At 29.8% G+C, this 60948-nt stretch overlaps 2 protein-coding genes across 2 annotated transcripts; one reads left to right on the top strand and one right to left on the bottom strand.

Annotated features, from left to right (window-relative positions):
• Positions 1–1120: 1120 nt before the first annotated feature.
• Positions 1121–4503, top strand: LOC129976564 (selenocysteine-specific elongation factor-like). The gene has a single exon (XM_056090193.1). The coding sequence runs from the start codon at positions 1253–1255 to the stop codon at positions 2888–2890; it is 1638 nt and encodes a 545-aa protein (XP_055946168.1). The 5' UTR covers positions 1121–1252; the 3' UTR covers positions 2891–4503.
• Positions 4504–10614: 6111 nt separating this feature from the next.
• LOC129975239 (serine/threonine-protein kinase pelle-like) lies at positions 10615–34198 on the bottom strand. The gene is made up of 15 exons (XM_056088278.1): positions 33985–34198; positions 33654–33839; positions 33466–33569; positions 31459–31682; positions 29052–29218; positions 27100–27278; positions 25093–25169; positions 23514–23628; positions 23293–23411; positions 20690–20879; positions 18473–18538; positions 17285–17440; positions 15510–15567; positions 14056–14293; positions 10615–13313 (listed from the first exon to the last, which is right to left on the bottom strand). Exons 1-15 carry the CDS (start codon positions 34082–34084, stop codon positions 13073–13075), a joined length of 2220 nt encoding a protein of 739 aa, XP_055944253.1. The 5' UTR covers positions 34085–34198; the 3' UTR covers positions 10615–13072.
• Positions 34199–60948: the final 26750 nt, after the last annotated feature.

Genomic DNA, 60948 nt, shown 5'->3' with positions numbered 1-60948 from the left:
CAAATTAATTTATACAAATCGTCATTTCAGCGATCCACAACTGTGGTTTGCTAGGTGTGAAAGAACTTTTGAACTTAGAGTACGGAAACCAACGACCAATAGTGTCACGAAATTCAATTACATCGTATCGAATTTGCTGCCAGAAGCTGCTGCCATAATACGAGATATCATCATAAATCCCGATGCCTTATACTGCAATTAAAATGCAACTTATTCAAAGATACAATGAGTCTTCGCAGCAAGAAATTCGAAAATTTTTATCTGTAGAGGAATTAGGAGAAGAAAACCTTCAGAATTATTAAGGACTATGAATAGTCGTGTCGCTTCACATAATGTTCCTAAGGAACTTATGCTGGAACTTTTCTTACAACAAATGTCAACTTCTATTCAAACTATTTTTATTCAGTGGTATTAGTGATTTCTTAACATTTTCTACTACCAGTGACTTCGCACTTGACAATACCAGAATCCTATAAAGATAATTTCTAATTGCCTTTGACTGGCCTATTGGCATTTTTTCTTTAGGCGCCATCTATTGGCAGAATATAGAAGTAGAGTGAAAATTTTAAAGAAATGGCAATTTATTATTTCAATTTTTTTCAGAAAATACTTTACTCCAATAAATAAATTAAATAAATGATTTGGAAAAAAAATCAAAATTAAAAAATTAGTTCAAATAGATAAATTAAGTCAATCATACTTTACTTGAATAAATTAATTATGAATTGTAATTAATAAATTTTATTATTAATAATAATTAATGCTATTTAATTAAAAGTATGATTACAGTAATAGTTATTTGAATAAATATTTAAAAATAACAATAGCAAAAATATTTGTTATTCAAAAATTCGGGGATTCGGATTATGCACCTCTAGTGACGTTGGCTTTCACTATATTTCCAGTATTGATGTTCTAGTACGACAGACAACATTTTGAAACAATCTTTCATATCATTTCAGAAAACTAGGAAAAATATTTTTCAAAGATAATATTCAAATTTTAATGAATATTATTTGGTATGATACTCTTAACTTCCAATAAATTTCGAAACAGTTTTTGTTATTGTGAAGTCGATACAGAAACTACTACAACTTAAAAAAATTATTACGCAATACTAAACTTCGAATGTGTTTATCCTGCTGAACTTGAACTTGTTCTGAAATTTTCAATTCCACAGTAAGATACAAAAATATTTTGCATATCCAAACATACGTTTCTGTACATTGTATGTTATGATATTTTAGTAATTATGTCCTCAAAACTTTTAAATTTTAATGTAGGTGTTTTGGGCCACATTGATAGTGGTAAAACCTCTCTATCCAAAGCTTTGAGTACTATTGCATCTACTGCATCTTTTGATAAAAATCCACAAAGTCAAGAAAGGGGTATCACTATCGATCTTGGATTCTCGTCTTTCAGTGTAAATATTCCTGATCACATAAAAAAATCGAATCCAGAATACGAAATTCTGCAGTTTACATTAGTTGATTGTCCTGGTCATGCCTCTCTTATCAGGACTATTATTGGTGGTGCTCAGATTATTGATTTAATCATGCTTGTAGTAGACGTCACGAAAGGAATACAAACTCAAACTGCTGAATGTTTAGTATTGGGAGAGATAACTTGTGACCACATGATTGTTGTTTTAAATAAAGTTGATCTTCTTCCTCCAGATAAAGCCGAACAGTCCATTCAGAAAATGTCCAAAAAAATTCTTAAAACTTTAGAAAAGACAAAATTCAAAGATTCTGTTATTGTACCGGTATCAGCAAATCCTTCGGAGTCAAAACCAATTAATATTGATTTATTGGTTAAAACTTTGCAGCAACATACGTACATACCTCATCGTTCTGAAAAGGGATCTTTTGTATTTGCTGTTGACCATTGTTTTGCTATAAAAGGACAAGGAACAGTAATGACTGGTACTGTTATACAGGGAAGTATCACACTCTCTGATTCCATTGAAATTCCTACTGCCAAAATTGTACGTAAAGTTAAAAGCATTCAGATGTTTAAAAAACCAATTACAAAAGCCATGCAGGGAGATAGGGTTGGGATATGTGTCACTCAGTTTGATCCAAAAATATTAGAACGAGGTACTGTTTGTGCACCTGGTATTATGGAGACTGTTGATGTGATTATTGTAAGTGTCCATAAGATTCCATACTTTAAAGGGAAATGCATAACAAATTCTAAATTTCATATCAGTATCATGCATGATACAGTGATGGCAAAATGTTCATTCTTCTGTTCCTTGAATTCAAATCAAAATGATGTGGATAATGCAAATGAGTTTAATTACAATGATGATTATGCATATTTAGAAGAAATTCCAGATAACAATTTATCTGAAGCTAATGAACCAAGATTTATCTTTGCTGTGCTCCAGTTTGACAGACCAGTTATTCTCAGCCAAAACAGTACTTATATTGCATCAAAATTGGAAACTGATATTCATGCAAATGTTTGTCGACTCGCCTTCCATGGCAAGATTTTATCTGTAATAGCAAATAAAGTAGATACTGAAGGTCTTTCAAAGCTAAAAGTGTATAAAGAAAAGTCCAGGGAAGGTGTTGTTGATCGAATGGTTAATGAGTATCAAGTGATTGTAAAAGATTTATTTAAAAAGGAAACAAACCTTCAGATTTTCACAAATTTAAAAGTTGTTCTTTCATCTGGTGAGATTGGAGTAATCGAAGGATCTTTTGGTCAGAGTGGAAAAGTGAATGTTCGAATACCAAATGGTCTATCTAATGACACTATATCCATCCTGAATACAAAAAAGAATAAAAAGGAGACTATAAAGGAAAAGCCACAAGACATAAAAGTGATACTAAAGTTTAAAAAATACATTTATGATAGCAGGAAAAAAATTTCCCAATGTTAATAATTGTATAAAAATTTAGCAATGTTTGTTATAACTTTTATTAAAAATAAGATTTAATTCTATCTTGATTGTTATTAATTTCTTATAAAGTTTAAGGTTAAGGTAAAGTTGCAGTAATTAATTTTTTTTTCTTCCTTGAGATTAAAAATTTATGCAATAAAAATGTGTAAAAACTATTATTGATTTAAAATTTCTAACTGTAACCTAATTGTAAAAAATCATTCTAGTGTTATAAAATTTCAAGTTTTAGAAAGAATTGTGAACCTTTTTTCTCTACAGCTTGAAATCATTCATTTTGTATGGTGAAATTACCTATAAGTTGGGAGAAATAGTGTTTCTGCGTTCCCTTTGAACCTGAAAAACTAAGTAAAGTATTCTTATTCATTAGGAAATCTAACATGGAAATCTTCTATTTTTTTATTCTAAAACTTTTCTTTTTTCTTTTAATTGAAAATTTTTAATATTTCCATAATAAAATAACTTAGTACTTATTATATTTCTTTCAATATCGACTTCCCATATAAAGGTAATTATTTATAAATATATTTTAGATCATTACTATTGATGCTTGAAATTTAAAATCCACTTACAAAAATAGATTTTAAATTATAAATTGTTATTTGTGATTTGTTAAATTGTTATCTGTGATTTAATGTTCAAAATAAAGAAAATTTAACATTTGATTTGGAATGAAAGAATGATTGATGGCAGATCTGTTTAAATATATATTTTGCTGCTGTTGAAGATTCAATATATCCATAAAGTTTTTAAGACTCTATTTAATTTTATTAAAACAAAATAATGACTTTATCAACAGATAATTATTATTTAATTATATGAGGAATAACACAAAGTTCTGTGAGTTACACCAAATGCTCATACCTATTTTTGATTGTTTTTGTTTAATGCTTTTATTTATGAGTTTATATTTAATATTATCAGGGGTGTTTGTGCTCTGGGGAAACCCCGGAATTCCGGGGATTTTGAACTTCGATACCCGGAAATTCCGGGGATCGTCGTTCAAAAGGAAGTAGGAATAATAATGAATTATTTATTTTGATCTGGGTAATTTTGTTTGCTTGAAAGCAGAAAACGCAAGGTCAGTGTGTGTGGTGAAAACTTTTCCTTTCTTTCTCCAAAGGCAGTGATAATGCGTGAAAAGGGGGGAAAAACTTCTTTTTTGTTCTTTCCTTATTGCGAGTTATGACTCATTCCCCCGGTTCTCGGACATTCTCTTCTGGATTCTTTTCGGCACGTAGGCGCGGCAGAAAAAAAAGGGAGAGACTTCGTTCGACCAGATGTGCGATCACGTGACCTGGGTTCAAAGGTCTTAATTTTGTAAAATTAATGGTTATTAATTTTGCAAAAAAAGTAATTCATTGAACTTTTATAATTAGGTCATTCAATACTTCATAATCGTAATTTTTCATTTCCCCCCCCCCTTCTCGAAACTCCAAAATGTCGGTAGTAAGTCCGAAAAGTTTCAGGGGATTTTTTGGGGTCCCACAAACACCCCTGTATTATTCTTGTTTCTTTTTGTTTTTTACACATAATCTTAAGCTGGTTTTTGTGCAATTTTTTATAATCAAATAAAAATTTTGTTATTTCGTTTAGATTTAGTTTCTTTCAGTTCATACTTATTAATGTGATCAGGTTTGAATATTAATAATTTTAAGATATTAGGAATTTCATAATTGCTCAACCATACTATATTCTTACAATTTCAGTTTTTTTTTTTTAACTTTCAGCATGTCTGAAGTATTGTTCAGTTTTGAAAACATTGTTGTAATTTATCAATGGAAAATAAATTATTTATTAATATGTTATATTTATATTTGAAAATTTTTAAGCTGTTTCAATTTATTTACTTTATATGTTAATTATAAAAGGAAGTATGTTTTAATATGCAATATTATATTTATGAAATCATCCAAATACCTTTATAATTATTTGCAGAACAGAATAACATTATTTTTCATATATATTATATATATATCCAAATTTTTGAAAATTATGCAATAATTTGTTTTTTATAATGTAAAGTGATTTATTTCTATTTCAATTCAATTTCTATTATCTATCTAAGACATTATATTGCAGTAAAATTTTAACACAAAATATTTTCTCCATAGTTTTTAATTTTTAAATTTAAATTAATTAATAGCAGAAATTCTGATTATCATATTCCATCATGAATTTTGATGTGTATTTATTATGTGTGAAACTGATTATATCTCATTATACACCTGCATCTAATTATAATTAAAAATAAAATATCATTAAATAATATGTATGACCATTGAATTGTAATAAGTCCATCCATATTGACTTTCAACTACTCTCAACAATAAGTGAGAATAAGATTTTTTTTTTTTCTTTCTCCCAATTATTCTCAATTTCTTGTTTGAAAAATATATTTGAATATATCTAATCACAATATATACAAGAAGTATGAAAAAAGATTTTACAAACTCTTTTTTTATTAGTGTACTGGGAAGTATAATTTATTTTATTTATTTATTTATTTTTTATTTTTAATCTTTACTTCCACATTCATTATGATAAATCTTATAGATTTTGAAATCAATTTTTTTTTTAATTTCACAAAATGGATGGACTGATTTTTTAACTGATCATTGAAAATGTTAAAAATAGTATTTTGTACCAAGTACACGCATGCACAAAATTACAAAGCTAGCAAATAAGGATGTGAGCAAAAAAATCGATTTCAAAATTTAATTTTACACAAAAAAACAAGCCGAATTATATAAAAATTATAAAATGGAAGTTGCTGGATTTCATAGAACTTTACATTGTGATGTATTTGTGGGTATTTGGCACATTCACTGTTGAATTTTCAAGCACTTTTGTATTACAATAAAAATACTATATTAAGTTCTCTCAAGTTATGGAGACTCATTCATTTGGGATGCAAAATTACAGCACCTCCATCATTTATGAAATTACTTTTTTAAAGTTTTGCACTTTCATTTTTAATATTATTTACTTTTCCATTCTCAGAATTAGATGCTTACTTTATCACCTTCTGAGTCTGATGAGCAAAAAATAAAGATGTGATGAGGCAGAAAATAAATCAACATGTAACAAAAAGTGCTGGCAGGAACTAGATGTCTGAAAGTTCATGTGCTGCAATCCATTGTACACACGATTGACTGATTTGAAGAATCCATCTTTCCTCTTTGAATTTAAAGCTGTAATTTGCCAAAAACAGGGTCATTTTTTTTTCTTTGCCCCTCCCCCCCACTTCCATCCAAATTTTGAGCTTTGGTCTGCCAATACTTTCTTTTTCTTCTACTTTCTCTCATTGTCTGTTTATGAATTCACACTTCTTGTTATCTTGATAAAAACATATTTGGTCGATTGAATATTTTCTTTTATTAGAGATGAAATTTTTTATAAAATGAGTTTAATTGATATTACATGTAAAAATCAATAAACAGATCTTCAAAACATCATATTTTTAAAGTTTTCACTGAGCAAATAATTAAATATAATAAATACAGGTTGAGTATGCTAGATTTGAACATGGTTCAAAAGTCATTAAACAGAAAAACCTTATTCCAGTAAAAATTTTATAGCCAAAATTATTTTAAACATGATAGGTTATAAGGATGTAAAGTAAAAAATGTATTTTTATTTGTTTGTTTTCTTTGTATATTTTATACTGGAGATGATGCATGGACAGCTTGGTGTGAATAATTTCTATCATCTTAAAAAAATTAATAAAAATTCTGAGAAACATTAAAAAAACTAGACGTAGCATTACTTGGCAATAGTAAATTTCATGTCTGGGTTTGAATTTTAAAAAAATTACCCTATTTATGGGTTAAGTAGCACTTTTTAAAATGCAATTCCTTAATAAATATATCTGCTACTTTCAGAGATAACGAATTGTCACTGAGCTTGAATAGAGATTTCTACAAGAATTATTAATTTCGCAGGCATCCATTGTAGAATGTGATTAAATAAATATTTGCATTTAGATGCATGGGACTAATACAAATTCATATACGACTCAGGAAAGGCTGACCATTGTTTAAAAAATAAAAGGAGGGAAAAAAAAAAGTCCTACTACTTTAAACAGCCAAATTACTAACCATTGTTAAGCCATTATTTTTATTTAGGAAATTTTACAGTGCAAGCCTCTAAAAACTGAATGAAATAAATGAACATGAATGTTAAAAATTGCTTTGTAAATATGGCTTTTTCAAAATGTAAAGGAAATATATTTTAGTGAAAAAAAACTTCTTGATGACAAGAATGTCATTTGAAAGACGGATCTGCAGGGTGCCTAGCATCACGAAAAATGCTTACATTTGAAAACCATTTTTAAGCACCTTAAAAGTGCTTCATTTTCTCGAGAAGTGAAGACAGCATTTTGTTTCCCTTTCGTTGAATACGATCATTCGAAAGCATATGCATAAGGGCTTGTTTATCAGATGTCTCAAGGGAGAAAACTAAGAAAAGGGGAAAATTTAGACAAGGACTCCAGGGGTTACAACACATTAAGATAACGCTAAATGATCCTTACTTTTCCCGCTACCTCTTTCTTCAACAATGTGCACTGCCGTCTATTAAAATCGATATTTATCCAGAAGGAGCAGTACGAAAAACGTGCTGTGACTCGCACAAGTTCGGATTTTTTCTTTTTTAATTTCCAAAAACACTAAAAAGGTTTTTGGTGTTTGAGATGCTCTTAAGTTATGTCTGGTAGGTATATGCGTAGTCGTTTAATGCGTTGTAAAAGAAGAATACGCAAGGTTCTGTCAACAGAAAATGAGAATCCAGCAGGATGAATTTGGTGCGCCACAGATATTTATCGAATATGGTAGAAGCTACTATAAAAACACTTGCAGTGACACTTCCGATCACCATTTTCATTCAAATGTTGTGGGACAATGCCTCGAAGGATTTTAATGTACTCTACTGAATTGTAATCCATTTCGGCGTGTCATTATGCTAGTCGATCCCGTAAAATCTGGTATGATGAGATTTTATTTTGAAGAGATGAATGATCGCGATTTCTTTCATGGGGTACTTTCTAAATGACCCTTTCATTTTTTAAAGCTAAAATAAGAATTTTTTTATATATAAATTAAAAGCAAGTTTCTATTAAATTTTCAGAATGCTAAACGTTAAAAAAAAAGCCTTTACTAAACTTCAAAAATAAGAAACGATAAAATAATTTCTATTATAATTTGGCCATTAATGAACTCTGCGATTCTTTTCTATTAAAAAAAAGGATCTAAAAATCCATCTGGAATATAGCTTTATTCTATCATCAATTTTATGGCAGTTTTGCCAGTCATATGATGGTAGAGTCCTTCCGAAATGCTTAACTTTTACTTTACAAGACCGCCACTAAAATTTCTAAATATAGCGAATTAGTGCAGGAGGAAATTCACACTTTCCATCCCAGCTGTGTCGAACCTTATTCGTGTTTGCACATATAAAAATCAAATACAAACTGTTGGTCATGCTATGATTCTGCATCAATGAAATCTTCAGAAACGTTGCATCCGTCTAAATAAATTGGTAGTTATTTTAAGAAATGATGAGAGAAGATCACATACCTTTATTGTTAATTTTATAAAAGTTATCTTGATATTTTGGTACAGTTTTTTTCCATTTTTATGATCCTTTTTTTTTTTTTTTTTTTTTTTTTAATCAAAACTAAAAGACATATTTTTTTTTTTTGCAATAGAAGATGCTGAGCAATTAAATATTGACATTTAAAAATAAAAACTGCTTTATTTATAAAACAGAAAATATTCTCTGCTTAGAAAAATATGCAAGTTTACATATGCATACATATACAAAGGCGCTTCATTTTTTTGGTTAAGGTGCTTAAAAATACTTTTTGTAGCCATTTCTCACTACACATCCTGAATCTACAATTTAAATTTAGGGAGTACAGGTCAAATGGCTAGACTGCTTTGTGAGTTTTTAGTAACAGTTTTCACAAGCATATGGACAATATACACTGCGTAAAAAAAGTAGAAGGACAGTGTCTTTTTGCCAATTAATATCTCTTATTTTCTCCTAATTACTAGATATTTATGCAGATTTAATTTAATAACCCTTGTTTTCATTTTAGGCAAAAATTAAACATCTACCACTAGTATTATTAAGAAAATTAGTATATATAATTTCCGATGAGTAAAAAAAGTAGAAGGACACTTGCTAATATATTTAATTTAGTGAGTTGTTATTTATTTAAATAGTGATTTTATACTTTGTTTATCCTTTTCTGTCAAAAAAAAATCTAATTTGTTTAAAAGTTACGTTGTTTCTCCGTTCTCAGAAATGCCTAAAGGAATACCTTTGAACGATTTGCAAAAAGGGCAAATTTTCGCATATCAAAATGATAGTAAAGGTGTTAGAGAGATTGCTCGATTGTTGCAGGTGAGCCCCAATACAGTTTCAAACTTTATCAGAAATCTTTATAAAAGTGGAAATAAAAAGAAGACTGGTAGACCGAAGAATTAAACACCACGTGATGAAAGAAAACTTGCTCGTGTGCTGAAGAAGAACAAAGGAAGTGTTTCAAAGGCAAGAAATCAAGCAGGACTTAATCATGTGACGAAACAAACAGTTTACAACTATATAAAAAGATCTAAAAAATTCATTTTCGAAAAACGGAAACATCATCCTAAGTGGAAACAAGCTCACATTGATAACCGTTTAGCGTGGGCTAAGGAGCACATGTCCTGGACTACAGAATGGATTTCTGTGAAATTTTCCGATGTAAAGAAATTTAACGTAGACGGTCCAGACGGATATCAGTACTACTGGCATTGACTGGAGACTGAAGACGAATACTATTCAACACGACAAATGGGAGGATGGAGTTTAATGGTTTGGTTGGCTGTTGGATACGGAGGAAGGACAAGTCTGGTTTTCTTAAATGATAGGCAAAAACATACAGACTACATTCAAGTGCTGAATTCCGAGCTTCTTCCTTATGCCTCTGACATGGGGGCTGAAGAGTGGAAGTTTCAGAAAGACGGAGCTTCCATTCACACCGCGACTGGAGTCAAAAATTGGTTCCTAACAAATAATGTGGATGTTTTACCATGGCCAGCCAAAAGTCCTGACCTTAATATAGTGGAAAACATCTGGGCAATGCTAGTTCGTTGAGTTTATGCTGATGGAAGGCAATTTGATTCGCAAACTCAGCTTCGAGAAGCATTGAATGACTCGTGAGACAATTTTTGTCAAACTGAAATTCAAACTCTATACAATTCACTTCCAACAGAATATTTGAAGTTATAAAGGCCAATGGGAAGACCATTCCTTATTAAAGTCACTATTTTTTCATTCATTATAATGCTGTCCTTCTACTTTTTTTACAAAGTTTCAAAAAAGTGAAACGATTTTTGTTGCCATTAATATTTTATGTTTGAACATCATAATTCTGATGTTAAAATTGTATTTTTGAAATATTTGTTAAATGTTTCTAATAAAAAATTTTAGTAAAAATAAAATATTTTTTGGTTATTGTAACAAAATCAAGTGTCCTTCTACTTTTTTTACGCAGTGTATATATGACAAAATTCCATATTTTTACTATGATTTAGAAAAGTCTAAAATTTTTAAATCATAATATCAAATTATTTGACAGTTGCAATATTTCCTTACTTGTTCAAGAAAATAAAATGTTATAGTCTTTTTTTAAATTGAAATGAAAACACAAGGAACAATGAAAAAAAAAATCACTTTATTGCAAAATAAAAACATTTATACAAAACAACATTAGAATATATATGTCTATTTTATAGAATATATATGTCTATTTTAAAATTTAAGAAAAAATATTTTCATAAAATTGTCTGCCAGATTATCATAAATATCAATAGACTAGGATTCTTCACATTCATAGTTATTTAATGTATATATCTAAAAATTAAAATATATATAAAAAAACATGCACATAACTTATAAATAAACTTCAGAGTATTAAATATTTCTTAAGCAATGCTTTATAAGTAACAAACATGAAAGCATTGTACATAAGCACAAAATTAGCAGAACATGTCAGTAATCTCCTTGTCTGTAAAAGCAATAGTGCCACTTAACAATAAAAGAATGCTAAGGATTTTTATATAAAAAAAATTTTAACACAGAAAATATACAAAACAAAGAAATGTGAATATCACTGAAAAAAAAAATAGTAAAAATAATGATGCATATTTTATTAGATTTTTCCAATGTTTAAATCATCCATACACTGAGAATTTAGTTCAAAATTTGTGCAAACATATAAAATTTATTATTTCTTTCAGTTATTTACACAACTAAATTCAAAACATTATTATATAAAAGTTTCATTTCCAGAGAACTTTTCTTAAAATAAAAAGGAAACGATTAATTAATAAATGACTCATAATTTAATAAAGGTAAAAATGATAGTATTCCAAATATGTCCCATTGTGCAACATGGGATAACAGAAAAACTAGCTGACAAGCTTTCCTAGTTTAAAAAAAAATGTAGCATTTTAAATTTCTAAAAAATATATACTGTAAAACAAAAACTAATTATTTTCCAAATCCTTATATTAGGTATTGTCACTTATGGCACTTTACAAGCCCGCTGATAGTTATCTGTCAGCGATTTAAGCCGAATGAATGTTTCTTGTTTTTCCAGTAGCACCAACTAGGGCCAAGAGTACGACTCGGCTACTCACACGTCACAACTCTACCAGGTAGTGACACTACCAACCAGGCTATCCCAGTCTTCTTTATATTATATTTCAGAGATCATATAATCTTTTGAGTGATTTTAATGCCTAAAGAACTTTTTAGAAAAATTTGAAGGTGTGTGTGCAAAAAGACTTTTTTTAAGGATCAGAAATAGCAGAATTTATTACTTTTTTAATGAAACTTCAATCAATATAAATGCAATACAATTTGAAAACGTTTATATGGCACAGATATGGACAAACAGTAAGGTTAATACAGATGTAAGAAGGAAGTATATTTCTCTATCAAGGACATATATTGATCCCTACTTTAAAACAACAACAACAACGAAAAAAAAATCCTGCTTTTTTTGTGCATGCAACAGTTAGTTTGAATTTGCTAAAAGAGAGCTAGATGCAAGCCGCAAAAGAAATTCATCTCTAGTTAAGCACTATTTAGAAACAGAAAAGTTTTGAATTGAAACAAAATAACTGGTTTAAAAAGAAAATGAAAATCGACTTCGGAAAAAATAATTAAAAAGAAATGCATCTAATCAAGTACTATTCTTACTCGCAGCAAAGTAAAATTATCAAAAGTTACAGCTACAGAATTACGAGAATATAGTTGTATGAACAATATATTTCCGATTAAAAAGCAAAAACAATAAGGAATAAGGTACTTTTTCGCGATGACCAATCCTATCCTAAACTAATTTTCACCACAGATGGTTTTTTTCCTAGCATTGCAGTTTTAATATTTTCTTCCTCCACTACACTTGCATTTACATTTAAGACAATATTATTTTCTACAAAATTAGTATTCATAAACATTAATTATCAAAGGATATAACAAAAGGTAATTTCTCATACTGAAAACCTATTTCCATGAGTCTTATACATAACCAATTTAATTAATGATTAATTTAATAACATTTCTTATCTCATACACACACTTTTTAATTAATCATTTCAATAATATTTTTACAAATTTTTTAATTAATTCATTTATATTCAACCTGATAATTTACTGTAACCATTTCAAACATTTAAAACTGGATCACATTTTTGCATTTCCTTATCAATTATACCATCTATATTATACATATATAAATTCAAAACATATTATAATACAAATAAAAATTCCTATAAATTTAATATGGCTAACTATAATAACAAATGTAAATACATAAATTTAACATAATAACAAAAGTCATCCATACAACACAGATATAAACCAAATCAGTCGACGATCAATGAAGTGAAACATTACATCTCTCCTGCTATCAAATGTTTAAGGATTCTCTATAAAAATAGTTAAAATCTAATTCTCCATCTTACCATTATAATGGATTGTTGTTTCATATAAATCATTTCCTTCTTCAAATATATATTGGCATTTTTTAATAATACCCATTAAAATATTTCTAATATGATAATTCTTGTTTTTTTTTATCAATTCAATTAATTTAACTCATATTCTTCAACCATCTGTAGTATAGCTATTAGTGCTGGTCGCAGATTGCTGGAAGTTGGACTCTTCAGAAGAGCAATCAAACTCAGACACTTGCAATCGCAGAACTGTGAGCAGAGGCAAAGGAGCTTTCCCATCAGATGAAGTTTTCTCATTTGAAGAACACTCTTTTTCTTCCGGTTCAGACACCACAGGACACTGGCTACTTTCTGAAGCACTATCAATTTCTTCAGAACCCAAACTTTCACAACTAAGGAAAGAAATAATTCTTCTTTCAACTAAGACAATCAATTAAAATAATTTACTTATAGACAACAATGAAAAAATCATGAAAATAAATTATAGATTAAAGGATTAGATCAAAATGTATTTCATTCTAATGGTGACAATATAAGATGACACAGCAAAGAAAATTATTAGAAGCAGCATTTCTGGTGAAAAATATCTTATAACCAGTTAAGAAAAAAGGAAGCTGGTGATGAAAAGAATAACATATAGACCACTTTAGTTACATGGAACATTTGAAGATTTTCATAAAATTTACATCTGTGGCAGCACAAGATATGAAGATTCACAGCATACACTCAGTGAACTTTAAAAAGCTTAGTCAAAATGATTATTAATCAGCATCACACAAAATTATATGTCAGTATGATAAGAAATATTTAATTAAAATATGATAATCTGTATGATTTTCAGTATCATTTATAAAAATTGATAAGATAGACATCCTCGCCTTTCAAAATACATTTTGCTAAATTTGGTCTGTGTTTAGAGAATCAATTGATAGACAACATTATATAAACTCGCATGCATTCTACTTTATTATTTATGGGGATAAGTACTTATCTTATAGCCATACATATTAAGCATCATATACTATTTCAAATTTCTTAGATACATTAATGCAGGAAAATGGAGGATCAAGTATATCTTTCATTTAAAAATATCTGGAATAAAAAATTTTCATATGATTTCAAAAATGTTCCTACCTTGATACATCAGCTTGTGTAGATGATGCAGCCATAGACTGTTCTTTCTGTGGGATTGAAATATCTGGAACTGCAACACTGCATCCTGGATCTTTGGAAGTTCCTGGTGAAACACTCAATTTATTATTGGGAGATGTTCCACTCTGAGCAGCAGACTTCTGAAGATCGTAATACCATTGCAGTTCAATAGGAGATAAATTTGTTGGCAAAGGAGAACTGTTTTTGTCATTGGAGAGCCCTGAAATATTGATTAATTTCCTTTCATAAGACAGTGCTTCCCTTTGTAGCTTCTATTGCAAATATATACAGGGAAATGAAATGAACCAAAAATTATTGATAAATAAAAGTAAGTTAAAATACTTTTTCTAAAATTTTCAAATTGGATCCTTTTAGAAATAAGTATTTTCATAAAAAGAAAAATTTATTTAGAAGTCTCCACATTATCTATCGTGAAAGAAGAATTTTCATACTTTTTTTCTATAGATTTCCTCTCAAACAAAAACAATAATACCTCAAACAAATAACCATATAAACAAATTTTCCAAAACCCCTCAAACAAAAACAATTCATAAGTTTAAAAAGCATAAAAAATACTAATGCTCAGTAAACTACAAGAATAACTGCAACATATACATAAAATTCTTATTATTAATCTCCATGACTCAGTTGGTAGAATATTAACTATTAATCTAAATTAGTCTTAACCTTAAATCTCAGTCATAGTAGTCTTATTCAAAATATAGTTTGCTCATTTATATTCTAGATCTTTCTTTAAAATTTAAATAATCTTTCTTAAAATTTCTTTCTTTAAAATTCTGAATAATTATTTTAATATATTCCTTCATTGTATGAATGCTAAATATCTATGATAAAGTATTTTGGACAAGTATTGAAGATTTTTTTTATTAACAAATATTGTTTCATCTAGTTAGTTACAATCTCTTTTACCTTCTTTACTTTGTTTTGACAGAATATCTTGCCACACTGTCATGGGATTCAGGACCTTATGAAGAACACGTATGCGAAATAGAAATAAAAAATCTATCTACATGTTCTATATACAGGATTTATGTTAGTATCGAGACAGATAAAGTGCTAGTTGTCAGACTTCTTGCATTATTGAAACAAATTCAAAATAAAAATTATAACCATTGGTTTTTAAAAATTTTTTACAATCACAATCATTTTTAAGAGGGAACAAACTTTACTTTTTTATTTCCAATCAGAAAAATTTTTCATAGTAACATAGTTAACAATAGATATGAAATCAAACACTAGTTAATGAAAGCTAAACAGAAAATACAATTTTAAAAAATGAAGAGCATTTTAATAAATCTTTCTAATCAGATATCTTTTTTTTTATCTCTCTCAGAAAAGACTACAAAAAAGATAATAAAAGAGAAATTTAAGTACACATTCAAATTTATTATATTGAGGGAAAAAATTATACTGACGTCGAATCCTATCAAACATGGTCATTTCCTGTTTTATCTTTTCGAACTGCACCAGCATCTGAAAGAAAAAATTATGAATAATTGCTTTATGTTTGTATTGAATATAATTTATATTTCATTTAAAACAAGAATAATGCATGTGATCAGAATAAAATGGCATTTCAAATATTAAACAACTCATTTTAAAAGATTACAGCAAACATTGAAAAAAAAAATACAATTTTTAAAAACTTAAAACAATAAAGTGATAAAATAATTAAGGATGTATGAATCTGGATAATTAAACACAAGCAGAAATTTTAGCCAATAAGCCAGTCCAGTCCTTAATTCTTCCTTGTGATACACTTGCCTGTCATACCTTGCCAGTGGCCACCTTAAATGTCTTTTCTTTTCTGAGGGTGAAAAAGTTTACCCTCTTTGCCCGAAATGCTGCCAACATCAGGACTCTGCTGACCATATTCTAGACTGTTTAGGACTTCAATGGGGAGAAATTTATTCTTCTCCCTTTCTCATTTTTGACTTTCTTCTTGTCAATGGATTTTTGGATTTGATCTGACTAAGTCAGACCATTGAGATTAGCAACAACAACAACAACAGAAATTTGAAGAAAACAAAAAATTTTCTTTAATATTTTATTAAAAAATATAACAATTTCAGCATAAGAGACACATATTGCTTCAAGCAAATAAAAAATTCTAGAGGTAGAAAAAAATAACATATAACAATAAAGGATGAGACACTTCTTATTTATACTTAATCTTTACTTATAATAAAGATGAGTGGATTGGCACTTTGAAAGCTAGACTGTTTTAATTAGAATTTTTATTAAAAATTAAGCAAAATTTAGGAGTTTTTCCACGGTAATTTCTGAAAATATTACAGTGCATAAATGAATTTTACTTCTTCTTTAAATTCAGAAAACATCATTTCAATAATATCAATTGTTTTGTTGTATAAATTTTTCCCCTGTATTTAATCAATTTTCAAAAGATATTTCAAGCAAATTTTTTAGCAAGAATACAAACATATGTAGGTAATTTGAATGAATATTTGATGTTACCCACCTCTGATTGCTAGCAGATTCACTAGGATAATTGCTCATTGAAATTTTCAATTAAAAATTTTATATAACTTATTCTTTTAATAGTTTGTTATGCAAAATATTTTTAAGTTTTATATTTTGACAGTGAGACAACTCATACTATAAAATAGCTTAATATTGTTCTATTCAATTCTTGTATAGAACAACTATTCTTCTAATGGTTCTATTGTTCATTCTTTAATTTTCTGTAAGCTCACAAATTGAAATTACTTATCTTGCTTTGAACTTTAAATTGAAGCATATATATATATTCATGTGTAAAATACTTCAAAGAATAATGCTTTATATAAAAGTATCCTGTTTTACTATGCATTTCTTGATCATATTTGAAATATTGAATTGAAAATTTTAGAGGCCAAACTAATTGATCGAAAGATGGCTAATATAAAAATATAATATCATAAAAATAAAAAAAGTTGAAAATATGAATAAATTAATAGTTTTTCAAAGTTTAAAAACAATTTATTCATACTAGATTATTCTAGTTTCCTCAGGTTTTTTTAAAGTAGCATATAGTATCAAATACTAAAAAAATGAATATGGATCTAGATTTATGTGCACAACCATCTGCACACATAACAATAATACATAATATGCATCTCCCTTAAAAAAAAAAAAAAAAAAAAAAAAAAAAAAATGCAGGTAAAAGAACAAGAATGGAAATTATATTCACCTGACTCATTGGTGGGCGTTTTCTTTTCTCAACACTGCTACAAATCTGCCCCATACGAAGCAGTTCTTGGAACCAAATCATATTTTCTTCACCAGCTTTTGTATCTCGAAGCGATTCTAACCGTCCATTTTCAGCACACAATTGCACATGATCTGGCTAGAAAATAAAGTTATATTATTACAATTTTTTTAACCCTTACTTGTATAAAAAGTCTACTAATTCTATTACAGACACTGAATCACATGCAGCAGATTTCTGATATAAGCAATGTTTGTCAGAAGAAAAGCAAACAATTAAGTACAAGTAAAAAAATATTTCAAAATAATAATCTAAATAAAAGAAAAAATTAATTTCTATATGACAAAATAGATAGCTAAAAAAAATTAGCAACCATTTTGTTTTCAGTTTATATAAACTTTGAGAAGAATACAGAGCAAAATTGTATACACTTCTGCTGGTGGAATGAAACGCAATTTTGATTCAAGTGATAAGAAAACTATTAATTTTAAGAAAGCAAATAAAGTGAGAAAATTACATACACATGCATATATTATTTATGATACTTACCTCCATTATTGAATTCTATGATAAAAATACACCTACAAACATGAATTTATAAGTTTTACTAGAGATAAACTTGCAGGTGAAAATTGAAAAGCCTAAACAACATTCAAAAGTTATGAATTAACTAATATACTGCTTTAGAAAAAAACTGACCAATCTATATTACCAAAACCATTGAAATCTAGCATATAAATTTTCCAAATACAATACAAAATTTCAATTTGAGACTGAGGAGACTCAATTTGAGACATTACACTTTTTGTTGGACAAAATGCAACTAAATTTCACAGTTATAGCAATAAAATCAAAGCAAACTTTTAAGCCTACTCCTGATTGAATTAAATATAAATTTAATTAGGGTTAAAATTTTAAAATTTAGAAAAACGCTAAAAATAAACAAAGTAAATTTATAGACTTTAGAAGAATTTAATTAACAATAAGCAAATAAGACAAAAAAATTTAAAGGAATGACAATATGCTCAAATGATGAATTAGGTGAATTTCAATTATGCACAATAAATTCTAATAACTTAATGTTTACAATAAATAAAAACTCTTAATCAAAACACACATACACATACGAAAGAAGAAAAATACTTTAAAGGACATATTAATGTATCTTACCAAGCGTTTTCCTTTACCTCGCTTTGAATCAAATGGTCTTAAACCAGTAGCTATCTCTAATAAAACCTACAAAAGAAGAAGTATATAATTTATACCAGCTGTTATTAAAAAAGTACCAGCCAAATAAATTTCAATAAGATATAAGCTATACCACATTATGGCAAACTACTAAGACCAACCTCATAACAATTTCAGAAATGAGCAATTTATGCATAGCATATTTTAATATATAAGGAAATTTATTAATATAAGATGAGAAAAAATGTTATTTATACTTTTATTAAATTGAGAAAAAAAAATGCTGTAATTACATTTCTTCAGATATGTTCTGCATATCTATTTTATAAATAATAATTTAATTTAGTTTTTCAATTCAGATTTAGCACTTTACAATAAAAAAAAGAAATGATCTAAAAGATTGAGAACAGAAACTATACATATGTGAAAGAGCAGATTGAATGAAATAGATACCTCGATCAAGATATTATTCATGAGGAAACTGTTAAACGTTTTAATGCTTCAAGGTCTCAAAAGATTTATAAAAACAGTAATATGGGACCTATTAAAATTTCACAAATATAGTTAACATAATTTTATTTTACTCTATGTGCTACAGCTGGCTTACAAGCAGTAATTTCCAATCTATAAGATAACATTTCACATTTGTTCTGAGCAATAAAATCTTACGACATAATAATTAATTAATAATTAAATAAATATTAATAAAAAATTCATACACAAGGGACTTATTAAATTGAATATGAGTTTTCATACGTAGCATTATATTCTAAATTATTAAATGAAAAATAAAAAATAAATCATAGCATTTAGTTTTAATAAAAAGTATACAGTAGGAAAGATGAAATACCTTTTCAAAATGATTGCGTGGCATTCATTCAAAAAGACTAACAATCATTTATTTGAGATGTTCTAATTTTTACTATTTTAATTTTAAATATCTTGAAAATAACTTTAATTTATAAAGTTCCAAATATTACCTGTACCTGAATGGACATGATTATTCAGTCAACCTAAATTTAACTATTATGATTTTCATGAATAAAATTAATTATATATGTAGAAAAATACCATACAACATGAAAATGTAAGAATTGTTTTATGTAATAAGGAAAAGATAAATTTTCAATTTTAATGAAATACCTAACACATAAATGTTTTTTTTAAACCTTTGTTACAATTTATGATTCATCAGAATATATTTCTTGGTGGTTGTTTTTCAATACAAGTATTTCACATTATCATTTCAATTCTTGTAATTCTACCTACCTCAATCAGCTTTAAATCATCAGCATCAATAATAATAAAGGGATCTCCTAAAATCTAAAGATGAATATGTTCCATAATTAGTTACCTTTGGCTGCAAGCTGGTTCTTTAAGGATATTGGTTATATTTAATTCTGAGTTGGATCTTTAGATCCATCAAACTGTGAGATATGTTTTGTTCATTATGTAGATGGAATGGAAAAGGGTACTATAACATTATAATGCTATTAAAAACATAAATGTACAGTTTATCCTTCTAAATTTCATAATTAACTTCATAACTAACTTATTGCAACTTCTCTTTTTTATTCATGTTGCAAACTGTGCAGTTATTAAACAGAATCTGTCTTTAGTTTTCCACAATGAAAACGATTTGAATTTCAGAGCAACAATGCGATCGATTCAAGAATTGGCAAAAAAATAAATAAATAAATAAAATAAATTATCAGGGAAAATTTGCACGATTAACAAATTGGTATTATTATAAACAAAATTAAAAAGATTAAGAACAATGATTTCTGTGTTGTAATAGTTTCCGAAGTTTTCACAGAAAATCCTCAACAATTCAACTAAACATTTAATTAACAGAAATTCTAATTAAAATTCAAAAGAATTGCTCCAAAGTGTAAAGAACCGCGTAAAGAACATATGTGCAAAGTTTAGTAGCTGTAAATCAAAGTCTGGCCTATAGAATAGTAATACATACGTACATAGATTCATCTTTATTATTAGTAGATTTATAGTAAACCAACATGTCAACAGTTTATGAAGTGAAGCATCCATGAGGTATTTACTTTTTACTGGCTGTGAAAAAAGCATTTCAAATTCAATATCATTTTAAACATTTTCATACACTCTTCTTAATTTATTAAAAAAATAGTAAATAAACAGCAATAACAAGTAAACAAGAATGATATTTCATAAAACTCTTACAATGCCATAACTGTAAATATCCACTTGAGGAGATAGATGTCTGTGCCGTAAATATTCAAGAGGCAAGTAGCATTCTGTGCCATGGACATTTGAGACTTTGATATGAGTGTCTTGACAACCAGGGCCTTCTCTTGTTAATCCAAAATCTCCAATCTTAGCATCCATGTTGGCATCCAGAAGGATATTGGCACTGTCCAAAAGAAAAAGAAAAACGTTTACAGAATTGATATACATTATTAAAAATAAATTAGGATTTATACTTCATAAGTAATTTCCCAAATTAGAATTTTAACCAGAATTTACTAATTAATCATAATCAGTTAAAAATCAAACAACTGGAAGAATCAAAGGCATTTCTTATTCTACACAGCTAGGATTTCAAACTTTATAAATTTAAATGCAAACCCCTGATACCTAGCATGTGTACCGAAATGCAGATATGCTCTACACCTGGCTTCAGTATATGACCGATTTTCACTGGCTGCCACTCTCACAGAATCCCCTAATATTTACAATCTTTATTCTTTCCAGTTGGCGGTCCATTAGCATATTGAAAATTGATGAAATAGAACAAGAAATAAAATTCTATCACACACACAAAAAAAAAAAATGTGAGCGTCAAGCATTAACTGAATTACAAATCAAAATGACACTTCCATTCAGTTCTATTTGCGCTAAATAAAATAAAGCCCTTTCCTTCACACTAAAAATGTAATGGAAAATTTCATTTCCATCCAACTGCACTGACTTGTTAGATGATTAAGATTTTTCTCATAAAGGTAGCAAAATAATAACCATAAATTTTTTCTTTTTTCAGTTTTAATAAGTTCTTTCAAATATTGTAATATATATCTTGCAATAGTACTTTTCATTGTTGAATGAAATTTAATTAGTTTTTATTGTTACTATAAATATACTTTATCTTTCTATTATCAATAAACTAAGAATGAAGATCTAGATCTTTCTTGCAACTGAGTAGGCTTATATATATATATATATATATATATATATATATATATATATATATATATATATATATATATATATATAAATAAAATTTCATCATCACTTACTTTTGATCTGTACATTTCTAAACAATACGGCTCTTCTCTATAATTTAACTAATATATGAAAACATATTATTGTTTTTTAAGTTTGAAGTTTTGCTTAGTTATTGTAGTGCATAAATTTTTTTGACGCATGTATTATGCAAAAAAAAAAAAAAAAAAAAAAAAAAAAAAAAAACCCTCCAATGCTGAATGATTTCACTAATTAATCATCTTATTTTACAATGAACATGCTTTATAGCATATTTCAATTGAATAAGCAAGTAAATAGGTAATCATTTCCTGTTTCATATTAAAACTCAAATTTTAGGTGCAATGATAAACAGAGAAAATGTGCAATGCAAGAAATAAAATAGGAGTAAGGTTTCCAACACAATACTAATTGATACATATAAAAGCTTGAAATTTAAAAAACTTGGCAGGAGAAATATTAAAAATAAGCTTCTTTACTGCATTAAAAAAATTTCAATAATTTTGGAAAATAAAAAAAGTGGTAAACGTGCAATAAGAGAAGAGAATAACCACTTACTGCAAGGAAAATGATTGTATTAATTATTTGCTTGCACAGTTAAAAAATCTATTAGAACAGTATATAAAAAAAGATTGAGCATGACTCAAGTCAATAAAAATCACTGGCTATAAATTATGATTTTCACTCAGTTATGTTATCATGAATAAAAAGTACTTGAGTAGAAATAGTTAGGAGATGGTTAAGAGCTGTTAAAATAAAAATGAGCATAAAAAAGCATGAAGATGGGGTAGTATAGAAAAAAAAATCACTTACTCGTTATATATACTTTATCACTAACGCTTGAGAAAGAGAGAGAGAGAAGCATAAAAGGAAAGGAAAAAGAAATGTAACAGATAAGACAAATGCGTTTTATAATTAAAAATATATGCAAATGAATTCAATATATATATTTGAGATAAAAACTCTGAAGCAATTTTTAGACAATTCTAAATAAGAAAAATTTAAAGAAGTAGCTCATTTTATGAGAAAGTTACTGCATGTCTAGTTTGTTTCTTAATCTATTTAATTTAATTAGAAAATTTACACATTAAATTATTCCAATCTAGCATTCAAATACTAAATTGAAAATTGGAATCTCATGAAATTTATGTAAAAAAAAAAAAAAAAAATTGTAGCAAAATTAAAAATACCGAAAACACAAGCCGAGCTCATACTGCTATGATGTGACATAGCAGCTGACCAATAACTACTTCAACTTTAGATGCCATTCTTTAGCAAAGTGGTAGCACTAATTAAAATATGACAAAAATTGGCATGTTCAGAGATACAAATGGCAGTAGTTTTCCACCACTTATAACAGCATTTGTAAACAAACATCATCTTAAAAAAAAAAAGAAAAAAAGTAATTATAAACCATAAAAAAAAAGTTCAATTCAAAAACATCACAAGAATTAAAAATACATCTGATTTCAAAACTGCATTTGGAAAATGAAATTAACAATGTGCGCAATCAAGATATATAACTCCTGCTATGTTAAAAACAATGAAATAGCAGAGCAAACTACCTTTTAATATCACCATGAACAAGAGGCTTCCCAGGAGTAGTATGAAGATAATTCAGACCTTTAGTAATGCATTCTGCAATGTGACTTCTTTGAGACCATGTCAAAGGAGGTGTTTTGTTCTACAAAAAAAAAAAAAAAAAAAAAAAAAAAAAAAACTGTTAATTTACAGCAAAGTAAAAAAACCTTTACATTAAAAAAAAAAGCATCTATAGTTCACACACCTTTAATAATAATCTGTCTTCTAAGGAGCCATTTACCATAAGTTGATAAATTAAACAAGGATTCTCTCCATCAAGAGAAACAGCATATAGAGGAAGTATATGATCAAAACGACATCTAAAGGAGAAAAAAAATATTTTTTGTGAAAACATGTATGTGCACACACATATAAAGAATAATACAACTAACAAAAAATTACGAGTTGAAAAGCAATTTTTTTAAAAAATCAATTGTTTATGCAAAGTAATAAACATCATTGAAACATTTTTAAATATAAAATAATACAAATCAAATGTTCTAACATTAGATCTTAATCTTAATCTAATGTTAAGAGAGCTTGGTTATTTATGCTCTTAAAAAATTAACCACCAAAATGAAAATAAATGAAAAAAAAAAAAAAAAAAGAACATTATATTAAGGATTTAATGCTGGCAACAATCAAACCAGGCTTTCCCCCTTTTTTAGTTCCAAAATAGCTAATTCAAATTACTTGATGTATTTTCATGAGACTAAATGAGAAATATATTTTACTACAAAGAACTGACTATAGGTATAGAAGCATGACTCATTCATTTTAATAGTTTATTTTTTTAGAGCTCAAAGTTATCAATCCAAAACCATTGCCCTCACTTTGTGAAATTACTTCTTCTATGCATGTTTGATGCTCTCATTTCCCCACATCATTTTGTTAATGCATCAAAATGTCATTCTCTTGGATTAAAGATACAGTATCATTCTTACATTTCAGCCATGAATTAAGCATCAGTTGGAAAATTTTCAACACATCATAGCCTTCTGCTGCAATATTAAGAAAGTTGATCATACTCTTCAGAAAACTTATTTTTCTTTCATTCTCACTACACACCATGTACAAACATCACAACAATGTTCTCTGAATGCCATTAGAATAGAAGAAGCAGAACTATGCAGAGGCTAGAAGGAGAGCATTGATTCAATATAGATAATGTGTTAGAGATAATTGCTTTTTTTTCTTTTAGCCTTTAATCCTACTTACAAATTTAGACCTTTCCTTGTTGATTGCCAGAACTGGCAGATTTTAAATTTATTTAGATACAGAAAATCAATTGCAAGTTATGTAGATCACTAAATCTGTGACCACTACAAGCAGTGACTACTGTAATTTTCAAAAGAAATTATCAAAACAAAATTATATCATGATTAACATAAGCGATTTTTGAATGGTAAATGTGTATAAATAAAATTATTTCAAACTATTACAAATTGATTAGTTATATCTATTATGTTCTATTGTAAAATCAAATATTTGATTATAGTAATTATTGAAAAAATGAATTCCATAATTTATAAGTTACCAAAATATAAATATCAAACAGAAGTTAAATTAATTGTATAGTCTTTTTTACACAAATCACAAAAAAAAACTTTAGTCCAAACAACACAATATATATACTACATGATGTCAATAAGATTAAAATTAATAATACGCTGCATATGAGCATACAAATGAGCTTTCAAAATCGTTTCCCTGAATTGGAAAAAGAAATCAAATACATGATGGTAATGAAAAATATATAAACAATTCAAACAGACAACACTTACGTCTTCAATATATTGAGCTCATTCAAAGACTGCTTGATGCTTACTAACTGTTGAGCAGGATCATCCGAACTATGTCTCTAAAGAAAGATAGATTGGATGTTACACAAGTTATTTTATCGATGGATCTTTATTCTTTTAAAAAAAGTACAAGATTAATTTGAATTGGTCATAATTAAAAAAAAAAATTCTCCAATTCTTAGAATTCTGACTAAAGATAATAATAAAATATATATCATTTGCTAGGTCAAAACCAAAAAAACTATAAAAAGATGAATTTATTATTGAATGGTTTATGCTAGTAAAATATATTAATAATTTGTTATCTCTGTATCTGTTTTATATGACATAAGATATTCAATAAATGATCATTGAACTCACCCATCCCTCTACTTTAAAAAAAAAAAAAAAAGGGTTTGAACATATCAGATGCAAATTTTGCTGCTTATTTTTCAGTTTTATCATTCTGTCGATATAAGCAGTTTTTCCCTTAAAATACAAAACAGGCTTTTATTATTAGTAACTTATCTTAAAAGTCATTATTTTTTTTAATTATAATTACTGTGTATTTATTACAACTATCCAATAGAGAAAATTAAGCTTTTTTTGTAAATTTTAACCCAAAATTTGCTATTTTTTCTAGTAGTACTTTTTCTTTGATGTAGTTTTTATTTTAATTTTTGAATAAATCAAATTTTTATTGTGATTCTGTATGATTAATTAGGTAAGAACGACATCATTAAAAAACAAGAACAATAATTTTCTAACGGCAATAACAGAACAATAATTTTCTAACGGCAAATCTACATGAATTTCCAAATATGTATTCTTGTTCAACTTAATATTTTGTACCACTCCCTTTTAATCAAACTCTGATGCCAAAATCAGTTGCATAAATTATAAAGAAACAGGGCAGGTAAAATGCAAGGGTTCACAGTTTTATATTAGGCTGATTTTGAAAATAAAATTATTTTTGTCAAATGTTAGTAACAAATAAAAATATTAATATAGCAAAAATATTTAACAATTTTATTAAATATATATATTTATTAAATATAGTATAATATGACAAAATAAGATATGAAATACATAAGACTATATAAGATAACAAAAACATCAGAAAATGCTACCAATGATAAAAAAGATTCATAATGAGATTCAGGGGCAAATGTGACAGTATATAAAAATTTAGGATTTTCATCACTTTTTCAAATTTGGAATTTCCAGATTTATCAGGAGTAGAATTATTGTTTCCCAAATTTAATTTTAAGACTAGCATAATATTACATATTCTAGAAGTACAGATTTAGAAAATCTTACTAAGCATGAACAGAATAGACTAGGGATGAATTATTGAATAACTGAAAAATCTATCAAAATTTACTAGTTAACAATTTTTACAGACAGGCTAAGAATAAAAAAATTTAAAAAGTTGTTTATAAAACAATGGATTAAATTGTGTTAGATATAAATACTGAGGTGTAAAATAAATATTAATTCAATTTCATTGGAATGACTTATAGCTATTCTATCATCTCAAGAAACTACTACTGATTATATTTTAGATTTTTATTCAGCAATTGAAGGCTTAAATGAAACTGTATAATGCCCATGAAAAAGAAAAGAGAGTAAATCAGATATTTATTCTCATATCACCTGGCCAAGCAGAAAAAAATAGTTAAACTTAGAAGTTATTAAACAAAAAAATACAAAAACTAAAAAGAAAATAATGTTTAGAAATAATGCAGTAAATATTAAAAAATTGCATCCTTGCCATTTATTTGAAAATATGCAAGAACACATATGTAACAAATTAAAAGTTCTGAATTATTTTAAGACATGCTGGTTTTTTTTATTTTTATTTAAAACTATTCTCGAGCATTTGAAAAGAGGTCAGAATCATCATTACTAATACAAATAAAAAAAAGAAATTTACTAAGTATATTACAAAAAAAGTATGTCATCATAAATATGATAGTTGCAACTGATAATGCCAAAATTTATACATACAGGTATAAGTCTTTTGATTGCAACAGATGTTCCTTTCCATTCTCCTCTATACACAGTTCCAAACCCTCCTCTGCCAAGAATTCGCTCATCATTGAAATAATCAGTTGCTTTACGAATGTCTTCATATGAAATTCGCATAATATCAGGCAGACAGTCTTCTTGGGAACCGAGACTCAATGCTATAGATTAATATGTATATATACAGAGTGTCTCCAATATTAGTAAAACTTTAAGAGGTGGTAGGACAGATCAAAAGGATTGAGAACTATATAGTAATCTATTACTAGAAATATCATCATGCACCGCAAAGTGTGCTGTTCATGAGAACACTGAAGTAAAAATATCTGTTTTTTCACAGTCACTCTAGTACTAGTCACCTTGAGAAAAGTAAGAAACATTACATGAACAGGTAGCCGGCCAATTACTGATGGCGATACACCAGCAGCTCAAGGACTATATGGAAAACAATTTCCAAAATGAGCCGTACCAGATCATCTAAAGTTCTACCATCTACCAGATCATACATATAATACAATGTGTAGGATGATGTAGAGAAAATTCTGAGTACAGTATAAGTGCCATTGTTGCTGCCACATAACAGTATGGATTTCTTTTTTATGAGGGAGGGACACTCAAAGCTGTTGTGTATGTAACACCTGTCCAATCAAAAATGGATTTGGTTTTAAAAAACATCCCTGCTTTTTCTGATATTCAAGTAAATTCTGGTGTTTTTGTCTGAGTTAACCACTCTATGATCTGTCAGTGAAAAGCATGCATTACTTGCAACTGTGGAAACTTTGAAGATGCTTTGCAACATTTTCACATGCTATCATCTATTATAGTAAAAGTAACATTTTAGAGCAATATACATCACTGATAATCTTTGCCTTGCATCCCTTCCCTTTTTTTTTTGCACCCATAATATCATTTTCTTATGACATTCACAGGTTACTATGCAATTTTCAATCTTTTTGATAAGCTCTACTTTCCTTTAAAAATTGTACCAAAATTTACAGAACACCTTGTAGATATAAAATACCAGAGAGAATGTAAGACAAGAAAATTGAGCATGAAAAAATAGTAAACTGGTATATAATTCATCAATTGAAAATTATATGAATAATGCAACTAATAAAAACTGCTAAGAACATAATTAAAATTTAATTTTGAGAAATATAATGATAATTTATTAAGCATTCATATGTAAATTATTTAATCACTACTTGTGTACTAAGATCTAGTAATAAACAAAATAATAAATAATAAAACAAATAATAAAAGCAATAAAATCTTTTTTCATTTTAATTTTTTAAATATATATTTCATAAGTATACTGAAACATTCTTATAAAACACTAGCTCACTGGAATTTTATTCCTTTATAATTAATAATGCAGTAATCTACAACTTCATATAATTAACAATAAAAATAAAAGAATCAAATATTTCTCGGCAGTTTTTGCTTTTTCTCTCTTTTCTTTCTTTTAGAACGAATTTCCTGATTTGGTCTAAAACTATTTGAAAGTAATAGCACATTTTTAACAACAAACTAGCAATTCAGAACTTGACACATGAATAAGTGAATACATTGTTACTAAACATATTATATGCACAAAGATTGAACTAGAAATATAATTTTGTTGAGAAATTGATATAATTATATATCCAATAATCCTAAACAAGTCATATAATCACCTATATATAAATTATTTTTTGGTATTACGAAAGCTTTGGTATTAATAAATTTCACTCATAATGGATCCCATATTGGCACTTGGCTTGGACATATAAATCCAGCAATGAGTATGTATTAGATCACACAAGTTAATTTTAAAATTAAATACACAATTTGGTAAAAAATTGATTTAATAAGATAAATAGCTCCTTCTCAAGGAAAAGAAAGAGCAATCAAATTAGTTGAACAAAAGTAAAATTAGAAAATTCCAGTTTTACCACATGCTCCACAGTGAGATGACTGTTTTTGTGTTTTCTCATTAGCTACTGCTTCAGGTTTTGAATTTTTTTTACTGCCTTTCATTTTTTCAGATATGCAGTTGTCCGAAATGGATTCTTCTTCATAACCATTGGAATTTGTTTTGAAATTAGAGTTTTTTGGAGACCTAAAGGAAAGGACAAACAATCAATCACGTTTTTGAATCTGCTCCTAACTAGAACCAATTAGAGTTTCCATTAAATAAATAGGAAATCCTATTGGGATTTTTTTTTTTTTTTTTGGAATTGCAGTATCTAACATTAAACAAATTTGAAGCATCAAAAAATATTTTAAATAATGGTCATGAAAAGATGCAATTAAATATTATTGTAATCCTAAAAACGTTTTTATTAAATACTCTGTTGCACATAACTGATATTTAAAAACAAGACATCTTTTTATTCAACAAAAAAGACAATTACAAATTTAATTTAAATTACAATTCTGCACCCTTCATACTATCTCTTAATAATGATAAAATAATTGAACATTAACTAGAAAAGAGCAATTATGATGAAACAGGAAAAAAATAAGCATACTGGAAAAGTTAGATAAGAAGATTACACGAAGAAGGTTACATAAGTATGAAAGATCAGTAATGTTCCTCTAAAGAGTACACAGTAATATGAAATATTATTGTATACACAGTGAATTTCTAATATTTCAGTAATATTTTGTAAGCAGGCAGAAAGAAATAATTTCAATTTACAGAAGAAATAAAATAAATTGCTACAATTTGAATACAAACAGCTATTCAAAGAATTAAAAATGTAAAACATAAAACAAATAACATTTACATATAAAATGATAGCATTTGAAACAGAACACAAGAGGAATTTTAATAGACTTCAATTCTAAAAATTTACTACAATGCAAAGCTTTTTGAAGAAATATAGAAGAGAATATAATAATTATAAGTAAAATAATACATATAATATATACTGTAAAATTAATACACCTTTTTAGACTATATTTATCTAATATTAACATATTAAAAATAAAATCTCAAAAAATATAGCTTACCTTATTTTTTATTGAAAACAATTTATAAGAAAACTGAAGAAATATGAAGGAAAAAAAAATGACTATGAGAGATTTCAATACATTTTAATACAAATATATCTGTTTTTATAGAAATCTAAAATAAATGCATATTACTTTTTAAAATGCTATTTTTCAATTAAGTTTTACAACACAGCACAGTATCAATATGGTTAAATTGTTTCGAATTAGAAATTTATTCTTCAATTCTAAACATGCTTTCAGTTTCCATTAACAAAAAAGAAAGGAACCAAAAAACATCTGACTTCATAGTTTTAATACACACTATAAATATTATTTAGACAAAACATAATGTCTAGTTTCATGTAATTTTTAAAAATAAAATTTGGCTTTTCTTATTAAATAATATTTTATTTTACATGTTAGTTTTATACTTTCTAATAAAATACATTATTTCAATAAAAATATGATTTTCTGAGATAAATGCTTTGAATTTACATCAAAACACTAATTTATTTTAAATTATCTATTTGTTCAAAGGATCACTGACTAAGCCTGTTTTATTTTGCAGTATAAGCCAGTAAAAAATCTCTCTAACTTCAACATACTTTTATAAGTGTATTAAAAGGCAGATGATGTTTTTTTTAATTAAAAAAACAAACTAGAAGTTAAGAAAAAAATTATGATAAAATTTTTTTAAGAAGCCAGTTTTAATCACATTCATGATTTAATATAATTATATTTTAGCATTTTATTTCTTGCAATATTTATATAACTTAATTGTTCCTAACCTTTAGTATCTCATGCTTTGTATTTTTGAAGACCCCCCCCCCCTCAAATTAGTATGTATATGTTAGTACACTGCTAAAAGCATGTTTCAAAAATATTTTTCTATTTTTTAATCTTTTTATATCTTAAAATATATAATAACAATCCTCCTCCCAAATTCACTTCTAGAACATATTTCTTTTCCAACAAAACTGAAATTCAATTTTAGGACATACTTCTTCCAACAAAACTCAAATTTAGTGACGGACTAATGATTAAGCTTTATATATTATTCATTAAGAACATATAAGACTACAAAATTTAAGAAATTAATTAGAACATGAAACTAGTGGAAAATTGATAAAAAAAACATTTTACCTTTAATAAACAGGAAAAAGTCAAGTTATGCAAGAGGCTTTTAAAATATTAAAAATAAACAGCTATCAATGCTCTAAAATAGATTTTCATTTGAAGAAGAAAACTTAATAAAAAAAAAAAAAAAAAAAAAAAAAAAAGAAGAAGAAAGAAAGAAAAATTAACTTGCATATAAAAGAAAGTTTAGTGAATTAAAAGTGATTTTTGATGCTAATAGCTTACTTTTTCATAGCAACTTCTTTGAAATGGCTCTGAGGAGTATTAAGACTGTTCATCTTTGAATGAAGAGAAGCTTGACTAAATTCCTTATTTAGATTCACAAAGTTATGATTTAACTTTGAGCTAGTGGAAAGAGTTTCCTTCTGCTTGTGAGAGAATCCTACAGCTCCTGATAAATGATTCTGTGCTGAAGTAGAAAGTGAGCTACGAGTAGTAGTCACGGAAAGCTTTAAAAATAAATAAAATCAGTTACCATTAATCAATATATATTTAAATTTACTCGATGCATATCATATCATGAATAGTAATTATTCTTATTTTAAATTAAAATAGCACTAAGAATTGGGAAATACATAATACCATAGTTTACATACAGGAAAAGAAATAAGATAAAATAATTGAAAACACTGAACATTCATAATACTAGCATAGCTAATTGGAAGAGAAATGTAAATATGTTGAAATTAATAGATTCTTAACCTTTGAGTATTACTGATAAGAATGTGTTTTTACATATTCAAACACCTAATTATTAGGATAGTGGTAAGTTAAGATCATAACTTTGGAATGCATTTATCTTTTCAATTTAGTGTATTAGAATTTCAATGGGAGGGAAAGGGTGTGTGTGCAAGAGGATTATTCATAAGTGAGATTTATTGATAACATGCTATCTCAACCAATCAAGCTTAATATGTTGCATTAGGAGTCATCTTGTTTCTTCATATCTCTAAGCATTAGATAGGACTTAAGTTATTCGCTAATGTATCAGAAAGTAAATTCAATAAAGAATATTTTTTCAAACATAATATCAATGCCTCAAACTCTTTAAATGTTAAATATCATAAATCATTACAGTTTTTCTTGAAATATAGGTTGCTGGAATTTAGAAACTTCTAAAAACTATATATTTCAATATCATAAATGATACAATACTCAAAATGAATTTTAATTTTTGGACATTTATTCACTGCTACTCAGCGGTTCAAGTACATACACGATCTTTGCTCTTAATATCATTATTTCAAATACAATGGCCAACTATCATTCTTTTGTCCTTAAGGTGCATTTTTTAAAACATAATTGTGCTGTATTGGTAAATAAATACACATGTTCAAGAACAATGTCATAAAGGCTCAGTGAAGAAATAACTTTTTTTAAAAAGTTATATTATTAAACATTTTTCAATTTAAAAAATTCATTTGCAAAACTTATATTATATTATACCTAACCATCATTTATAACCTATATTCTCTTATGGGTATTCTCCATTTTCAATATTTTTGTAAATAATAATAAAACAAGCAGATGATAATTTAAAATTTATAAGTGTGTGCATCATTAAAAAATACAATAAGCAATCATTACTTACAGAAAGGTATACACGAAGTTAAACAATTGCATAGAATTATAGCAATCTTCTATTGGCCGAGCTCTAATCGTTACTAATCAAGCAAATGTTGGTGCTTTCTCTTCATTGCTTAGATCTGACAGGCATTTGTCTCTTAGGTTAGCATTCATTTGAAATAAATCATTATATAACACAGAATGTTAGATGTCTGTGTTTAAAATAAAAAATTGTCCACATTTATACATTGACTTTAGATATGTTAGGAACCATAAACAATATTATTCATTTGAGAGAAATAATTCACCATTTAACTTATTACTTGGAAATAATCCATGGCAGACACTTAGAAGATCTCCTGCTGTTCAATGGAACAAAAGAAATTTGGGGGGCTCCACCATTCATTTGTTTTCCAAAAAAGTAATGATTCTTTTCAAAGTTATATATGTTTTTAAGAAACAAAAAAGTAAATTATAACTTTCACATATTGACTTAAGTTAGGCGTTGTTCTCCAATATAATTTTTTATACTTAACTGAACCTAACGGTGTGTTTATGATATTAATCACACCCAATGTGTTTCATCAGCAACGATTTCATTTTATTAAATATTAGTAGCAATAACTTTCCATTATCAAAAGGAAAAACAAAACGTTTATTACTTACTTTCGATGATGCAAATCTAGACGTATCTACTTGTTTCGAAGAGCTCATCATTGTTGTTGACATAATGCCATCAGTTCGCAAAAAACAATGGTATTTCTCATCAACTAAAACAAGAGAGTATATATGAATGCAAACCGCTAGGTATCCAATATTCAAAATAAAGATAACAAAAATATTAGTTTATTTACCATAAGGTTTTAAAACTGACATAGCCCTTTGGTGATCCATCTTTTTCAACATTATAAACAATCTTTTTATCGTCCCATTCCTTTCACTGTATTTGTTCAGAAGTTCCCACGTCGGACTTTTATCCCGTAGGACAGCTTGCCCGATTAATGTTAATGTTGTCACATCATAGGACATGTAGATTCCACCTTAAATAAAATGATATTTATAACAATTTTATTCAATAGTAATTCGAAACACAATGACAAATAACCGATAACATATCAAATGTAAAGTGAAAGTAAATCATTATTAACAAGAAAATTAATCGATTTAAAAAAATGACATTCATACCCAATTCTTCCCATCGTCTATCAGCATCTAGAATACGACACAATTCTCTTCTAGGTTGGAAAGGGAGATCATGGATATAAACAATATTGTTGCTAGCCATCGGAATTGATGAGTGTTTTTATTTCATCGATTTCGTTTGTTTTGATTCCGTTCCTGTCAGGATATCCACCGTTGCCAACAGTAAATAATATACATAAAGAGTTTTAAACTTCTATAATATTGGCAACTAAAAAAAGTAATGCTATTTCAATTTCAATAAACGAGTAAATGGTAACCACTAATAGTAAACTAAAATTTGTGATAACTATAACGATTTTCCACTTTATCATAAACCACCTTGTCTTCAATACTTTCTTTATATATTTAATTATATGCAACGTGCCAACATTTCAGATTTTGCTCACAATGAAAACTTACAAAGACTGTAGTGCTTACAAGAAAATTTTCAAACAAAAGATATCACGATTGCATCTTTTAGATAAAGATACTGAATATCTTACGAACTGTTATTATGTAACCAACCTCAAAAAGTGCCGGCATCCTGGTCTAGGAGTAGCGCGCTTTCCCTATGACCTGGGCGTCTCGAGTTCTAGTCCCGGTTCGATCATGGTTGTTCTTCTTCTGTGTTCTAACTGTGAGGTGTGCAAATGTGCTCTCCTGTAGAAAGGGGCTGTGCAAGCGAAGTGACGCATGAAGTAGCTAAGTCGTACTTTTGGCCCTAGTTGGCACTATTGGGAAAACAAGAGACGCTCACTCGGCTTAAATCGCTGACAGATAACTGTCAGCGGGCTCGTAAGCGCCATAAGTTGCAACAATCAATCTCAAAAAGTCACAAATACCTTTTCAAAGAGAAATGTGGTTCAATTTCTTGATGATGAGAATGGGATTTTTGGTAACAAACGCCGTTATGCATTCAATGCATTCAATAGATGTACAAAAAAAAAACAAAAAAAAAAAAAAAAATTAGAGATTGGAGAAGAATTCGAAAGTACTGCTTATTAGAAACAGCTTTTTGAATGAAGAACAAAAATATTAAGTTTTGCAAAAACATTTCACCTATGATTTGCATATTTGGGACAAATCAAGATGTTAATGTTATTCAAGATTACAAATTTGGCAGAGAACATAATTCTGCAGACCAAATTTATTCAACAGAAGTGGAGTTATAATCATCCGGTTTAAAAGACGTGCAACTATGATATCTTCTCTTCTATTTTTGAGCCATGAAGTAAGGGTGAACATGGTGGGAACATCGGCAATAGATTCTTGAGGTTTGCTATTTTTGAAAATGTGACTTAGTTTTGTTGGCAGGTTTCGTGATAGTGAAAAATTAAATCTTCTGAAGCAATCCACTCCAGAATGGGTGCGACTTCATGCCCGTTTTTGTGAGTACATCCTTTCATTCAGTATATCCCTGAATATCCTCGAGATCTAAGCATATTTTCTGATTTAATTTTCCCTATGCTTGAGTTTTGCCAGCTAATCTGTGAATGATTTTTGGAGATTTGATTGTAAGGCATTTTAAAGCCGAATAGCTGTCCATCAACAAAAGCAGATTTTTTTCTGTTACTGAAAGTTCATCCAGAGCTTGAAAAGTGCCAACGCTTTCTCCGTAAATATGGAATTGTTGGAATGAATTCTATAGACGAAGAATTGCTGACTGGAGATACCCGCAATAGAAGTGAAAGATTGAAATTTTGAATACGTCCGTAGCGATAATATAATAATCTTGAAATTGTTTGCATGCAGTTTCTTCAAAGAGACCTTTTATAATATACAGGAAGAGCTTTATTTTGAAGACCGAAATCTGAAAGATTAATTTCACAATTTTTTTTTCGAGAGACGATGGGGTCTGGCAGAGCAATAATAAGATTTGTAGAAGAATTCAGATTCGCAAACAAATTTTCAATTAAAACTTCGTATTTCTTTAAAATTAATTTGATGCAAGGATTGGAATTGTGATGATAAATAGGTGAATGGGCGCCATTGCCAAGTTGCCTGAGAAAGAATTGCTTAGCCAATCTTTTAATTTTTTCCTATAGCACTTCCTGACCCGAGATTTTCATTAGAACAATATTTGGAGTCCATTTAGACAGTTAAAGTACTTTCTAAGAGCCATAGTTTGTTTTGAATTGCAGGCTTTGTATTGAGTTTCGGAGAATTTATTAGTAATTGAATTACTGTAATAAAATAGACTTAAAATCCCATTATTGATTATGTTTACAAGATCCATTGTTTTGGGGCCTTAAGTTTTATACGCAACAGATTTTAAAGCATTAACTTTTCTAAGAGCTTCAGCTCGAAGATTTTTTAATCTAACCCCATTTTGTTTTGTTTTGGAAAAACTGATGTCTAAATATTTAATATATTGTTCCCAAGGGAAAGGAAAACCAGCATTCGAGGAAATTCGAGAATTTGATTTCTTTTTTGATAGGTCAGCAATAGAGCGCACAGCTATGGCTCTTGCGCCAATAAACAAAACAACAACAGCAATAGAGCACTTATCGAGGTTTATATTAAGTTTCCAATGAATTACACCGTATGTGAACGCTTTCCATTGAATTATGAAGCTTCTTTGAAGTATGATTTAAAAATGTATGATCACAAAAGATAAAAATGTCGTCTGCAAAATCTGAGCATTCTACACCAACATCAAGAGTTTCAAAGAAATTCGCAAGGAAAATTACGGAAAGTTTGGGTGAGACAACATTACATTAAGGCGAACCTTTCCGAACAGATTTGTAATAGAAAGAAAGCTTCTTTAACCAACTTGAAAAGTCCAGTTTTGGAAAAAGTTGTGCATGATCTTTGAAATATTACCTTTGATTCAAGCTGAAGGCATTTCTGCATAAGACCAACAATGTAAACAGAGTCGCATGCATTTTTAATATCTAGATTAATTCTGAAAAAGGATTTCTTTAGATTGTGGCTGTGTGGATTTTATATATTGCAATCTTATTGTCCTCGAGGAGAAGAAAACCATTCACAAAAGGAGGAATTTTTTTCTAAATTATTAAATAATAGGTAATATGTTGAAACAAAATTCTTTTTTGAGAAAACAGAAGTGAGAGCTATTGGCTTATATGAAGTGATTTTTGTTTTGTTCTTGTTCAGTTTAGGAACTGGAAACAATGATTGACTATTTCCATTCCTCCGGAATAAAAGATGTTGTAAGAACCTCCTGAAAGACGGATGTGATGATGGACAGTCTTTCAATGATATAAATTTTTTTCTCTAGGTTACTGATTACTTCATATTACAGCAACTCAACTTTTATACATGATAGTATTATTTGGAGTTAGACGTGTATCTGTATTATATGCAGGTTGTATCGGATAAGCTAATTTGAAGCGAATTTTGCGTACTTTATGGTTTTTCTCCAATTTGAAATGATCGTATAAAATTAAAAATGGATCTATAATTTATGTTAGTGCATAATCATGTCCTAAAAGGCTTATTGATCTATATTTTTTCCCCAAATAAATTTAGCTAACCAGTTTGAATTACAACAATGTTTATCGTTACGCCTAAAGGTTCCCAGTTATTCCAGAACTTATAGAGGCAATTGGAAATATCTGTTTTCGCTTCTGATCAAAATAGCGAACTGATTTGTAAAGTATATATTTTAAATGATAAAAAATTACTGTTTATCGCCCCAGAATTTATTTTACTGCCAGTTCCTAACAACTCCAAACTACTGTTTCTTTATTGTTTTGCAATGAAAATATACTTCATTTAATGTCGCATATTACCTAGCAATATCATACTTTCATTTTGATACAACTTTTAAAAATTTTATTCCAAATTTTGTAGGGAAATGAACTTTTATAAAAATAGAAATGAATGAACGTTATGATACATGAAAAGAAAACATCAAAGTTTATAAATATATTTTAAAATGAGCCGGGACTAGTATTTCAATTTAGTAGTTTAAATGTAGTCCCACTTGCAGAGGAACTTAGTACCCTACTTAATTCAGTTTTCTTTGACATTTACACTACACGAAAATTCTATTTTGGCGATAGAAACTTGTTAAAAATACTTCTGAAGGAATCTGAAAGACGGAGTAATTAACAATGTTTAATTTTAAATGCATCAAACACTAAGAAAATAAACAGAATCATTTGAAATAATCGGTCGAAAATATATTAAGTCTATCCTTATTAGCGTAGGAAAAAAAAAAAACTGAAGCCTTAATCATTTGGCAGTGGGGAAATAAAAATATTTTTTGGCGAGAAAGTTAGTTTTTAATTAATAATTAAAATTGTAATTAAAAATTCAAAAAATGGGACCCCAGGTGCACATTCCCTACCTCCAAAGTATGCATGTGCCAATTTTGGTAGCTGTAGGTCGAATGATCTGGCCTGTAGAGCGCCAACACACACACACATTGAGCTTTATATAAGTATAGATTACACATTGCGCATTACATTAAAAAAAAAATTTAAAGTAAAGAAAACATTTTACATTAAAGAAACTGTTATCATTAAAAAGGTTTTTTTTGTTTTGTTTTAAGATAAAGCTTAATCCATTTTATGTTAGATAATAATTTTAGAAGATTATGATTATTCAATTTCCATAGGTAAGTCATAGCAATTATCCATCTGAGAATTTTTAAGCTCATTTTCCTGCTCGGTTAAACTTTGTTGCCCATTTTTAATTCCCCTTTCCTCCCCCTCTAATGGAATGGTTTTAGGCGAGTCCTGTGCAGAGCATTTCAAGTAATATTTTGCAGCTCCATTCATTAGCGAAGCCTTGAATTAAGTGTGGCTATAAAAACGTTCAATGAAGCAGTTTAAAGTTCAATAATGATTCATTTACATTTAACTGTTATCATTCGACGATTATAGCATTATTTTTTGCCTAAAGGCTGAAATTTTAGAGATATAACAATTCAGTGAAATATGCATTACCTTATTTAAAGTTAAATCTATGAATAAAATAAAATAAAATAGTGGGAGTGTTCTTCCCAAAGCACCTCGCATGCTCTCTCAGAAAAGTGTTATCCTAAGAAATGCCTTCCAAGGCACTGGCATTCAGCAGTTACGAAATATCAACATTTGGCATCAATTTAGCACTTTTATTTAATGTAGCGTGGGATCCGTGCAGCATTTTTGACGATTAATCTGTAGCATGTGGTTAGTAATATATAAAAAATGTATTTAGGATTTAAACGCGTTTTCCCCAATCTATTGAAGTAAAAATTTGACACTAAACTACATTTGTAATCACAGAATAACGTACCAAATTTGATATATTTAAGCAATTGCATTTTTTAATTATAGCGTTTATATGTTTCTGAGGCTGCAGACTGACAGACAGTCAAACCTTTCTTGGGTTTGTCTCAAAATTTGATTGGTATCTACACTAGAAATGTTAAATCTGTTCACCGAATTTTATCTGTCCAGCTTTCTTCGTTTTGTAGTTATCGTATTAACTTAAAATCAAACAGCCGGACAGACAGATTCTCTTAATGGATTTTTCTCAACATTTTATAGAAATCTACAAATTTGATGTCAAGACAGTATACCAAATTTGATCCTTCTTACTCAAAACTTTTTTGAGTTATCTTTGTCACAGACAGATAGATCGACATTTTCCAGAAATGTGCTTTTCGAACTCAATGAAGTCTAAAACATGGAGATTCGTCAAAATCTTGAGTTCGTGTTTTTTAACCATTATTATATTTTCTCTATACTGTATATACGAGATAATAAACACGAAATAATAATAATAATAAAAATAAACACGTAAACTGTAATAAACGTGAAATTTTTATTATTATATCATACAGATATTATTATATAGAAAAATAGAGGAATAAGTCATCGATGTAACAATTCGTCACTGAACACATTGGAAGCTTCTTTTCCATGGAATTCTTGAGTGTATTTTTGGAGCAGTGCTTTCTCTAGCAATAATTGTAGAATAATTGGGTAGCATGTGAATATTCCATCTTTCTTGGTAGCTGTCCTCCATAATTTTAATATCCAAGTGAAAATCTTGCTCTCTCTTCACTAGCATCTTTGAAGTTTTTGGAAAAAAGATCTAAGTGGCTCAATAAATAGCCCACTTTAATGCACAGGTTATATTCACGGTATGTGAAACTGTTAAGCATCTCGTTTATCATTTCAGCATAGCTTTCAAGGGCTGGGGTAACCTGATTGCTAGGACATTGGATTTGCTTCCCTTGGGTTGTGAGTTCGAACGTCGCTTGCCGAAGACTCTGGCCTGTGCACGTACGCATAAATCTGTCGTAGTCACAATGTTCTCCAAGTCAAGACAATGCCATTGGGGTACTGGATCAGAGGTGACCGTTCTTTGATTTAGGTCTAAATTACGATCCGTGAATGAAATGAATGAAGCTCGCCCCGTGAAAAGGGCTGTGACGCACGAATAGCTAAGACGTACTCTTGGCCCTAAATGACACTGCTGAAACAAGAGAGGCTAAACTCGGCTTAAAAGCGCAAACTTTCTCAGCGGTCTTGTCTATGACAAGTACCATAAGAAAAAACAACATAATTTTTAGCACTGCGTTTGTCCCCCAACATTTCCGAAAGCTGCAAGGAATGAAGTCCAAGTTTTTCGGTTAGCGCAATGAATCAAATGTACGATCCTCAATGAGTTATCTCCTTTGTGGGCACTCAAATGTTCCTGAAATTTTTTTCCCGTACTTCACTAAGGTATTCTTTCTTTATATATGCAGAGTAATATTTTTTCATATTAACAGCTTCTAAATGAAAGTGCCATTTTGTACGGCTATGATTTTCATTGTAATTCGACGGTAAACGAAAAATGAACAATCAAATACTTAAGAATCTTTTAGCTTAAAATGCTGCAACGGAAAACAGTGATGAGAAAAGGTTTCGCCAAATGAAATTTGTCGAAAGCATATATTTTAATGAATAAAATGAATAACTGTATTCAAAAGCAAATCTCTATTTCTCTTTATAATAAAAATGAATGCATGTGTGTTGGCGCTGCGCAGGCCCGATCTTTAGAGCTACCAAATTTGGCACAAATAAATGAAGCACAAAATTTGAAGTGTGGGAATGCGAACTTCAGAGTGATTTCATTTAAAAATTTTAATTAGAAATTTAATTAATTAAAAATTAGCTAGATTTTGATGTTTTTATGAGATAGATCACGAAAATATCCCCACGAAAAAGGATTCCGGACCGTTATAAAGAACAAAAAATTATCTTTTCAATGATGCCCATTTAATAACTTTATAAAATTCTTTAGTGGAGATTTAATTAAATTTTAAATATATTGTTTAGTATATTTCAGAACAATAATTTCACTGTTGGGAATGAAACCCAAATCGTTTTCATTGTTTCATCAAATATTTGATCAAGTGACTTTCTCTCATTGTTGAAAGCTACTGAAGAATTCTCTTTAATATCTATGTAATTAAAACAGTTGTTTAGAATGCGAATTCTGTATACTAAAAGTTTAGAAGATGGATGAATCGGATAATTAGGCTTTCAATAACACAATGATGTCATGGAAGGGTGTTAATTAAAAAAAATTTCTGTACGAAATTAACAAGCGGTAGAAAATTAAAATAACACTGCTTTAATATCTGTCAGTTTCTGGGAATCATTGATATGAAATGACGTCTAAGCAATCTAAACTAATCTGTACCTTACCATAGGCAACTATTTTACTAATAAAAGTCAGTGCTAGATGGTGGCATGAAGAAGAAAAAACAATTTCCCTTTAATCAAGAAATCTAGCAAGTTCATTATCTATTATTTGAATAAGGTAACACGCAGTGATAAAGATTAAAAGCGGGCGAGATTGACCTCCGTGAAGGAAGAAATAAGCGGCGAAGAAATAGTTGTTAACATATCCAAACCATTAACCATTATTGAAATTTTGAATGGCCCAGGCATAGGTTTCAAACTGAGATGACACTCGTTAATGGTTGTCGGAATATTAGGAGATAAACAAAATTATCTATTCTCCTCTTCTTCTTAAGATCTGAAAAATTAACCGCGCATGGGGACTAAGATCAAAAGAAATATATGCCAAGATGAGATATATAGTTTCTATTTAGATGAAATATACACCAATTTCCTGAAAAAATATTGGATTAAAATATTTAACAATTTTTAATGACAAATTAAAACTAATTGATTTTTTGAAAAAGAAAGAATATGGGGAAAAGATAATTTATTGTTCATTAATCAGACGCATCGAGAAATATAAATGTTTTCAGTTTTTTTTTCTTTTCCAGAAACAGGGAAAAAAATCGGTACTTTTTCTTTTCCGCGGCTGTAAAAAAACAAAAAAAAAAAAAAATCGTGATTGACGATTTGGCGAAAATAATTTAACTGTCATCAACGGCCCTCAGAAACGGAAAAGTATCAACAAATTTGACTGCCACCGGGGGTAAAATCTCGACAAAAGAAAATAACTGTTTAAAGACATAAATCGACTTAAGAACTATCGTGTTTATGACCTGTCAAATCTGCATTTGACTATCATAGTGTTCATATTAATATGGTACAGAGTGTTAAAAATTGGGGTACTGTCTCGTCTTTATAAATTCATTATAGTTGAAAATTGTGAGTCTCATTCCGAAACAACCTTTATTTAGATTCGAAATAAAAATAAATGGGAGAAAATGGGAAACTGGAAGAAAAGGAGAAAATTAGCTAAATAAGTCATATTTTAAGTACCATTAACAAGTTTTGAGTCTTCTATAATTCTCGAGAAAGCCACTTTTTTACATTAATAATTGCTCCTACGCTCAGATAGACGGTTTTCAATTACTATTTTCCCGATTCCGCATATTGTAACGGAAAATTTCACAGAATTCAGCAAAGTTCATTCTTGGAGCTTCAATCTTAATTAAATTAAAGAAGGAAATGGGAGAGAAGAAAGGAGGGTCTCTGGGCAAAGTGAATTTACCATCGCCTTCCAGCTTGGCGACGAGAATTTTTATAATTTTTTTTTTTATTTATTTATCTCTTAAGTCACCACAAAGGATGGTTCGAATTCTCAGAAAAATCTGCTGCGAATCAGCAATTATGTGATAACTGTTAAAAATCAACCAAAAAAGTATTTTTAAAAAAATTATGAAAAGTCAGCAAAAATTTATTCGATTATTAAATCGCTATAATGAAAAAGATTTTTTTTTTTTTTTTTTAAATTTTGAAACGATGTAAAATGTATCATTTTTGTGATAACATTTTCACATGAAAAAGCCAAAATCCTGTTTAATTTTTAACTAATTAAAGTTTTAAAAACTCGCTCCGAGTTGTATATTTTTTACCTATATGTCTGGCCTATAGATGCCAACGGACACGCACATTTATCTTCATTAGTAGTATAAATTATTACATGATGAGCATTTCAGATCATGTATTGCACATCTTATTTAATATCCGAGCATTGCTGAGTTGACTGGGCGAAGATGGAAATATATGATAGGGTGAAGATGGTAGGGAATCTACTATACTTTAGTAGTTGAATTAGCACTTCATTATTTACATAATTTTCTATTGTCAAAGCTTCAAAAAATGTATGATATATGCTAATTATTTCATATGCTTAAAGTGAAAAAAAAATCATATGTGAGTTTGAATTAAAAAAAAAATTAGATAACTCATAGGGAAAGCAGTTTTTTTTTTTTTTAATAGTAATCTCTTCAAAAATATTTTCTGCTGAGCTGCTATTTTTCTAAATTGACGAGCTGCCATTGCATTTATGTGATACATTGAAATGGAATTGAGGAATTTCGCCGAATGTTGGTCGAATACTATATTGGTGGAATTTTAAGAGTTTATAACACATCCTGTTATCAATCGGGCGATGACTGTATCTTCATGCTTTTGATCTTTTTTTTCCTTTACAGAAAATAATAATTTTCTACTTCAATCAATGAGCAGTATTTACTTTCAACGCTAGATGGCGGCCCATTTTACATTTCGAGAAAGAAGAGTCGTTCAAAATGGAGATTTAAATATATATTCTCGTATTTCAGATAAATTGATATTTATGATGTCGAGAAAATAAACTATGTAATGCATTTTATTCATTTAATATCCACTTTATGTGAGATAAAATGTTTCTTTAAATGTATTTCAGGGACCATAATTATTTTAGAACAAGCGTTCATTCATTCGTAAACAGAAGCGGAAATAGTTCACAGAGGATAGAAGGACATATGCTTTCCATTCCCCCCTCCCCCTCTCTTTTTTCCCCCTTTTAGTTCTTTCTAAACTTTGGAAATAGGATTTATAGCTAATTATATGAGGATAAATTGGATAAAAAAAAAGGTGGAATGTTTTGCTCTGGTTTTTCATACTCAATCAATTCTCAACTAATCGGCACTCGACTGCTCCGCCTTCTAAAAAAAAAAATAATAATATTCAGGAATAAAAGGAGAAATGATTTACCTTGCTTGGGTGTTGTAAAAGGTTGTTTGCTGCAACCAATAATGTTTGCATTATAACTGTCAGTTTTGAATGTTTCATCTTAGGCCTATCTTTTCATATTATTGCAATTATCTATCAATAAACACTATAATAAATTTAAATAACTTTTGAAAGGACCAAGTTTCATTAATGATTTCTTTTCTAATGTTTCTTTTAAGCGTTTCAGGCTTCTCACTTTTCAATGTACATGATTTTATATTTTCGACCATTCAGTAATGCATTAAAAGAATAATAACAATTATAGGAATAGTAACAATAATAACTGTATACCGTATGGACAATTATTATTGTTCTTTGATTTTTTTTTTAAAAAAATAAATGCTTAAAATGAAATATTTAAATAGTATGACCAAGAGCGGATTTTGGTATAAAAAAGATGTTTTTAATAATATGAAAGAGATACAAAGTAAACTTTATAGACATCTGACTTAATTGGATTTTTTAATGCTAGTTAACTTATATATATATATATATATATATATATATATATATATATATATATATATATATAACAAATGTTAGGCAATAATAAATGATCGGCATAGAATTATTTTCATTTTTTGGAATATTTAGAATAATTAGAGAAAATATACCCAGAAAGACTCGGCTAGCCTCTGCAGCACCCCCATATACACACATATATATGTATATATATACATGACGCCTTCAATAAAAAATAACACCGTTTATTAACACGAAAACACAGCTGAGACGTACACAAGCAATAAACAGCAGCACTTGCTCAATTGGTAGTAAACTACAAAAGCACACAAAGCGACCAGACAGAAATCAGCAGGAAAGAGAGATTCAAGTCACCTCGCTTTAGCGGTATTCCACTGCCGACCCACTACTATACGACTCGGCTTAGCACGAGATTCGGCTCGCGGCTCAGTCCTCTAGTCGCTTGAGCTCTACTCAACGCTTGTACTTCGCTGGACTCATTCAAGAGATTTCACACTGAGTAACTATACTATTGACTCCGATTGGGTTTACGGCTTTCTATAGCTTCCGAAACAGGTATGAAAGATTGGCATAATTCGCCTTCTATTGGTCCTATCGGAAAAATTCTCGGAGATTCTCGAATCATCCATTTTGTCACAGAAGTTGCAAAATTCATCGCTAGGTCACCCAAATGACTCACCCAGTTTCTCGCCAAACCCGCGGGTCATTGATCCGACATCTATTCAGCATACAATCGTGCTCTCTATCAAAATTGTTTTTCTTACGATGGAATGAACTAAGTTGAAAAGCAACACTACGGATTTATAACAATGGCGGGTGCTATTTACTTTGTTACGCAATTTTTCTCTTTCTCCAGGAAATAAATAGTTAAAAGTGTTTCTTTCTTTCATTTACAGTGGTTTGGCATTTGATTTCTCAACATTTCCGTCTCTAATTTCCAAGAGTGACGAAGTCAGAGTAAATAGCACTTGGGTCTGGAATTTTTAAAGTCATATTCAACTTTATAAAACGATATAATTGTATTTTTCTTTACATTCAACTTCGCATCGCTCCACCGCTGTTGACTCACCCATGAACTAAACTTATCTCATTTTTAATATTTAGCTAATGACACTGAACTTGTCTTATACTTGGTAATGGAAGCTATTTTATTCCGTTTCAGATTGATTTTCAAAGTCAGGTAAATACTAGGCATGAAAAAATTACCTTTGTGATATGTTAACATTGCGAATGTTTTTTTTAAAATCTTATTCAATTTTTTAAAAAATAAAATGCTAATTTTGTGTTATGAGATTCTTAATAGCAACAGCTTTCTATGCGAGTTGTTAATTCTGACGGAACACCCGCCTTGTCATAAATTTAAATACTGATATTCTTTAGAGTACAATCGAATGTATTTTAAGGTTTTACACATCCCTTGTTAACTGTTGCATCAGCCTTCTTCCATTTCATTTCCCGTTTCTCGAATGAGTCTCCCGCGTGCGATCCCCGCCATTGCCCAAATAACTCTCTCGGACCGGTGGACACAATCATCCGGTGGTTTCCAGGTAACGGGGGAGACACACTGTTAGGTAATACATGGAGCGTGCCACAGGGCAAACATTTAATTAAAATCTTACCAACCCCCAGGGGGGATGGAATTCCAGGCCCAAATTGTATTATTAAGTTTATTATGGAATAGTTTGCATTGTGACGTCATCTTCAGTACAAACAGCCTTCTTGTCAGAGAATCAGGTTAGAAATTATCGTGAACTGCGAAACAATTTCGTTTCGATTATTTTCAAACGAACTCTCTGTCGATAATAATCAGAATTATAATAAATTTAACCAAAGTCCACACTTATTAGTTAAATAAATAGCATACTTTTGATATTTTAAGCATTTTAGCATTGAAATCTATCGTGTGATTCTTGGCGAGTTTTTTGGCTATTAATTCCGGGCTTACGATTAATGGTATCCGAAAATCGAATATCTCTTTTCCAAGAGTTTTTTTCAACACACTGAAAAAAATTTACACAGAGCAACAATGGTGATCAAAAAATCACATCTCAAATTTGATATAGTTAAGCCACTGCGTTTTTAAGTTATCACGTTTTTAAGCTTCTGAAAATACAAATCGACAGATGTTCAATCTCTTGTTAGATTAGTTTCAAAATTTGATAGGTGTCTGAAGTATAGATGTTAAATCTGTGTACAGAATTTTATTCCTCTAGCTTTCCTCATTTTGTTAACGTGTATTCGAATAACCGGAAACATAGACTTCCTCTGAATGGATTTTCTCAAAATTTGACAGAAATCTACAAAATCGGCTTAAAGATCATATAGAAAATTTCATCTGTGTTCCACAAAGCGTTTCGTAATTGTCTTTATCACAAGCAGATATATATAAAATGTGTTTTTTCGAATTCAAAGACGTCTAAAAGTGGAAATTCGTCAAAATCGGGAATACGATTTTATATTAGAGCCTATATTTCGTATACGAGATATGTAAAAAGAAATTAATATGGTAAATGAGATAGGTTTGACAGGATTTTAATAAACTGAATTTGCTACATATTTATAAGAATGAAATTTTACAATTAATATTTCATTCACTCATTAGGATTTTAAAATTTTTTTACAGTTATTTCTAATTTATTACAATTTTTTACTAATAACAAATATTTTCAGACACAATCACCAGTTATTCGACAGATTTAAATTAAATTTCGGAAGCAGTGAATTTATGAAAAAGAGTAGTGAATTCAGAATTATTCTTAGAATTTTCTGAATACTGATGAAATGAATTTGGCCGAGGTTCCAATATGTTATGTTCAGCCAGATTTTGTACGAATTTTGCATCGAGACTGTAAGGGAGAAAAAAAAATCTTGTGTTTAGAAAGTGCTGCGACTTGTTGCTGCTTGTTTTGTTAATGCATTGCGTACGGCGCTCTTCGCACCCAACGCACATCTAGGGCTGGCGCATTTTTGAATGCTCTAGAACAGGGATGGCAAAGCAATGGCACGCGACACAATATTTTAGACACGCCCCCGATCAAAACGGCTTGCATTTTACAGTTTGCAAAACGGTTTCCAAACAGTTTGCATGTGGCTTCATTTGATAAACTGAACTTGTCCCAATTCGATTGGTTGGAAATTGAAGAATTTGAAAAAGTCAGACTAATGTTATTTTAATTTGAATTACACGTATAACTAAAACATTTATACTATATAGTGTAAAATGTATTTTTTCATAGTAAATAAAGACTTTTGAGTTGTTAATAAAGAGTTTGATAGAGTGATTTGAGTTGTATAAGGAGTTTGAGTTGTATTTAGTTTTATTATTTTCCCAATAATCACAAGTCAAAATTAGTTGACGGCACATTTATACCTCATTAAACATTTCTTTAGAAAAAAAATGGCACGTTGATCCATAAAGGTTCGCCACCCCTGCTCTAGAAGCATGCTTGGCAAGAATAGGATGCATATATGCACATTTTTGATTTGCATTTGGTATTATATTTACATAAAGTATTCTTAAATATTACTATATATTTTATGCATGTATTTATTATATAAGAATTTTAACTATTATTTATTTCACAGACTTGAATAATGCTTTAGAATGTGAAATTTCGTAATGCATATTTCCTTGTGCAATGGTGTTTTGTACAGCAGTATCTTGTTTTAAGACATTATGTACCGCTCATGAATTTTCTTATGTTGAGCGTTTCATCTGTTACGGAACGCTCACGAGTTTTATCGTGTTGTACGTCCCGTCTGTTATTGCTTCGTAAATAACAAAGTTACGGTGATTTTAGAAGGTACAAGTTTGCCCAAAAAACGTGCTCTCCCAAGCGTATGTCTTACAGATTTCTTTGCTGTCCTTTATGTGTTAAATATTTGCCTCTGGTTGGTTATGCATTGATTTAGCCGAAAAAATGAAAACGAGATATCTCGTGATCCGGCCACAACGTTCGGCCTGCTAAACACCAGAAATCTCGTGACCAGAACACAATATGTTAATAGCGAGATTAAACAGAAAGAATCATTTGTAGGTGACTCAAAAGCGATCTAACGCTGTTTAGAGGATAATTTTACCTCAAATCTATACTATGCTATTCATATCAAATAGTAGTTAAAGTAAGATGACCGAGTGAGCAGACAATTTGAGCGAAGAAAGCTTTACTTAAAAAATGTCAAAAATGAACCAGACTCCTGTCACGACTAAATTGAAAGAAGAATTATTCGGAGGATAAAAAAAGTCGGAAACTTTGAATGACATCACATTATATGTTATTGAACACTTACCACCAATATATAAGCTACAAAGAACCACTTTTTAAGAGGGACGCTATCTATACTTTTAAACTTCATTTTCAATGCCTTGTTTGTTTTTATAGATAAAAAAGAATCTTCCGATTACATCATAAAAAGCCGTTGAAATGTTTCCGATTTTTAAGCTGCGCAAACGTAATAAGGATGAAAATTCAGCTCTTATAAGGAATTTGAGCAATGCAACGTCATGTTGTTGTTTTTGGCACTTGCCATTGACATGCCCCCTGGCGAAGTCTGCGACTTTAAGCGTCTCTTGCTTCTGTAGCAACATCTAGGACCAAGAGCGCATCACGCGTCACAGCCGTTTTCACGGGGCGCACTTTATTCATACATTACATTCACTCATACACAGATCGTAATATAGACTTGAATCAGAGAACGATCACCTGTGATCTAGTACCATCAATGTCTCGACGTGGAGGGCTTTGTGACCACCACGTCGCGAGATTCAAGCGTGCACCAACCACCAAACATAAGAAGGGTCTTTGGCTTTCTTGAGTTCGAACTCGCAACCCAAGAAATGCGAATCCAACGCCCTACCAACCAGGCTATCCCAGCCTCTATTCCATTTCATAAATGTCGTTGCGATATGGAATTTTCTCATATTTTGACTGGTGACAATATCTTACATCAGCACGTGACTCAGAGGGGTACTGATCATCAGCTTTTGTCATAATTTTATCTCCTAAACAAACGCGCTTACCTTCTTTTCTTCATCTCGAATGTTTTCTGTTCTCCGAAATCGGATTGCCACCAGTAGAAATTTTTGTCTGAGATTATTAATCTCTGCAGAATATATTTTTAAAATGGTAATAAGATATCATTTTTATTTGACACACACACATGATTATTAAAATTAGTATCATAAATTGCAAATTATTATTTTTTCAATTATATTATTATGGTAAAAATATAGGGGGAACCATCTATTCATTTGCATTATAAGAATAAGTGGTAACTGAGGAATGATTGGAATTTTTTTTCGTCGCCCATTTATTTCAGATGGCGACACAAATATAAATGACGCTCGGAGCAGAGTATTATGATTTCGCCTTGTCATCATATTTCCCTTAAAAAATTATATATATATATATATATATATATATATATATATATATATATATATATATATATATATATATATATATATATATATATATATATACCATAACTTTTTTTCTTTTTTGCGTCCGCACAGACAGTCAACCGTAGCATCTTCTTATTTCTCGACTCCCCCCCCCCCCCCCTTGCGTTATGGTAAAGCATATGATACGGTAAATGTGATTATATATAATTGCCAATGGTTCACCAGTGAGTTGAGTGGTAATTATAAATAATCCCTGGCAATTTTACATAATTACCGGATTAATCATATTTACCGTAACACATACGTTAAAACAATTTGCCATTAAAAAACATTTCTAAAAGTTTGAGTAATGTGAATTTCAATTTCCCAGTAAAATAGGGGGGGGGGGAATCATTATTCGATTTGAGACTTCTTTTAGAATTTTCTGATACACTTCAGGATCCAAACCTTCTCCCACATCCAAGATTCTGGTACTGATGTGTCGAAGATTTCTTCTCTTAGATTCCTCACAATTTAAAACAACATCCATTTCTATTCCCAACTCAGCAACAGCCAGGGCGTTCATTAGGGCGGCACTGCAGGGTAATCTGAGCCCATTTAAAGCAATAGCCCCACCAACAACAATATAATGGAGCATCATTCCTTCCTCTGCAAATGGAGAATGATAACTCGTGCCGGGGCATTTAATGCTGGACGTCAGCCCTTGCCATCATTTAACTGCCGTGGGCCAGATTAAGGGCTAATGGAGGCCGGGGCTATGTGGTCAAGCCCATCTGGTAGGTCGAGGGGACTCATTTGCGATGCGAAGAGGCACGCGATGGGCCTGATTAGCACGATGCCCCGGCCCACTGATCCTCGGTGGTCAGACCGAGATAACGGAGTTCGGCGGAACGAATGTCACAGAATTACAGGAAAATATGAACGAAGACTTCTAGATTTAGGATTCTGACGGTAATCTGCTGTGAAAAGTAAATGGATTAGCAATTGCGACATGATTCTCGGAAATTATGAAAATATTCCAAAATAATAAAACTAATATATGACATATTTTTAAAAAAAATGTATTCGAAAAGAATTAATTCTGGAAATTTAATCTCGAGATTTTGATGCATCGAACCTTTTCCAATTCCCATAAAACCTTCCATAAAATTATGTGCGTCCGAGGGTTATGATAAGTTAAACAGCGGATGAATTTGACATAAAACTTCATCATTGAAATTGCAGATGAATGTTAAATTTTGGAACCAATCTGCCAGAAAGAATAAATGTGGAAATTCGAAGTTGCGACAAGCAGATGAATTAAATTTGGCATGAGTCCTTGGCACTCAAGATTATTAATATTTTTAAAGCAAATTTTGAACACAGTCGGCAAACGGTAAAAAGTTCAGATGCATATTCGTTTTTCTCCTGTCCTGCCATATCGCACGCACAGTTTATAATCACCGCTAAAATTGATAAATTATTGTGTATTTGTCAAAATTTTATTGAATTTTATAAATTATTATTTATAAAAATTCAACTCCTAAAAGGAAATGTAATAAAAACTCATTATTTTATCAAAAATTTATTAATAAATTAATTATGCATATGTTATAGAAATTACATATATTGTAGAATTTATGTTATTATCTAATATCTCTGCTTTAAGATTTCTAATGAAAATAAAGTACAAAAGCGCCATTTTTATTTCATTTTTTAAAGTGAAATATTATTTTAAGTTTTAATAGTCACCATGATCTTCTAATTTTCAACAACGAAACTTTTAGTGTTATTTGAAAAATTTTTTTTTTGGAACTGAGACGTCTTCCCCACATAACTATCCGAATTTATTACATTCCCCATTACGAGTTGCGCATTTAATGAACTAATGGATAAATTTGATAAGTATTCAATAATTCTTCACATCTACTTAATGGTGATTATACATAATCACCGAATGGATCACATTCACCATAACATATACATAAACAAGAAAGTGGAAGGATCAGAGCCCGATTGATTAAAAATGTAGAATGAGTAACCGATTCAGAATGTAGATTTGAAGTTCATTTGTTTGTATATTTAACCTCTCTTTAAAACATATCCATTTCATAGTTCTAAACTGGATTAAGTAACAGTCTATTCTTCTGCTATAGCGCATTTGATATTTCATATGGATATGTCGTTGAATCATCAAATACATTTGAAATTTATCAAAAGAGAAATATTACCAATGATTTTTGATTCTTTTGGCAGCTGGAGGAGAGGTTTTCCAAATAAGCATGCAAGTTTTCTCTTCTTTTGGTCGTAAGGAGGGTAATGATGGCGTTGCTGTCCAGTGTCCTCTATTGGATACACTTCCTAATGAAAAGATATGCTACGACCCACAGCAGACAGGGACTGTTTTGAGCAGTTCACAGTACCTCATTATTTGGTGCAGCGGTTAGTCACTCAGGTTAACGGGTCGGATCAGTACTGAGCTGGGGTGATTTCGACATGAATTTTGTATTTTTATTCTTAGCTAAGATAAACAGGGTGATTCTAAATTCATAGAGTGTACTTCAAGTATAGGTCCAGACAACAGAAAAGTTAATTTTTATGATAGAACATAGAATCGCAAAAGCAAAAAGGCAAAGCTAAAGCTAAAGGTGGTAGCTGGTCTTTTCTAGGGAATTAATGAAATAAAGCCTATACAACAGATAAAATTTTCAATCCAAATTTAATGGGACACAGTTTTGTATTAGCGCAGTAACACATTGCATAAATAATTGTATAATCATTCGGAGTATAACAGATAGAATGGCAAGAAGGATGCAACATTAACATCAAAATTTTAGAGTATGTAACGTAAGTGTTCAGAGGGACACTCTTTATCTTTTTATTTCCCTTAAAGTTAGTGCCATGACTTCAAATGAACCTACATAAGCAATGCTATAAATGGACAAAAAGTCATAAGGAATGATAATTTAGACAACGAAGTTGTTTAATCAATATGGAAAGACAATCAAAAGTTTTAAAAGGAATAAAAAGGATTAAAAGCATTAACGGTATCAATGAAATCAAATAATTTCCTAAATTAATTACTTTAAAGATACCAAATCTCGATACACACACACACACACACACACACACACACACACACACACACACACACACACACACACACACACACACACACACACACACACACACACACACACACACACACACACACACACACACACACTAACTGAATTGGAAATGTAATGATCTCTAAAATATTTTGCCACAGGAAAAAAAAAAATGTACCAACTCTTTCAAGATGTAACGCTTCAAATTTATACAAATTTAGCAGGCTCGCACCACAATTCAATCTTGTGATTTGGATATGATCTATCTATCCAAATCACGAGTTTGATCTGATTAGATGAATCATTTTTTTATTATATTTTAGCATTTATAGAGAAGGGAGTTATCTAATTAGAAAATAGATCTAAATTACATATGATTCACATGGCCATCAACGTATTAAGAAGGTTGACTCATTTTTAATTTCTAATATTCGAAGCATACAAACACTAAGTATTATAATCGACTTCGGAATCATTTGAATCTTTTAAATCCCCTTTAGTCGTCAGCAGGCAGGAGTGCTTAGCGTTTTTATGGTCTATCAGAGCTTGAAAGAAAAGAACCTCGTATTTTCGGATTTCTGAGTGTAATTACGGAGGCTCAAATATGTAACAACTGAAAAAGCTGACAATGGTATCTCTACTCCAAATGGTATGTATCTCTCTTATGGTATCTTTACTCCAAAACTGCAGGTTTCTGTTCGAATCAGTCATAAGGAATACTAGAAATATCAGAAACACCAGATGCAAATGCCACATACGAGAGCACTTTATAAATGGTAATCGAGAAAATATTGTACTTGTTTTTATTAAAAAAACGTTGCATGATTTGGAGCGAAAATCTGCGTGATGCATTAAAAAATCAAATAAAATATTCCTAAATTACACTGAAAGCACGCATTTTTTATTTTGATTAATGCACCTTTTTTAAACTACATGCGAAATTTTTTTGTGATCATGATCGCAGATATCATGTTGAAACATAGTGTCACATGACTAGAAATATATTTGAGTCGGTTTACTATCTTGATAAGCTTTCATATTACATCAGCGGGAGAAATCGGGCCTTCTGTGGATCTAAAGTGCTTTGTTCACCCTATATGTAGGGCAGACAGAAATGAATCTCGAATCTGAGCTGTTCGCTGCCCGAATTCGCCATATTGAACCTGTGTGTCTTAAGTGAACTTGAATCGACCTTTCTAGAAATCCAGCTGGAGCAGTTCCTCCAAAACTTTCTCGCATACTCCCTAAAACGATGTTATTCCAAAGAACGCCTCGCTTGGCAATTACGAAATATTAACCTTTGACGTGAATTTAATATTTTTACTGAATCCATCGTGTGATCCTTGCCGAATTTTCTTACGATTAACCCTTGGCATGTGGTTACAAATATCTAAAAATCAAATTTGTGTTTCAGGCTCGTTTTTTAACAACCGATTAAAAGAAAAATCAATCTTCCACAGTGCCATAGTTGTAGTCACAAAATCACTTACTAAATACATTTAAATGTATCGTTGCAATGGATGCATTTAAGTCATTGTGTTTTCGAATCATTGCGTTTACATGCTTCTGAAAATACAGACCGACAGAAGGTCAACCCCTCGCTTGAATTTGGTTTAAGATTTGAAATGTGTCTACACTATAGGAGCTAAATATATGTACTCAATTTTATCCATCTAGTTCTTTTCGTTTTGTAGTTGTCGTGTTAAGTTATAATTGAAAAGCTGGACAGACATACCTCCTTTGAATGAATTTTGCCCAAAATTTGATATGAATCTACATATTTGTTGTTAAATACCAGATTTCATCCGTCTATATCAAGGATTTTTAGAATTATCACTATCACAGAGGGACGGACAGCAGACATTTTCTAAAAATGTGTTTATTTCGAACTCAGGGAAGTCTGAAATGTAGAAATTCGTCAAAATCTTGAGTTTGTATTTTTTTGATGATTGCAATACTTTCTCTACATTTCGTAATGCAAACTTCGTAATGCAAAGTAAAATGCAAACTTTTGTTGCAGTAGTTAAAATGGAACACAAGTCATTTAAATGAATGTTGTTACGGAATTCGGGGTTCTTTCGATTTGTTAATCGATGAAAAAACACAATCAATAGGCCTCAGTAACAAACAACTTTTATTAACACGGAGACAAGAATACGCAGACATCAAACGCACAGCCGAGAAGTACACAAGCAACATATAAAAGCACACCTACAACAAACAGTAGCCCACAAGTAGTAATCGGTAGCAATATCAATCACAGCGTACAAAGCGGCTAGACAGAATTCAGCAGGTGGAGGGAATTTTCGTAGTTAATATCTACTGTCTCTCCAAACGCCTGCAATTCTCCACTGCCTCCTCGCTTTAAGTGTATCCATCAGCTGACTCACTACTACACGACTGGCTACTCCTCACACGACTCGATGCTGCTTTTCACGCAGCTCAATTCAGCTATTACTTGAGCTCCACTCAGCACCTGCGCTTCGCTGGACTAATCCAACTAATTTGCCACTGACTCACTAAGCGACTCTATACACGATTGTCGTCAGTTTAAGACGGCTGGCCTTTTATAGTTTCTGGAGCCGGGCAGAGAAGGTTCTGGACCAAGCAGGTATATTTCGGTTACTAATGGCTCTATCTACAATATTCAGGAAGATTCATTGTCTATTTTGTCGCCAAAGTCCCCAAGTTTGTAGCCAAACCATGAGATTACTGATTCGACACCCTATCAGCATCCAACAGAGCTGATCGTAAAACGGTCTTTTCAGTGATTGAACTAATTGTGCTGGGAAGCAACATCACAGATTTGTAACAATATTCTTCGGGTGGCGGTGTGTGTAAATGAACGCGCTGAAGCGCTTCTCAGGAAAGGAGTCAGCTCCATTTTCACTTTAAACAGCGGAGTTAAAAGTGTATAGTAATGTCTAATTATTTTTAAACTCATGAAGACCACATTCAATGGATCATGACGGTGGGTAGCAGTGCATTTGCAGCACTGCTAGCGTAAGTAGTTGCTGACCGAAGACTATTCATGAAAGCGGCAGTGGTCCCCTCTCAGGTTCCTCACTAGAACACTACGATGGGTTATACATAAAATGTAGTAAATAAATTCTTATATGTATTTTATACCCCTTCACATCTGTTATACAGATCCACAGTTTGAGTAAAAAGACCAAATTACATTTCTGCAGCTCTTGGGTTTTCGATATTCGTTTCACTTGTGCAAGAATACACAGATCTACTGGCAGATTCGATCCTGGATTTGATACATATATAAAAATAAGGTGATAAAACCTCATGCCAGTTGTTGTTTCGTTTTTGAGTTACTGTTTTTCATATACTCGGAACAACGGGCAGACAGATTAAACGTGTATAAATAAATAAAAAAATAAATAAATAAAAAATAGAAGTCTATTTTGAAACTGCAATGACTCTATGCGAAATTTTTTCCATGTTGTTACATTTTTGAGATCACAGAAAAGTCATTACAATTCCAAAAAGTTTTTATTGGAATTTATAGGGACTTAAAAAATGGAAATTCATCGAAGCCCCAAGGTGGACTTTTTGGAAAATTGTAATAATTATGTGTGCATGATTTTATATATATATATATATAAGACGAAGCATTTTCTATTGAGTCTATTCATGCAATCCATAGGAAATTGCGACGCAAACCAATTCATGCAATGCATGAAGAAATCTTTATTCTCAGTGAATTTTCGAAAGGTGTTAATGATGTCATCCTTTCTTTTGCAGGGAAACGAATGCGAAGCGCATGCAGAAATCTTTATGAAAGTATTCGGATAAGAGCGAAGGAAAACAAAGACGAAAACATCTAAAAGCTTCCCCTTAAAAGGATTTAAAAAAAAAAAAAAAAAGAAGAAAGAAAATTACGAAAGACAGGAGCACACGGTTCTTTAACTTTCTCTTCTATTAAGTGATTCTTGCCAAAATGAAAAGGAATTAAATTCCCTAATAGCTTTTACATCTCGGATAATCCCGAAAGCAATGACTTCCACATCAGTCGGCCATTAAGAAATGATAAATCACTCCGAGAGAGGGCGCTGAGGAAAATATAGCTCGACTTCTTGTTGTTGGAGCGAATAAACAAAGAGATTTTTCCACCATTCGTAGAGTTCGGGCAGTAGCTAATTCCCTCGCAATAATTCGAGGCTGTCGACGCAACAAAAATGGAGTCTCGGCGCACAAAAGGCCTTGCATAGTTCTGTTGCGTAATCGTTCGCCAGATTAATGGGTTCCGCTGAGATGGATGGCGACGCAAATTAATCGAGGCAGACGCTTTCCGGAAAGAAAAGGGAAGCGAATAATAATAATAATAAAAAAAGATCGCATCCTATCAGAATCATGGCTGCGGCGTCTTTCCCTGATGCACCAATCTAACACCATCTTACTCTCGATTTAGTTCCAGGACTTACCAGGAATAAAAAAGAATTTGTAATGGTTACGGCATTTTTGAAGAACACAGACCTGTTGTTTGATGTACATCTGTCAAGGAATTATGAATTAATTTTATGAATTAGGCATCGAAACTTATGCATAAATATTTTAAAAAAAACACGTCATTGTTTTATTAATGTATAAAAAAGAAGCACGTGGTAGTTTTCTGTTTAATCCCCCCCCCCCCGTGTTTTGAGCTTATTTTTATAATTTATTGCTATAAATATTATAGATTTGCAAATTCACTACAAGATGTTGCCATTCGATAGAAATTAAAATAAATAAATTAACTAATCAATTGATAATCTGGTACTGAAATATTAAGATAGTGTATTCCATCGAATTCCACAAAATTTGAAATCTCTGGCATATGAAGACTTGAGTGAAAAATAGATTGACAAATTTCATCTGTAGAGGCATACAACATATCAAGTTAAATAAAAAGAATATAAAAAGTGAGTATAAATGTCTAAGGTAATAAAACGAATGAAGTTAATATAAAGAGTAAAAAGGTATATAAATATATATAAGATGTATAATAAGAATGCAATGAGAAATTACAAAAAGCTAATCAGAACTTTTATCTTTCGAGGAAATGAAACAATCTTAACTACAATTCCTTTTGATAGGATATTTTGGATATGGCTGTATTGAAGATTGGATTATATTTAATTAAATTTTCTTAAATTAAATTTTGGTCTTTACTCGGGAACTCATTTAATTAAATATTTTAACGTCATTTTGAAACAAAAGAATCCGCTAAATAGATTTCTGAAAATACATTTTCATAATTTAATTGAAAATAATTGCAACTTCTAGTGACTTAAATTTTTAGAAAAAGACTTTTAAGATTCATTTCCCAAATACTGAATTACAGAGTCATTTATTAAAGTAACTATTTCTACAGCATTGATACACTGAAGATTTGAAGACTTATAATAAATTGTACCTTCTCAAATTTTTTTTGTCAGCAAAAATATTTTTAAATTGTCTCAGTAAAAGCACATCGCACCAACTTAATTCCGAATTTGATTCTATTCTTCACCATATTTCAGTATTCAGAAATCTTCAGGGAGCTGTAAGTCAAAAAAAAAAAAAAAATATCAGCAACAGCTTTGATCTCTTTTGAAATATTTTCAATTAATATTTCCTTTTGTGAAGGTAAAAATAGCCCCAGTGAAAGTTCCATTTTCTTTCTTCAGCCTGATGAAAGAACAGCGAATGCAGGCGAGCGGCGCCATCTTTTCATAACGGAATAAGCATAACATGAAAAAGAAATGAAAAATTAGTTATTGAGGTTACCACGATCGTTGCCACCTAATTTAATCTAAATCTTACGCTCGCGATTAAATTTCATTTACAAAGCGATATTCTCTTTTCTGTGTCTCTTTCATCTCTCATCCTCTTTCTCTCGAGTTCGTACACCGATCTTCAGAATAATAAAATAACAAGGAATGAAAAAAGAAGCAAGCAGAACTGTGCACCGATCTTAGAGAAGGCCATTTAAATTAAATTAAGAATCCAGAGTGGAGTTGAAATTGCCCGAAGCAGAGAAAATTCGTTTCTGCTTCTAAAATCGGTGTGTCGCAAAGAAAAATCCGTCGTTTTATTTTTCAATCAAGTCACGATATCGTTCGGAAAGTTAGCAAGTTCCGTTGAATCGCTTTGAAATGAAAGAAATTTTGAGTTTGTCGTTACAAATATTTTCTTACTTGTTTCTAAAAGAATTAAAGATCATTAATTAAAAAGCAACTTCGAACAAAGAGTTCTGAATGTTTGTGCAACGAAGCTTTACTCTCTTTATTGATTTAAGAATTTATATCCTGTGTGCTTTAATTAGTATTGCAAATTATCCAACAATTCGTGAAACTGTTTAGGTTTTGAAATTTCCTTTATACGATCCCATGAGAGAACTGCAATATTTAAGAATGTATAATGTGCAACCACCAAGCAGTTACTGGATTCTTGAAAAGATGGTTGGTGAATTTTAAAAAGTAAAATGCTGCTTTACGGTAGAATATGAACGATATAAAATATTTTTGATGATTTCAAAAGCAAACATTCGAAGCCAAATTTATTCTTCTGGAAGATGAATCGTTTAAATTTATTTACTGAATTTCCGGGTTTAACTTTACAATTCCCGCATGTGCCAATCGCATAGAATATGTCTTAAGTAAATATAATTTTTGGAAAAAATGGAATGGTTTATTATGCTTTAAAGGAAACCCTTTATATTATATATATATATATATATATATATATATATATATATATATATATATATATATATATATATATATATTGTGATAGGAACAAATAATTTTCCCCTTTGTTTAGTTAAATGAATATGATATTTCAGAACGTTGTGGTAAAATGATGAAAAATGAAACAAAGCTTTTTGTTTATTTTGCAGGGCATTATTTGAAATCAACACAGAGTTATCAGGAAATATTACTGAAATAACACAATATAAAAATATAGTAACAAAAATATAGATCAGAAATAAGTGAAAATAATATCAGTTGAATGAAGGATGGTTCAGCACAATGGTTTATATATAAATGTTTTAGTAAATTTCAGAAAATTTGAATACTATTATTTAAATGTTTTTTGCAGGTTTCGAATTTAGCACGAATATATTTGGTACACGGTAACCGGCTGATCTAAAAGAATAAAGATTCAAATCTACCTATAAACAAATATTAGAAATAAAAAATACTACAAACATAAATGAAAAAATTGCTGGGAACATACAAATGAAGAAAATTTTAGAATTCAAGCGCATTAACAAGTAATTAAAAATCTAATAAAATGTTTTCTCTTAACAGAACGAAATATGTCATGTTAAATATAAACATAAAATAAATTAACAGGGGCTTATAGAAAGACTTGGACACACATGGGCATCTTGTCTCATTTGAAGAAGAAACAGTCCGCATTTCAAAACAGCATTAATGAAGAAAATCGAGATGAGATGCTGATGCTGATAACAAAACGAATTATTTATTGACTATTAGGCGACGTAACATACTTGGCAAACTGCACTCACTTAGGCACAGTTTGTAATAAGCCTAGCATGAAGTTTGAAAGCAATATTTACAGA

This window comes from Argiope bruennichi, chromosome 7 (genome assembly GCF_947563725.1).
Source record: "Argiope bruennichi chromosome 7, qqArgBrue1.1, whole genome shotgun sequence".
Classification (NCBI taxonomy): domain Eukaryota; kingdom Metazoa; phylum Arthropoda; class Arachnida; order Araneae; family Araneidae; genus Argiope; species Argiope bruennichi.
Note: the sequence above shows the minus strand (reverse complement) of the source record. Positions and strands in the feature narration are given on the sequence as shown.

Excerpts from the sequence above, each read along its gene's own strand:
- LOC129975239 (XM_056088278.1), bottom strand. The coding sequence starts at position 34,084 with ATGGCTAGCAACAATATTGTTTATATCCATGATCTCCCTTTCCAACCT. Across the intron at positions 25,170-27,099 it reads CAATCAAAAGACTTATACCT|AGACATAGTTCGGATGATCC; the intron begins GTATGTATAAAT and ends ATCTTTCTTTAG. Across the intron at positions 13,314-14,055 it reads ACACAAGCTGATGTATCAAG|TTGTGAAAGTTTGGGTTCTG; the intron begins GTAGGAACATTT and ends TTCTTTCCTTAG.
- LOC129976564 (XM_056090193.1), top strand. The coding sequence starts at position 1,253 with ATGTCCTCAAAACTTTTAAATTTTAATGTAGGTGTTTTGGGCCACATT.